The sequence below is a fragment of the Chiloscyllium plagiosum genome, unplaced genomic scaffold (assembly GCF_037043375.1).
Source record: "Chiloscyllium plagiosum isolate Xiang-an unplaced genomic scaffold, Cpla_swu_hap1 HiC_scaffold_11, whole genome shotgun sequence".
Taxonomy (NCBI): Eukaryota; Metazoa; Chordata; class Chondrichthyes; order Orectolobiformes; family Hemiscylliidae; genus Chiloscyllium; species Chiloscyllium plagiosum.
This window is the reverse complement of record NW_028270149.1, coordinates 74692416-74764504: the sequence shown is the minus strand read 5'-3', so window position 1 is coordinate 74764504 and position 72089 is coordinate 74692416. Positions and strand designations below refer to the sequence as shown.

At 42.9% G+C, this 72089-nt stretch overlaps 1 protein-coding gene across 4 annotated transcripts; it reads right to left on the bottom strand.

Moving 5' to 3' along the window:
* Nucleotides 1-44593: 44593 nt before the first annotated feature.
* LOC122557114 (terminal nucleotidyltransferase 5C-like) lies at nt 44594-60534 on the bottom strand. 4 transcript variants are annotated; one of them, XM_087992178.1, is made up of 2 exons: nt 60148-60534; nt 44594-49340 (listed from the first exon to the last, which is right to left on the bottom strand). In XM_087992178.1, exon 2 carries the CDS (start codon nt 49335-49337, stop codon nt 48129-48131), a length of 1209 nt encoding a protein of 402 aa, XP_087848304.1. In that variant the 5' UTR covers nt 49338-49340; nt 60148-60534; the 3' UTR covers nt 44594-48128. The 4 variants fall into 4 exon arrangements, with proteins under 4 accessions (XP_087848304.1, XP_087848305.1, XP_043560369.1 ...); XM_087992179.1 differs by having other exon boundaries at nt 44594-49337; XM_043704434.2 differs by lacking the exon at nt 60148-60534 and adding an exon at nt 57508-59132.
* Between the last annotated feature and the right edge of the window lie 11555 nt (nt 60535-72089).

Sequence of the window (72089 nt, the reverse complement as noted above, 5' to 3'; positions counted from 1 at the left end):
GATGTGACCTCCTCTATATTGGGGAGACAGGCCGCCTACTTGCGGAACGTTTCTGAGAACACCTCTGGGACACTCGCACCAACCAACCCAACCACCCCGTAGCCCAACACTTTAACTCCCCCTCCCACTCCACCAAGGACATGCAGGTCCTTGGACTCCTCCATCGCCAGACCATGGCAACATGACGGTTGGAGGAAGAGCGCCTCATCTTCTGCCTGGGAACCCTCCAACCACAAGGGATGAACTCAGATTTCTCCAGTTTCCTCATTTCCCCTCCCCCCACCTTGTCTCAGTCAAATCCCTCGAACTCAGCACCGCCTTCCTAATCTGCAATCTTCTTCCTGACCTCTCCGCCCCCACCCTACTCCGGCCTATCACCCTCACCTTGACTACCCTCCACCTATCGCAATTCCAAAGCCCCTCCCCCAAGTCCCTCCTCCCTACCTTTTATCTTAGCCTGCTGGACACACTTTCCTCATTCCTGAAGAAGGGCTTATGCCCGAAACATCGATTCTCCTGTTCCTTGGATGCTGCCTGACCTGCTGCGCTTTTCCAGCAACACATTTTCAGCTAATTAAGACAATAGACATGCGGATAATTACTTGAGGTAGAGGATGGTCAAGGTTACAGGTGAAGAGTAGTGTATTTCATTTTTGACTGCTCTAAAAAAAGGAGGCAGTACGAACCACAAAGAGCGAAATGGGTCTGTGTTGTGTAATAAACACCTATGATTCATTCGCTGACAAATATCCATTATGGAGAAACCTGAGACAGAAAGCACTCTGTGCAAACCATTCAGTTCAGCCCTTATACAATCTTTTGTCCTGTTGACACCTGCTGGGGAATTATCTGCCATTCCAACTAAAACATTGCTGGAGGAAAAATTGTATGGAATAATTGATTCCACACAAAGGAGTGACAGAAAACCCAATTTTAAAAAAAAATTGTTTCACTCAGGTGACTTTTCTGAGTCCTCTATTGCTACAAATAAAGTCCACAGTGCAGGAACTGCCAATGAGCCATTTTAATAGTTGAATAAAGTTGCTTAAAGGCAGCCCAACTACAATTCACTCTCCTTTGTTTATACGCCTCTGGTGCTTGATTCTTCTACTCACCATGCAAATTAATTACTACAAGTAGGACAGATTACTGAACAGAATGTGAAAGTTCTCCTTGGGTTCAGTTCTAAACTGATTCGCCCTTATTTCTATTTACTCTGATTGAACAGGCAAAATGTAATCTCTTCATTGTTTATTCACTTTATTTTCCTGATTTAAACTTGGTGAGCAAAGAGACCACTTTGTTTCATTAGCAGGTTACATCTGGTTGCGCAACTGAAAAGGTTTAATGGAACATTTCTTCGAGGACTATGTAAGTCTGATTATGATCGTAAGCATCCCAGGGGAGCTATGCAATTCTGCGTTATCTAAAACGCATGCTACTTATTGAAATGAGTAAAGTATCTTTTAATCACAATGTAATTGGGATGTGCTATGTTTCCCTGAACTGAGGCACAGTTTTACTGATTATTTTTTCAGCGGATTTCAATTATGGAGATGAATTGTAAATGAATAACAACACAGATTGCTGCATTTATCCCACTTCAATGTTTTCAAGTCACGTGGGTAATTTTAATCTACCTCGTCAGGTGTCAAACCCAAAGAATTGTGCACAGTAAAAGCTTTAAACCCAGCCCAATATTACTGTCCATTCATTAACACCTCAACAGAGAATAAAAACACAGCAGGCCATAAAAACTGAATTGTACTGGATCCGTTTGGTTCCCCAGTGGAAGGGATAGATTAAAATTGCTGCCCCTCCCAGGGCTTCACCAAAATTTTTATTTCTTCATCGCCATCCATGTGATATTGGATTGATATACCTTCTTTATTCAGCAGCATGGAGCATCTGTTTCCATGGAAATTATCTGCAAGCTTGAATAATGTGAATTCACCAGAGATTTGCTGCAGAAAGACATGGGGGAACGGTTTATCAAGAGTTGCATGACATTACAGTGATGATAACTTCCTGGCTCCCCTTTGGGAAATTGCTCATGTGGCTTTGAGGCTGCTCATGATATTTTCTGCAGCTCTCCAGTTCTTTACAATTCAGTTTGGCTCAGTATTTCCCAAAACCTTACCTGATGTGACCACATTTTGATCCCTCAGATTATGTGTTATTCCAAGGTGAAAATTTAGATCATGCAGATAACACGCTTTGTTGAAGACCAGCGAGGTGGTTTTAGCTGGTGTGTGGAGGAGTTCTTTAACTGCTGAGCAGGAATGGGGAAGAGGAGCTGAGCATGGAGAGTTGCTGAGTTAAATTTACAGCAAAGAGAAATGAGCACTGAAACATTCACAGACTCAGAGGGTAATCCATTTGGTCACATTCACTTGCAACATAAACAATGCAAAGGGATTCACAAATTCAGAAATTGAACTGAACTCCATGGCTGTCAGTGTGACCTCTACAGTCAAAATCTCACCTCCTGATACCACAGTTTGGGACACCTGAATTAAAGAAAGGAAAACCAAACATTTATGTGTCAACTTTTATATTGTAGGATTCACAGCTAATGAAATACCTATGAAAGGTGCTCACTCATGGTTTATGGAAAACATGGCTGCCAATTTTCCCTCAGCATAAATCTGCAAACAATGATGTAGTAATAGTTGTGAAATTTTGATCACTGGTAGGGACTCATGAGGCCATTAAGTATCTGGAGGTCCTCCTGATAGGGGATCTCTAGTCACATCCAGTGCAAGCCATGGGCACCTCTGTTGGGACGGAGACTTACACCGTGATCTCATGTGTTTGCTGGAATCTTCCTAGCCACTGCTGTCCAAGATATCCAACAGTGAAAGCAGATCTGGGACAATACGGAGGCTCAGTGATTAGCCCTGCTGTCACCCTCCGGCAACTGTATGGCATTTGCACATTCTGCCTGTGTCTATGTGGGTTTCCTCCAGATGCTCTGGTTTCCTCCCAGAGTCCAAAGATGAGCAGGTTAGGTGGATTGGCCATGTTAATTTTCCCATAGTGTCCAGGGATGTGTGGGTTAGTTGGATTAGCCATGCGGAATGCAGGGTTAAAGGGATAGGGTAGGGGTGGGTCTGGGTTGGATGTTCTTCAGAAGGTTACTGTGGTCTTGCTGGCTGAATGGCCTACGTTCACACTGTAGGGATTCTATGATTTCATAATCTGATGGCACTCTCATTTCTAACAGACAACAGACGTCAATTCAATGTATTCATTTGTCACTCATTAAAGAACATGGGAAGAGCTAACTCCAATATTTGTGTTATCTAAAGGACCATATACCCAAGATGCAGAAAAGGTAATTTACAGCAACTTGGGTCTTGCAAAGTTTCTGGAAGTGTTTCTGAGCATGCTATGGTCAGTTGCTGGATTTGCCAGTGAGTGTTGCTGCATCCTTACATTACGGACAGTGTTAAGTGACCTGACCACAAAATCTCCTATAGGTAAGTGAGCAATAGCTCTGCCTCAAGATTTGCAGCACAATAACCAGATAGAGCAACGTCTGGGGAAAAGGCAAGCTGTAAGACATGTTCTCAGTCACGTTGGTATCTGGATTCTTTTGTGCTTCCTTTGTGGTGACAGGAAAGTCTCTGTGCGCTACATGACTCCACTGTCCTGTGTGTCACCTCATCAATATTGCCCTTTGATAGAATCATAGAGATGTACAGCATGGAAACGGATCCTTCGATCCAACCTATCCATGCCGACCAGGTATCCCACCTGCCAGCACCCGGCCCATATCCCTCCAAACCCTTCCTATTCACATACCCATCCAGATGTATTTTAAATGTTGCAATTGTACTAGCCTTCACCACTTCCTCTGGCAGCTCATTCCATACACGTACCACCTTGTGTGAAAAAGATCCCCCTTAGGTCTCTTTTATATCTTTCTCCTCTCACCATAAACCTATGCCCTCTAGTTCTGGACTCCCCGACCTCAGGGAAAAAAAATTTGTCTATTTATCCTATCCATGCCCCTCATGATTTTATAAACCTCTATAAGGTCACCCCTCAGCCTCTGACACTCCAGGGAAAATAGCTCCAGCCTATTCATTCTCTCCCAATAGCTCAAACCCTCCAACCCTGACAACATCCTTGTAAATCTTTTCTGAACCCTTTCAAGTTTTACAACATCTTTCCGATGCACTGGCAAACAAGCTAACTCCTTGAAAAGAAAACCAAAGAACTGCAGATGCTGGAAATCAAAAACAAAAGCAGAAATTGCTGGAAAAACTCAGCAGGTCTGGCAACAAGAGGCCAAAGGCCACATCGTCAGCAAGTTCAACATCAGAGAGCTCAACGAGAGTGAGCTGGGAGCTGTGAATTGGAAAAATATGGATAGATACATTCAGCCACATCCTCAGGATCATAAAATGTCATGGACCATCTCAGTCAGCACCATGATACTGAGAACTATCTCCTCCATAGGGATAAAGATGAAGAAGTCATTGCCCTTTACAGTTCCATGCTTTAGCCTCCTGTTCTTGAGCACCTTGTCCTTCAAGAGCAAGCTTAGAATGTCAGTGAGGGAGTGTTGCAATGTGTCTGAGTTCTGTGCTTTCCAAAGCTGAGTAGCTGGAGGCGGATGAGAGCAGCTCAAGCTGTGTATGAGGCTAACAATATTGTGTGAGAATGAAGTGGAGATTCTCCATGTTAGCTCAGGGAGTGTTGCTGAGGAAGTGTGCTCGGGTTATGGTGCACTGAAAAGCACGAAAGCCTATTGCTGTTGTGAGTAGGAAATGTCATGGGAAGGATGCACTCACTGACCTTGATGCTACTGGTTGTTCTCTCAGTCCTCTTGTGGCTTGACTGTGGGAATTGAGCTCCTCAGACTGCTCTGTAAGTGTTCTTTGAAGGCCTCCTGTCCCCCTGTGGGAATGTGGCCCTTCCCTCATGTTCACATTCATTGCCGGCCTCCAGCACCATATCCGTGAAGCTGGAATACCTTTCAGCACTGTGATGCTCCAGTTTACTTGTTTAAAATTGCAGCACTAGTATTTGGCAATGTCCTCCCTGTGATTTCGTCCAACCTCCCTTTAAGATACATGGACTGCCCTTAATAGGAGCAAGTTGGTGACACCATGAGTTTTCTGTAAACACTGCTCACCAATTCCAGCTCCACCACCAGCCTCTCTTTCCCCCAACTCCCCTCCCATCACCACCACTGCTAACTACCAGCAGTGTAAGCTTGTCCCAAACCAATACTAAAATCAGGTAAGTAAGGAGCATCACCAAGTTCCTGTCTGTTTGCGCCGTACGTCAACTAGTCCAGACAGATCAGGAATCAAGAATCTTGAAGCCAAAAGCAACATGCAACAATTTTGAGTCTGAGTTCTTCTTAACATCAAGCTGAGACACCAGGAGAATTCTCCAGCTTTTCCTCAATCAGTGGAATGAGGTTCTGTTCAAGATATTGTTCAAGGTTCCCTCCCTTTAATGCTGTCTCTCTCTCTCTCTCTCTTTCTCTCTCTCTCTTTCTCTTTGTATGTCTATTTAATCTGCTGTCACCACTCATCACCTCACAAAATACCCTTTGACCCTTGGACCCCTTTACCAGCAACAATATAATTTACATCCTCCCTTTTCCCTCCAAAGTCATTGAAAGTGTTGCTTTTTTCCCAAAATCAATGCCTACTATTCTGGGAATCTCATGTTGAAACCCTACAGTCAGATTTCCGCACCTGCCGCAGTATTGAAGTGGCTCTTTTCAAGAAAATAAATGACATCCTATGTGCCTACGACAAAGGTTAACTTGCCCACAGTAGGGTATTTCTCCACCACTATATACCCAAGCAAATGAAACCTGTTCCAAGCTGAAAAAAAATGAACATTGTGACATTGAATTTATTGTTATTGTGATTTCTGTGTGTTTGGCCTATTGCCTTACAGATTGATTTCTCTGCCATTGTTTAATATTGTTTAGTAGCTAAAGTACCAACTGGTCACAGCCAGCCAAAAACTACTTAAGACAGTAATCAGCTGAACTGTAAAGAAGTTTGCATAGCGTGTCTTTTTAACAGAGCTTCTCTGCAATGGATTGACCTGCATTAATTTTTATCTGAATTCGTACATGTGTCCATAAATTAGGCTGTGATGAATTTTATCAGTTCTGATCTCCACTCTCAGCCTTAGGGAAGAATAATTCCTGAGGTCGGGGGCCAATTAGTTGGATGGCTAGCATGTGGACCAGATTGACAACAACATGACAAGGTTTGATCCCTATTCTGGCTGAGCCAGACTCAGGGGCCTGCCTCCTTGTTTGACTGTTCTAAATGTCACAGCACTTTGCTGTGGTTCAATGAGTAATCACCATGGACCTGCCTTTGGGCAGCGAACTCAAGAAAAATAATTCCATATAGCATCTGGGATAATTCTGCAGTGATATGAAGGAGAGGAGTTGCCTCAATGACCAAACATAGGACCACTCATGAGCTGGAAGGAGTCTGTCACCAACTCGATGTGGAGGTCGACTGATTACCCTGCAATGTAAATTCAAAACACAATGGTAATTTGTGGGCTGCCATACGAAAAAATAAAAGACCATAAAAGTTGGTGGATTGTCAAATAGAAATGTAATTCTCTAGTCTAATCAGTCAGGATAAAAAATGTCCTCCAGGAAAGGAGAAATGTATAATCTATATCTCAAGAATAAATATCAAATTAAATAAGCCATGGGGCAATGGGCACTGAAAGGAAGGTGCATCAGCTTTAAGATTAGTTGACTTTTATCAGTTTGTTGTCCTAACCCACAGCAATTTGTGCTGTAAGTAAATAACTGACTTGGTGGCAAGCATTTCTGTGAAAATGATTCAATTGCCATCTATAATGCATGATCCATCACACAGTTTAACTCACATTAAATCCTGTTACTGCCACAATAATCACAGTAAGGTTTTCATTATTTCATTTGGGTTTACTGCATGATCATTTAGCTCACACAATGTTTGATACATTTGGAGAAATGAAAAGTGGATATTCATCTTTTTCTTATTCTTAGGCTGATAGTTGAAAGGTTTATTAACTGCAAACTAGAATGCCTTTGGCACCTTCTTCAAAGTGTGTTGCCATGTCAGCATGAATGAGTAACACATCTTAATACCAGAAAAACTTTAATCCATTGATAATAGCTGCTAAAGTGTTGCCCTTTCATTTGCTTCCTCTTCAGTGACATCAATCTTTCCCCTATTTAATCAGGCAATTTCCTTCTTTCAGATTGGGAGACGTCTTTACAGAATTGGACAAAATTTTATTTTCAGTGATGTCCTCTCTACTCATTACACTTTAATTTGCTCACAGAATTTCTGTGAGTTTTTACATGGAATGTGCTGTGGTTTTACCATAACATTATTTATAAGGGATCTAAGACCTGTGTGAATAGGGAATGCTCTGATATGCTGTCATTTTCTTTATTATATCTTTATTTATTTAAAAATAATAAAAGAAAGCTGTCAGTTGCTATGGTCTAAAATGATGCCTGAGACCTAATGGAACGATGATGGATATGTTATGAGTTGGGTATAATTGGGTGTATAAATATGGGATGATATTTTATAAGAATGATTAACTGAAATAAAGCTCTCACTAAAAGAGTGGTCTCAGACTCTGGTCAAATAATTTGTCTTCAGATGTATAACATGTAGTCATTGGGGTCAATGCTAGGAACGTTGCACCAAAATCATAGGTGCAGTGCAAGAAGAATGTCAATTATCTGATACATAAACCCAAGGTGAGAGTGTGCATCTTCAACAGACACATTCCACCAGTAGTAGCACTGCTGAATTCACTGTACCCCATCATACACCTACCAACAAATCTTTTCAGTCAGGGCACAACTCTATCATTCAATGTCTTCACAAGGAGTGGAAACGATGGCCTAATGGTATAATCACTGGACCTGTTAATCCAGTGACCTAGGTAATACTCCCTGGACCCAGGTTCAAATCCTGCCAGGACAGAAGGTAGAATTTGAATCCAGCGAGAGAGGGGGATAGAAAGGTCTGGAATTAAGAGTCTAATGATGGCAATGAATCAATTATTTCAGGAAAAGTTGACCTAATGTCCTTTAGGGGACAAAGCCATCACTATTACCTGATCTGGTCTACGTGTGACTCCAGACCCACAGCCTGGGTAATAAATGCTGACCTGACCAGTGATTCATTCATCCCGCAAATGAATAAAAACAGATTCTGCTCGCTTGCTGGCTGTTCTTCAACAGGACAGCTAAATCACTCAAACATACTGTAGGGCACCATCCCTTCATGTTGCAGGGAGTGGGGGAAGTATAATAACAAAGAATTGGAGAATGACAAATCCACCTGTGTGTGTTAACCCTACGGAGGATATTCAGCATAAGAAGATAAATCAGTGAGGGATATTAAAGCAATCAGAGTATTCTATTTCATAATCGATTTTCTTCTACCCTATTTTTCCCGTCCCTCAAATCAATTAACCCTCTTATTTTCCTCCGAGATCACATCAGCAGTAAAATGAACTCGGTTTGTTTACATACACACACCACATGTTATCTCCTGTTCTCCACAGCTGTAAAATGATGGGGCAATGCAAACAAAGGAGCAAGAACTTGCATTTATGCAGTGACTTATCACATCTACAGGATGTCCCAAAATGCTTCACATCTAAAGAATTATTCCTTAAAGAGGCATTCAACGTTGTTACTTAAACAAACGTATCAATTAATTTTACGCATTTTCCAGTCCATCTGATTTTGCTACTGTTGCTTAAGGCTTATTGGCCAAGAAAATGGTCAATGGGCTCTCTTGTTCCAACTGAACCACCATAGTGGAGAGTAAAAGCCTCAGTTTAACATCTTATCTGCAAGATGTACTTTTAACTGTTCTATACTGTATTAAATATAAATATTAAAGCTTGAAATATATTTTTAAAACAAAAAATATTAAACTAATGTTAGCGCGGATGAAGTGATATCAGTCCGAGCCCAGAGTGCGATTCAACAATCGGTAATATTTATTGATGCAGTAACACCGGCGGAGACCAACCGAGGTCCGAATCTCGGCTGTTCTGCTGTTCCCGCGCGTTGCTACACATTATATACCTTTCTTTGTCAGGATGTGAGGATTTTGAGTATGAATGGGATGATAGTTCCCCATCATCGCTGGAGTAGGTGCAAATGGTGGGTTTCCTGCCGTCCCAGGAGAGTTGCAGTATACACACAATAGGGTGCTAATTGGATTATGTAAACGGGTCCTGGTACTATCTGCTTGTCTCTCTCTCTTTGAGGGCTGGGGGCTAGCACCCACTTTGTTCCCTTGGGGTGCTGGTGTGTATTAGTCTGTTCGTTCCTGTCTGGTGGATGCCTGTCCTTTGTGTCAGGATGGTTCTGTATTGATGAATATGGGTGTGTTTCAGTCAGTCTCTTGATTTGATTAGGAAATGGGTTTCCATATTAATTAGCTCCGGAGTTTCGGTCTATGAGTCATGGTTAATGTCTGGCCTAGTGTGGATTTGATCTGTCCTCTGGCTCCCATCTCCCGGTCACGTGGGCGGACCGGCAGCTGCTGAGTTCTGTGGTTTTAAGCTGCGGCTGCCGTTTAAAACACAAAATGAATTCCTATAGTTTTACCGATGTAGGCACAGTCCCGTGGCAAATGCAGGGTGGCTCTGATGCCCACTTGCACTAAGATGGTATGCTTAATATTGCAAATGTAATTAATTTCCAGAATCATCTGCTTCAGAGTGACACCAGCACAACCACATAAACAACAAGCCCATAATATTTACTTTCCACTATTTTAGTTGACACATGATTCACTTATCACACTCGTGCATCAGTTCCATTAGTTTCCCACTGAGAGTGGAACACATTGTGGAAGAAGCAAGTAACATGCTATGCAAACAAATGAACATCATGTACAAAAAAGGCAATATTATTGGGTATGAGAAACTTGTCCTGAAATAAGAATGTTCCTCCTTAGGTTTAAAAATTAAATGGGCTATAAAGTCTGCTTATATCCATTTGATTTTCCACCACTTAATTCTTAGTTTGTTATATTCATTTCCTGAATATGCCAATCCCTTCCTTCTTGTCACCAGTGCCATTTTCTCAGTTAGTGAAGCTTCAGGGTTCCCTCAATCTCAACCTTGTGTTTGTAGTTGGAGCATAGTTTTGTCTATTCCACAATTCCATATATTATTTCCAAATCAATTTACCTTGTTTGGTCAGCACAGTGTCTCTCTGTCACATTTAGTGTTCTGTAGTGATGATATGATTTGTTCTTTTGCTTCTCTGTCTCACTTTAAGATTTCATAGGTTGGCTTAATGACAACACTACAGTGTATTTGCAAAAATTGCCTTTTGGTTCACATTCCAGAGTAGGCCATGACCAAGACTCACATAAAGAATCAACACAAAACAGAAACAGCAACAACAGCCACATAGAATTATATAGCACTCTTTAATGCAGTGAAATATCTAAAGATACTTCACAACAGTCTTTAAGGTAGCATGGTAGCTCAGTGGTTAGCACTGCTGCCTCACAGTGCCAGGGAACTGAGTTTGTTCCCACGCTCAGGTGACTGTCTGTGTGGAGTTTGCTCATTCTCCCTGTGTCTGGGTGGGTTTCCTCTGGGTGCTCTGGTTTCCTGTCACAGTCCAAAGATGTGCAGTTAGGTATATGCTAAATTGTCCATGGTGTCTAGGGGCATGCAGACTATATGGATTAGCTATGGGAAATACAAGGTTGCAGGGATAGGGTGTGTCTGGGTGGGATGATCTTTAGAGGGTTAGTGTGGACTCAGTGGGTTGAATGGCCTGCTTCCACACTGTAGCGGATTCAATGAAGTGTGTTTGGAAACAATTTGACACCATAAGGCATTAGTAGGTATTGGAAAGGAACAGGAAAATCAAGTTTTCACTTCTGTAGATGTAGTTAAGGAGAGAAAGGTTTAATCAAAGAGGTTAATTTTAGGGAAGTCATAAAAGGAGTCAACATAAGTAAACATAGAAAGGTTTAGGGAGGTAATTCCAAATACTTGACCTTAGCAACTGAGGCATTAATATTGAGTGATTAAAATTGAGGCTGCTTTCATGCATTGGTTTATTTGATCAACCTGTACACTTCCTCCGAAAATGGATGGGTCTTATCAATAGCCATTTTTAATGACAAATCAGGTCATTGATGATGTCCAGTGCTCACAGAGTCCAAATAAATGCAGAGGTGCACAATTGTGCATTAGACAACAACGCTTTGAGTTACAGAATGATTACTCTCAGAAGTCATATTATTGCTCCATTTGTATTTCTTGTAAATTTCACACTGCATGTCAATGTCAGTGGAAGGTACTTTTAAAAGTAAATTGTCTAGCGATCAAACTGCCATGGTCCTAAACTCTGGAATCACTTCCATAAACCTGTCCATTCACTATCTCATTAAAGATGCTATCTAACCATAAGTTGTTGTACAAACTACAACAGTTTGAGAATGTAGCCCACCTTCCCAAGCAATAGTTAGGAAGGGCAACTCTCCAGTGGAATCACCAGCAGCATAAAGAGAGTTCTTGTGCTTTCCAAGAAAACCCCAAAACACCATAAATGTCCTCATAAATGAGGCTGGGGATGTGTATAATGCCCCCATGACACGCCAAATGATGTATAGTGAGCTTGGAACTTCTCTGGATATTATCATGAAGGACTCCGTGTTACCTTTTGTCAGCACCTTTACCATCTCTGCCTCTGCCAGACATCACAGTCCAGACACAAACACTCGTCGACATACATTGGTGAACATTACAAACAATCCATTGAGATTCATTTGAGATGATGTGGCTCTCTGCCTGTGTTAAGATTTGCAGGCTGTGGTTAACATGAAGGTTCTCTCCTTCACCTGGGTTGCTTTGACCCTCAAGTTACATTCACCACCAGTCCTCTCTTTTGAATGAGAGAGCAGCCCTATCGGCCTCTGGGACAATGGTGAGTTTACTTTTACCTGTTACCTACACCTACAACTGCCTGGTCCAGCTGTAACTCGAATCTGATGGAAGGGGGTGGTCTGTGGATGGGACCAAAGGTAGATAGTGAACATAATGGCCACAATTGTTTAATTTGAAGGAGTAACACCCAGATCCAGAAGTAAAGGAAGTTCTTCCATCTCATCCGGAAGATCCATGGTTTCATTGACTATCCTCAGACAGTAATAGATATACATTGGTGGTAATTGGTCTCTCTCCAAGTATTACTACTTAGAAAATAGCAAAATCCTGGTGACCCACATCTTCACTGATTGGAGACTGCCTAAATCCATCATTTGAGATCAAGGAAGTCATTTCATTGTCAGGGTGGTGCGGAAGGTTGTGCAGCTATCAGGTATTAAAATGAAATTCATCCATTTTCTGCAGTCCCACTTCCTTAAGGAATTGTAGGAAGAGTGGACTGAACTGTCAAAACAATTCTAAAGCACCTAATAGCCTACACAAGTGGGAACTGGGATGGTCCGGTACACTTAACTACTATAAAACAAAGGTTCAGACCATTTAGTTTTACCCATGCTTGAGATCACAGCTGACTGGTAGAGTTTTGTGAACAGCAGATAATCTTCAATGTCATGTCTTTTCCAAAACCTGGCACCAAACTTTGATCCAGGGGCCTACTTGAAACAGGCGGTTGAACAACCAAACTTTACAATGTCAAATAGAGAAATAAAATGCACTTTGATGCAAAAAGCACATCTAACAAAATGAGACTGGCCCATCCTCTGCTGCCTACAGAGACACTTTTTCATAGGGGGCAAGGCCAGCACATTGACGTACAAAGTGATCATGTAGCAGGAATAAATGTGATCTCATGTTGATCTATTTAAAGCATTTCCAAACCAGAAACCACTCTCTACTGCTCTAATGGATTTATTGATTACATTAGGCACACTGAGCTGAAATGATTGCTGATCTTCTGATTGCTTAACACAAATGTTACAATCTCATACGAGGATTAGTAAACTAAACTTAATTTAAATTTATCTGAGGATACAGGGAAGGAGTGCTTAACACACGGATTCACAATAAAGTTTTAACAGGATTGTTCCAGAGAATCATAGGCACACTCCCTGCTACCGCATTTGAAAGCCAAACACATGTCACACTAGGTCACATGCTCAACATCCTGTTACTTGATCATTAACACATTCCGTCTTAAGGTGATATTGCAACAATGCTGTGCTTTCCAGAGCCCTGTTGCCTTCATCTGAGAGTATAGAGATGGAGGTGACTACACCTCTCTACCCTGCCCAGAATTTCACTTATGTTGAAGAGATCCTTAAGACAAGCAGTGCAAGATTCTAAAGGGCAGGGCAGGAAAGGACAGTTACTAACAATGAATATGTAAAATGGTAATTACTGTCTCTCCCTTCTTATGTGTGTATTGTCAAAGGCCAAGTCATCTGAGGTGGCAGTACAACATGAAGCTATCAATAAGGATCTCCACATCTCCAAACATTGTAACGATAAATTCTGATCTGTTCAGGTAAAATCTCCAATTCCAGATGGAGAAATATCTGTCAGGGAGTTGTAAAGCATGGAGTTTGAATAGGTAGTGGCTGAGTGCTCAAATGGGTCATTATATGGGTCATCAATTGTTGCTTATGCAGCTGTTGAAATTAGAGGTGGCTACTTTAGGGAGCTGACTTTGTTTCTGCTCTGGGAATTAAATGCTGCAACCGTGCATTCCATATCACGGTGCCTGGATCATAAAGGCTGAACATTTCTTTCCAACCCTAGCCGCCTCCCTACCCACCACACACTCCCATCTATAGACACAGGCATAGTAGAATCCCTTCATCCAAAAGTACATGAATGAAACTGTAGCAATAAAATGTGGAAAGTGCCACATGCCAATCCCTGCCGAGTTGGGACAACTGGAGTTGGAAAGAACTTACCCACATTAATCGAAGAATGTGGTGGAACACCTCCCTCAGACAAACCGGAAACAAATTTACTCGGAAGCAAAGTGAGCATAGGCCAATTGTTCCTGGACACAAAACACAAACTCTGCTTTCTCTGCCAGACCCATTGAATTTCTCCAGCAATATCTGTTTTAGGGTTCAGGTGTGTTCTAGGGAAGAATTGATCTTGTAATATTATTACTAGACTATTAATTCAGAGATCTCTGTATTAATCAGGGGACCAGGGTTCAAATCTTGCTATGGCAGATGGTAGAATTTAGATCCAATTAAAAATCTGGAATTAAGAGTCTAATAATGACCATTGTTGATTGTATGGAGAAATGCATCTAGTTCACTAATGATCTTGCCCAAATGACCTAAATGTGACTCTAGACCCACAGCAATGTGGTTGACACTTAACTGCAATCTAGGCAATTAGGGATGGGCAATAAATGCTAGTCTTGTCAGCGAGGCCCAAATAATTTAAAGGATCATTCAATAAGGTAAAACTTCAGCTTCTTGTTCTCTCTACTGTGGTGAGTTGCTGGAGGAATCTGGAAGATTTTACAGACCATAGGCAGCAAATAATGTCATTGTCTTACATAGGTCTGGGGACAATATCTACAGTGTTACTTGCTCTGTAATATAAACAGGACAAGCAGAGGAGGAGACAAAGCGTGGAATCTCTGTGGGAAATGGTAAGAAAGAGGTCTTTCTTTAGAAGGTTTTATAGAAAGAGTGAATCACTCTTCTACATTCCTGTAATGCCAGGCTTGCCGTTGCTTGTCTTGATGCCCCAATGCAACGTTATTGCACTATTTGAAGTATGCCTGATGGCAGACTGTTGACTTTCAGTGGGGCAGACTATGGATGGTCTTGGATGACAACTTCAATGAGCTAAGGGTCTTGAGGGCCTAGCTCTAGGTTGCATCACCTGAACAAGAGCAGTAGGAGTCAATGGGTCATCAAACTGAAAAGGGCAACTATTTCTTTCTCCACAGATGCTGAGCATCTCCAGCATTTTCTGCTTTTACTTCTGATTTCCAGCATCTGCAGTACATTTCTCCAGTGTGGGTGTCATTAGTCTGAGCTGACTGGCTGACAGTCAACAGCAAAGGAGTTGGCAAAGTGCCAGGGGTGTGAGAACAAGTGTTGTCTTCCTAAAAGAGGGCAGCAAATTTGTATGCCATAGTCTCACAGCCATAGGAAGATACCTCAGCAATATTAATAATCTGGGAGCATAGGTCTCTGCACTGCTACAAGAGCCCGCTACTTGATAAACACTAAGATCTTTGCCCAGGATAACAAAACCAAGGTCAATGGAACCAGAAAGAAACATCTACTCTTTACCATCACACATAGCACAAACGAAAAGAATTGTAGTTGTTGAGACCAATCATCTCAGACAAAGGACATCTCGGCAGGAGTTCTTTATACTAATGTCCTAGGCTCAATCATCTTTGGTTGCTTCATCATTGACCTGACATCCATCATGAGGTCAGGAGTGAAAGTATTCTCCAACAATTGCACAGTGATTGGTAAACTGCTGTGACTATGCACCAGTGATCAAGGGAGTGAACATTGACGGTGGCAAATGTAGGTGCGAATCAAGCTGCTGCTTTATCCGAATGGTGTCAAGCTTCTGCAGTGTTGTTGGACCTGTACCCATCACACTCCTGACTTGTTTGTTACACTTTGTGGACAGGCTTTGGAGAGTCCGGAGATGAGTTACTCACCATAGAATTCCCAACCTCTGACATGCTCTCGTACCCACAATATTTATATGGCTAGTCCAGTTCACTTTCTGGTCAATGGTAAAACCAAGGATGTTGTTTGTGAAATAATTCAGTGATGGTAATGACGGGAACTATCAAGGGGTGATGGTTAGATTTCATCTTATTGGAGATATTCATTGCTTGGCATGTGAATGGAGTCACAGAATTGATACATACATAAGGTGGCCCTTTGGCCCATCAGTTCTATTACCTCTTGCCAATATCCTGGCATTTCCCCATATCCCTGCTCACCATTTCTGTCCAAATAACTATGCAATGCCCTCTTAAATGCCTCAATTAAACCTGCCTCCACCACATTTCTAGGCAGTGCATTCCATTCCCTAACTACTCACTGTATGAAAAGGCTTTTTCTTTCATCACTCCAGCTTCATTTGCATATCTTTTTTAAGTCAATGCCCTCCTTTTCCTTTCAAGGGTGGGAACAAGGAGCATGTGGTGGTCACTGTTACTGATACGATCAGGGATGGTTATGTCTGCAACATATCCCAACTGAGAGCTTCTGCTAATTACATTTGATTGTCAGCCTTTTTAAAAATCTGTCGCTGCTGCTACACAGAAATGTAATGAACAAGTGGTTCTATGTTGGTTTTATTTTAATAATTTTCAATTATTAAAATCAAATTACTCAAAGGGAATGGATTGCTACTCAAGTGAAAAATGAAATAAACCCAATAATGTTGTGTTAATCAAATTGCACCTAGTTACTGCTCTTACATTTTATTTATATATATAAATAAAATTATACCTGGGAGTGATGCACAGAGCTGTTATATAATTAACTTAACAGTAAAATTAAACTGTTTGTAAAAAAAAATCACTTGAAGCCTGATCTCAGGAAGCCTTTTGCATGTAATTAATGTTTTAATTGTAGAAGAGCACTTTTTCCCCACTTGATTCTGTGCGTTAATGTTCTATGATAAATCCATGATTTGGGATTTCATTATAAAATCTAAAATTAAGTAATGAAAGTAAGTTTCAAATATGAATTTTTACATGAGTCAATATATCAAGAAAGATGAGATAGTTGTAGTTCCCAACTCTCAGGTGATGGCATGCTCTGAAAATGGAATTAATTCTATGTCTTTCTCTCAGTTCTTGTTCCCAAAGTTACGGAGTTTTACCAATCCCACGGGTGTTTGAAAAGAAAGGAGCAGACAATACTTTTTGGTCAAGTAGAGTCTTAGAATTAGCACAGTTTTTGAAATCTTTTGATTGATCAGTGAACCAAAATTTACAGCACAGCGGACGTACCAAGTGATATATGGAATTAAAAAGAATTCCAAAATACTGAGTATTAATGCTCAAAATACCTTCAGTTATGATAAATTGTGCTATTCTTTTCTTGTTGAAGATAAGCCACAATTGTCATTTGCTTGTAGCAGATATCTTTGAGCTAATGAGCAAAACATTTTGTTTTAAATTGGAGGTGTCTGAATCTTGTATTGGATTTCTCTTTGTCCTTCCAGCATTTTCTGTTTCAATTTCTTCCTAAATCTCCTGCTATTCGCAAAACAAATGTTATTCAGGCTCCATGAGCTGGCTAATGAGAAATACAGTATTAGATCTTATCAACTTAGTCATAAGTAAAGGTGGGGTGCACAATTATATAATTTTGATACAAAATGCAATGCCTACAAACCAGTATGCATTGAAATGTGAGGTATAAGCATAACTCATTCCCAGCTCCTTTTCATCAAGAAGTTATCAAAAATCCAAAATCACAGCAATCAAATAAATTGGCATGTCAGTTCACGGAACTATACCACATTGAATGATACACAGTCCCAAAAATGATGCATTTGGCAGTATGGAAAATGCCATTATATACAGCAATGCACTAATTTTTAAAAGCAGTGTGCAAAATGACATAACATTTCTGAAAAATTTTAGAATAGTATGCAAGGTTATTTATATATTATATAGCAATACTTTAAAAGAAATATCAACGCATAAAATGAGATGGTCGGAGACAGTAATGTGCGTGAGACTGATGTATTGTAATTGTCTGTATCTGCATGCATGGGAGACTGATACACTGTTATTGTCTCTAACACTGACTTAGAGTAGGGAAGAAATGGGTGGGAATTTTCAAAATGGGAAACCTGGAAGTAACAGTTATAAACTGAGGGATGGAGGGGAGGAGGCTGAATTGGACATTGTGAATTAAAAAGTTAATTGGACATCATAGAGAAGTAAATTAGATTTTCTGGGGTTTTTTGAAAGTGAATCAAATACTGTGAGATTGAATTGGACAAATCTGTCATCAAAAACATGATTTGGATATTGTGGGAGATTTGTTTTAGGCCTTGCAAAAGAAGTTGAAGAAATATTAGCCAACCTAGGCTTAGCTAGTGGCTGTACTTACAGTAATTAGTTCTTGGCATGACAGCATCAGTGTCAAGGCCAGTGTTTTTTGCTCATTACAACATGCCTTTGAGAAGATGGTTGTGAAAAGCTTCATGAACCATGACAGTCCATGTATATGGGTGTCCTCGAAGTGCTTTTTAAGAGGGCCCAACACATTTCACGCAGGAAGTGGCTGCGGAAGTGTCTGCAATGAGGGTGGAAGTGATGTCATCGATTGCCGTGGGGATGGTGGCAGTACCGGCCTCATAACTAATGGCAGCCCAGCAGTTCTGGAGGCCGCGGAAGCTTCTGGAATGTTTGAGGAATGCTGGTTATGGAGGTGGGTACATAAAAGTTTGTTGTACCTACACTTTTTGATGTTTGAAATGGCGCAGAAATACTGTTTGTTAGGAGTATGAATTCTTCTTAGGATATAGTACAGAAGGGGGTTCTTTGCAGTTCTGAGAGAGTGTGGCCCTCAGTTGAGGCATAGCTGACTGTAGAGAGGTTAGGTGACGGTGCATGGCTGCGAGTGTGGAGTGGAGGATCCTGAAGGAGAACTGTTCCTGGAGGTATTGAATTTGTAGTCTATACTGGTTGTCCTGTTCTGATCCAAACTGTGCTGGTTTGAATGTAGTCCGGAGTCCATGTGGGATCAGTTGGGGGTGGAGGCAAGCAGTGGTAGCGAGTCTGTTTCAGGACATGGTTGAAGAGCTTCAGGGCAGAGGAGATGACCTGGGTGTTGCAGTGAGAGAGAGACTCACTGAGATCCTTGTAGAGAGAGGAGAACTTCTTCAAGATAGGTATCCTCGCAGTAAGGTTAAAACCAACTAGGTGAAAGTGGGTACTGCAGATTCTGGAGATCAGAGTCAAGATTAGAGTGGTGCTGGAAAAGCACAGCAGGTCAGGCAGCATCCGAGGAGCAGGAAAATCAATGTTTTGGGCCAAAGCCCTTCATCAGGAATGAAGGCAGGGAGCCTCCAGTGTGGAGAGATAAACGGGAGAGGGGGTGGGGCTGGGGAGAAGGCAACTAAGCGTGCAATAGGTGGATGGAGGTGGGGATGAAGGTGATAGGAGGAGAGGAGGGTGGAGTGGATAGGTGGGAAGGAAAATTGGCAGGTAGGACAGGTCATGAGGATAGTGCTGAGCTGGAAGGTTGGAACTGCGGTAAGGTGGGGGGAGGAGAAATGAGGAAACTGGTGAAGTCCACATTGATGTCCTGTGGTTGAAGTGTTCCGAGGCGGAAGATGAGGTGTTCTTCTTCCAGGCATTGGCTGGTGAGGGAGTGGCGGTGGAGGAGGCCCAGGATCTGCATGTCCTCAGCAGAGTGGGAGGGGGAGTTGAAATGTTCAGCCACGGGGCGGTGGGGTTGATTGGTGCAGGTGTCCCGGGGATGTTCCCGGAGGGGTTGGGAGGGAAATATCTCCCTGGTGGTGGGGTCCATTTGTGGATGATGCGGTTTGTGCGGAGGTTGGTGGGGTGGAAGGTGAGCACAAGGGGGCATCCTGTCCTTGTTGCGATTGGAGGGGTGGGGTTTGAGGCCAGAGGTGCAGGACATGGATGAAATGCGTTGGAGGGCATCTGACCTCTACACTGCTGAAGCCAGGTGCCAACTCGAAGACACCTCCTCCTACAGCTCCCTCGACCATGACATCACCCCCCCTTCCCCCCCCCAATCACCAAACCATCATCTCCTAGACCATACACAACCTCATCACGTCAGGAGATCTCCCACCCACAGCTTCCAACCTCATAGTTTGGGAACCCCGCACCGCCCTATTCTACCTCCTTCGAAGATCCACAAGCCTGACCACCCCAGCCGACCCATTGTCTCAGCGTGCTCCAGCGAACTCATCTCCACCTACCTCAATACAGTTCTATATTCCCCCTAGCCCAGGAATTCCCCACATACATTCGAGACACCACCCACACCCTCTATCTCCTCCAAAAGTTACATTTCCCCAGGCCCCAACGCCTCATCTTCACCATGGACATCCAATCCCTCTACACCTCCATCTGCCATGACCAGGGCCTCAAGCCCTCCATTTTTTCCCCTCCCGACGTTCCCACCAGTACCCTTCCACCGACACTCTCATTTGTTTGGCTGAACTGGTCCTTACCCTTAACAATTTCTCCTTCGAATCCTCCTACCTCCTCCAGGCAAAAGGGGCAGCCATGGGCACCCACGTGGGCCCCAGCTATGCCTGTCTCTTTGTTGGGCTACGTAGAACAGTCCATCTTCCGTAGTTACACTGGCACCACTCCCCACCTCTTCCTCCGCTACATTGAATACTACATTGGTGCCACCTCGTGCTCCCGCAAGGAAGTTGAGCAGTTCATAAACTTCACCAACACATTGCATTCTGACCTTAAATTCACCTGGACCATCCCTGACACCTCCCTCCCCTTCCTGAACCTCTCCATCTCCATCAATGATGACCGACTCAACTCCCTGCCTCATTCCTGATGAAGGCGCTTTGGGCCGAGATGTTAATTTTCCTGCTCCTCGGATGCTGCCTGACCTGCTATGCTTTTCCAGCACCACTCTAATCTTGGTAAGGCCGGTGCTCCCATTCATCTACTGGCTTTATTTGCCTTCAATGCTCATTTGTCCCCTGGCTTGATAACAATATTGAGCAAGGGGTGTGCCAGGCCTTGTGTCGTCCTTACTACTTGCCTCTCCACCTATTTTTGTGTCATCCACAAACTTAGTGATAGAGCATGCACTTCCATCATTAAAGTAAGGAATATATGTTGGAAATAATTGTGGCCTCAGCACTGATCACTGGTTCTCCAGTAGAAGTAGATTACAATCCTGAAAATGCCCCAATTATCCCAACTCTGTCTTCTATTGGTCAATCATGCCTTATATCATGCTAATACTATGGACGGCTATCTTGTTAAGTAGCTTCCTGTCCAGTACTTTATTGAATATCTTTTAGAAATGTAAATATAATGGTTCCTTTATCAATGCTATTGGATTAGTTATTGGATTTTTTGTAGCAATTCTAATTTAAATTAACAATCTAGTAATTCTGCTTCAATAAAGTCGCCTTCAAGGCATCAAATAAAAACATCTGCCCACATACATGCCTTTGGGTCCATTTCCCTATTTTTAATTGCAGTTGATTATTTTGTCATGGTTAGTTCAGTAATGTCCACTTCCTCAGATTGGAAGAAAAATCTGATTGCATCAAGTACCTGATCATAATTTGATTTAAACAACAGCACTTCACTGAATATCCATTGATCTGAATCATGTTAGACTCAAAACTAATTTTCACAGCCCCTCCTCCTAACTGTTGTTTTGAGCTATATATTTGCATTATGTCTGAAGCAATGGCCTTCAGTCTCTTTCAATTCATCCAAGTCTATCAAATCCTTTTGCTCCTTGAACTGAATATCAGTGCAACAATCTCAAAGCTTACATCAAACACTCTGGGAAGTACTGAACCATCCTGCCTATAGCATTACTGATCACCATTGGATTCGAAAGGAGAATATCCTTAATCTCCACCTCTCTGTGTCATATAATTTCCAGAGCACAGTATGAAAGTTGTTACTGTGGAAACTGTTAAAGAATGTCCAATGACATTATGCTAATTTAATTGCACAGACTACCTGCTTTTCATTGTCATGCTGCAATTCAAATTTAACCCTGATGAATCTACTACAGGACGTTCAACAATTATTTCATATTCTTCTAATTGTGCAGATTTCTTTGTCCATATTTTGTTATGACAAGGTCATATATTTAACTTTCTTGCATTAGGACATTAGATTCAGTGTTTTTAACGCTTGCTTTGAAAAAAAGTGATTTATTTGTCACAGAATTTTCTTCTGACTCGACAAACACCCTACTGAATGGTTATTTAAAAACATGTGTGAAAGTGTTGAAGGTGATGGTTTAATCAGCGTTAGGATCTTCCCACCACCTCACATGTATGATGCATTTGACAGATTGTACTACCTCCTTACCAAGTCTTGGCTAGATATAAATTCCTACATGTCCTGTCAAAGGCATTTCATGAGCTACATATAATCCAATATAAGGCATGGATGGAGGATTGGGTGACCGATAGAAGACAGAATTGGGATAAATGTGGCATTTTCAGGATTGTAATCTACAACTACAATCTCTTTATCTGGGTGGTAGCACTATCTGATGAATAACCATCCATTCCTCATCTATTCTTTTCAGCCTCAGCTTCAATGTGATTTACCTGCTCTTACTTGTTTGACTGGGATTCGGCTACTCTAGATTTCAGCAAATCTAAAATCTGCCTGTGGTATGGCTTTGACATCTAATATAGGACTTTGATTAGGTCACCACACATAATGGAAAAATACCTGGAACTTGTTCTTGCAAACTGGCCTGACACACTGACCACGTTGTGATCACTCTAATCAATAATATCATGGATAGATGCATTTGTCACATTTCTGAGGGCATAGTCAAGTAAGAATTTGCCTCCTGATTGGTTTGCTCACCATCTGCCACAGTGTTAGTTTGGCAGATAAGTCTGACATGACTTGCCAGCTCAATTGTTAGCAGTGCTCCTGAATAACCTCTTCGATGGACATTGAAGTTCCCCATTTAAAGTACCTTAGACTACCCCCTGTATTTGTTGGTGTTCAACATAGATGAATTTCCTACATCAAGCTAAGGGGGGAGTTGTCGAAAGTAATAATTAGTGTGAAGGAATATAGACTCCTTTGGAGTGATTGATTTAATCAGACACCTAGGTATTAATTAAATATTCTGGTGAATGAATTGAAAATTGTGAGGATAGGTGTATTGAATTGGATCTCACTACAGTGATGATTATGGTAAATTGGAAATTGTTGGGGCTTTTATGGGGCTGAATAGGAATTCATTGGATTGGTGAATGTGATAACTCAAAACTTCCTGAGGCGGTGATTGAGAAAAATCAGAAATTATGCACTGGAGTAGTGAATCAGAAATCACTGGGGTTGTGATTGAAGTGAATTGGAAATCATTGGGTACGTGATTGGGTGAATCAAAAATTTCTGGCAAGGGGATTAGGGTGAATCACAAATCATTGGAAATGGTGATTGGGGTGAATTAGAAATCACTAGAGTAGTGATTGGGATAAACTGGTGATTGCTGGGGCAGTGATTGTGGTAAATTTGAAAACACTTGTGTGGTGTTTGTGGTGAATTAGATATTGGGTGGAGGTGAATCAGTAATCCAGCAAAGTCAAAAGTTCACAGACATCATATGGGATGAATCAAATATAATGGAGGCTCATTGTAGGTCAGTCAACAATTGTGTTACAGACCAAGCTGGCATGGGGTAGGTCTTGAAACACCACTGTGGTTTTGGCTTTACCTCCTTCACTACTTTGTATCTGATCCAGCAATGCTTATTTTAGCTCCCATAATATAAAAACTAGATGTGGATAACATGATACTGAAATATTCAACAGATGCGCTCTTGATACATAAATATATTGCAATTGCAGGCATTTCAATATCTGAGCTAATTCAATTTCAAGCCATTCAATTTCAAACAGTAATCGGCATGTCATGCGTCAAGTGGTCCCTACTAAGATGGAGTCTGAGGCTTTCATACCTTCAGGTAATATGCTGTGATCTGATGATGAACTCATAAGCCTGAATCTTTAAGGGACATTGCATACTAACTGTGAGATATAACGTAATAGGATGGGCATGAACTGAGCATCGCAGGGTTGATGTGCATGTCATAGGTTGGAAGATTGTAGGGCTAAGCCTAATGGACTGTCCTTTTGGTCCACAAACAGTGCAAAAGGGCACTTATCTCATTGATTAAACCCTTTGTGTCTTCTTTAGGAGGAAGTCAAAAAGTCTGCCTTATTTCTGTTCTGCTACAGTCCAGATATCTGGCTCAAAGATCATGAAACAAGTCCAACACCATTAGGTCATTATAAACATGAAGGGAAATTAATATTAATAATGGCTGAATCCACAGAATTTACATGGAATGAAACTGTGGATTATATTGGGGGAGGATTGCTTCATCTCTCTGTTCCTTCTTCCCATGAGATCTACTTCTCCTAAAGACATTTTTCTCCTGAGAGGGTCCATTTAATTGCCCCCTGTCAACATTGTCACCTTCTCCTGAAGGTCTCAGCTAAACTCTTTGAGCTCCTTTGCTCAGTTCCCCTCCCTCACTGGAGGTTCTGTTAAAATAAAATGTATAAAACTTTTTCCAGTTAGTAAAATGACCAATTAAATGACTAATTAAATGTATCAGGTTTTTTAAACAGAAAGACTTATTAGCCAGCTTAATGAACAGAATTATGGATATATTATCAAATCAAAACAGAACATAAATGATACAATATTTGGTTGATATACAGACTCAGTAATAGAGAAGTATAAATGCTTATCCCCTAAATACCCCCCAAAACACAAACTCAAATATGTGTGTGTACGCACACTCACTCTCATTCACTGTTCAAGAAAAAACAGGCAGTTTTCTCTGCAGAGATTAATTTTCTGAAAGAAATATGTCTTTAGCCAATGGGTTATTCTTAAAGGGAAAAAAAATAAAGAGTATGACGTTCCTGAGTCTGCTTCACAATTTTCTGGTTGGTGGGATCAAGTCACAAATCAGACACAGTTGTCTTTGAAATCTTACAGGCATAGCTTGCCCAGGAAGTACAAATGGTATTTTTCATAACAGCCAGGTTCTAGCATGAACTAATGTACAGAGAGAATTGTAGAACCATTCGGTCCACTGAGTCCACACCGACCCTCCAAACAGCATTCCACCCAGACCCACCCCATCCCTGAAACCCTGGATTTGCCTGAACAATTCAGCATGGACAATCCACCTAACCTGCACATCTTTGGACCGTGGAAGGAAACCCATGCAATACAGGGAGAGTGTGTAAACTCTACACAGGCAGACACCTGAGGTTGGAATTGAATTTTGCTCCCTGGTACTGAGAAGCAGCAGTGCTAACCACTGAGCCATTGTGTGGCAGAAGGTAGAGGATTTTCCTTTTCAGCATTGAGAGAGATCAGCTGAGTAGTCTATTTGTAGCAAACTTTCCACCAACTCAGCATGTTCTTAGTAGGTTTCTTCCAGCCTAAAAAGATATAACCTCTTCAAGACAGTCAATGTTCAAAAACCAGTGTACAGGTATTGCTAGACATGAATGGCATAGTAGCTAAGTGGTTAGCACTGCTGCCTCACAGCACTACAGACCTGGGTTGGAGTTTAGCTGATATTCCCAATTCCTTCGTCTCCACTGCATCTGCTCCCAGGAGGACCAGTTCCAAAACCATATAACCCAGATGGCCTCCTTCTTCAAGGATCGCAATTTCCCCCCAGACGTGGTCGACGATGCCCTCCACCGCATCTCTTCCACTTCCCGCTCCTCCGCCCTTGAGCCCCGTCCCTCCAACCGCCACCAGGACAGAACCCCACTGGTCCTCACCTACCACCCCACCAACCTCCATGTACATCGTATCATCCGCCATCATTTCCGCCACCTCCAAACGGACCCCACCACCAGGGATATATTTCCCTCCCCTCCCCTATCAGCGTTCCGAAAAGACCACTCCCTCCGTGACTCCCTCGTCAGGTCCACACCCCCCACCAACCCAACCTCCACTCCCGGCACCTTCCCCTGCAACCGCAAGAAATGCAAAACTTGCGCCCACACCTCCCCCCCCTTACTTCCCTCCAAGGCCCCAACGGATACTTCCATATCCGCCACAAATTCACCTGCACCTCCACACACATCATTTACTGCATCCATTGCACCTGATGTGGCCTCCTCTATATTGGGGAGACAGGCCGCCTCCTTGCGGAACGTTTCAGAGAACACCTCTGGGACACACGCACCAAACAACCCAACCACCCCGTGGCTCAACACTTCAACTCCCCCTCCCACTCCACCAAGGACATGCACGTCCTTGGACTCCTCCATCGCCAGACCATAGCAACACGACGGTTGGAGGAAGAGCGCCTCATCTTCCGCCTAGGAACCCTCCAACCACAAGGGATGAACTCAGATTTCTCCAGTTTCCTCATTTCCCCTCCCCCCACCTTGTCTCAGTCAAATCCCTCGAACTCAGCACCGCCTTCCTAACCTGTAATCTTCTTTCTGACCTCTCCGCCCCCACCCCATTCCGGCTTATCACCCTCACCTTGACCTCCTTCCTCCTATCGCATTTCCAACACCCCTCCCCCAAGTCCCTCCTCCCTTCCTTTTATCTTAGCCTGCTGGACACACTTTCCTCATTCCTGAAGAAGGGCTTATGCCTGAAACGTCGATTCTCCTGTTCCTTGGATGCTGCCTGACCTGCTGCACTTTTCCAGCAACAGATTTTCAGCTCTTGATTCCACCCTTGGGCAACCACGTCTGTGTGGAGTTTGTACCTTCTCCCTGTGTCTGTGGGTTTCCTCTGGGTGCTCCAGTTTCTGCCCAGAGTCCAAAAGCGTGCAGGTTAGGTAGATTGGCCATGCTAAATTGCGCTATAGTGTTCTGAGATGTGCAGGCTAGGTGAATTAGCGATTGGAAACCCCAAGTCCCAGAAGATGGGTGGGTCCGGGTGGGATACTCTTTGTAGGGATGGTGCAGTCTTGATGGGCCAAACGGCCTGCTTCCACAGTCCAAAGTTCCTCTTGATTTCTAAGATTGTTAAAAGAAATCTTCAATGAACCTTGGATGACCTCTTTCAAAGAAACCACTTCAGGTATGTCCAGAAAACTTCAATTGTATTTTTTTTCCAGATTCCTTCAAAACCTAAAACCTCCAAGTAATATTAAATATAAAGCATCCTTGTAACAGTAAGAAATAAAAGAAAGAGTTAACTTGAAGGCATGCAGTCTCCTTAAACAATTTGAAAATTCTCTATGATTGTATGTTGAGAGTTGAAGAATATTACTTTTTTTTTAACTTCTCCACCTGTTCCTAACCAGTCCGGACTGCTCATCAAAAGATATCCATAAGAAACCAGTCTATAATCTGAAACTAATTTATCAACATACATGCCAAAATGCAAAATAATTTGTTGATATATAAAATTATTTGCTTGTATACAGTATGAGGCATCACCGTATAAAATTAGTTTTACAACAATGAATTGGTTTGATCTGCATATCTGTAGACACAATACAAATGGCATTGTGTCTTACTTGCCTGAAAGGAAAAGGCTACTCATAATTCAGAATCTTAACTTCTCTTGTCAGTTCAATTTCGTTCCTTGTTATGTTTTTCTCTCTCACCATTGCATGTGATGTACTGCCAGTATCAATTATTCTGAAATCCTAGAGTACCCCCACCCCCCCACCCCCAGTGAACCTTATCAGTCAGAAATGGTTCTGGTTTGGTCAGCAAGACAAGAGTTGTGAAGAAGGTTGACTCCAGGAGTTAAACATTTATATTCATAAAACATAGCTACTAACGCAAGAGCAGAATTATGTAACATTCCTTCAAGTTGACTGTAACGGCATCTCGAATTGCATCTCAGAATCACGACCTTCTCAACCCTCATTACATGATCCAGTATTTACAACATTTTCTCTTTCTTTTATGTATTATGTTAATTATTACGTGCTTTTATGTCTCCATTTATCTACATTATTGATATTTTCCTAGAGTTCATTTCTATGAATACATACTTAGATCCTTATCACTGAATCAGTTATTTTCAAATAAAAAATGCACTTAGCCATAATAATTCTTCCACCCAGAAAATAAATCAAACATCTATTGTTGTACCAGCTTGTGTCCTAATTGTTTTCCAACATTTTATCTCCAGTACTCCATTTATTAGGTACGACTTGCATGAAGAACTTTCCAATATCAGTATTTTTATAAATATTTTTGAAACTGTACTCTTGTCCTGCTCACCTATTTTATCCAAATTAACCATTTCCATACCACAGCTTTATGGGGGCAGTTTGGTTTGGATGGCTGGTTTGCAATGCAGAATGATGCCAATGGTGTGTGTTCAATTTCCATCACCAGCTGAGGTTACCATGAAGGACTCTCATTCTCAACCTCTCCCCTGGCCTGAGGAATGGTGACCTTCAGGTTCAACAGTGCCTGTTGTTACTTTCTAGTGAGAGCATTCCTATGGTCTGGTTAAAGAAAAATATGACTTTACGTACTGATATGACGTTATAACCCACTTTACTGGAATGTACTTTTCACTAGAGATTAAACTTTTTAGCATTTCTCTGCAGTGCTCCAACACTTTTTTAGATTAGATTCCCTACAGTGTGGAAACAGACCCTTCGGCCGATCCAGTCCACACTAACCCTCCAAAGAGTAACCCACCCAGACCCATTTCCCTCTGACTAATGCACCTAACACTACGGGCAATTTAGCATGGCCAATTCACCTGGCCTGCACATCTTTGGACTGTGGGAGGAAACTGGAGCACTCGGAGGAAACCCACGCAGACACGGGGAGAATGTGCAAACTCCACACAGACAGTCACCTGAGGCTGGAATCGAACCTGGGACCCTGGTGCTGTGAGGCAGCAGTGCTAACTACTGAGCCACCGTGCCACCCCTTGATGATCTCCCTTTATCCTGATGACCAGAGATGGACCCAGTGTTCAAGGGAGGTACTCTACGTTCAAGTCTCTAAAGAAAGATTTTCACTTATGCAACTTTTCTCCTAACCACAGGAAATTGCAAACTTTCCTGAAACCAATGAAGGCAAATATTGTACCAGGCAGTTTGTATTTGAAAGAGTTAACTGACATCACAAGATAAACTCTGTTAATCAGGATATTAGGGTCTGTTTATGCAAGGTACTAACTAATCCATGTATTGTACCAGTGTACTGTATGGTCCTGGAAATAATGGTTCAACTGCAGTAATATATATTTACAATTTTGTGGAATCTGATGTGTCACAAAATCCAATCATATGTCTCAGGTTGTAATGTAGCTGTTGAATATTATGCAATTATCTTTAATGTTTATCCAGATTGAGCTTGTCCTCCACTGAAGACTTCATATAAGTATCCCTTCTCATTTAGTATCAGTATTTTAGACTAACATACTAAGATGGATTGATGGCAGCAAATTGGCCCACAGCATCTCCAGTGATTGCAGACAACACAACTACAGTACCACTATGTCATACTGACAATGCAAGAGTCTGAAAGTATACAAGTACACACCGGCCAATCATCCGCAACCATCCAAAGAGCAGGCAATCACCTATGTTAGCCCACACTGCAACCAATCACCCACAATCACTCACAGAGTAACCAATTGTCCACCATCACTCATACAACAATCAATCACCTGCAATTACTCACATAGCAACCAATCACCCACAGTCACGCAACAACCAATCAGCCGCAATCACACGCAACAACCAATCACCCGCAATCACACGCAACAACCAATCATCCGCAATCACCCACAATCACTCACACAACAACCAATCACCCACAACCACTCACACAACAACCAATCACACAACAACCAATCACCCACAACCACTCACACAACAACCAATCATGCACAATTACGCACAGAAACCAATCATTGCAACCACCCACAGAGTAGCCAATCAACTATGTTAGCCCACACAGTAACCAATCACCTATAGGCTACAGCTAATTGCCCACAGTCACTGACATAGCAACCAATCACCCATAACCACTGACAAAGTAGCCAATCACTTACATTAGCCCACACAGCAGCCAATAATGCGCAACCACCTACAGAGGGACTGATCATCCACAATTGCTCAAACAGCAGCCAATCACCTGCATTAGCCTGTACAGCTTCCAATCACTAACAACAGCGATGTGACACTGACCAAATAATTTTTTTTGAATAATGCTATTTGAGATAAGTCCACTGGGAGAATGCAGTGTTGTCACTTGCCATATTCAGAACAGACAATACCTTGATTAAATATCTCATCTAAAAGTCAACAGCTCTTATGAGGCAGCACTTCTCCATTACTGCATACCAGAGAGAAATCACACCAGGAATGTTACAATGAGAGCCAAATGACTACCAGATGTGTCATCAAGTCAGCTTGTGAAATATTGAAAATCTATTTCAGGTCCCTAAATAGATCTAGAGGCAACCTTTAGTTCTCGCCAGCAATGCTGAATATTCTAATAATGTTGTGCTATGTCCTGCACACCATATCACGTGCAAGTGGAGAAAGGAGACACTCAACACTCGAATACAAATGCAGTTAATAAGGAGGATATAAGATTATCCACTGATTGTCAGACCAGCCTTTTAGTTAACAGCCCTGGATGCCTTGGATGCCCTCAGAGATCAAAGGTGGTAACTCATGCAGGAAAACATCACAATTTGAATCCTTCGCTGCTCTTCCATGTTCAGCACAATGGCCTCTCACTTTGCATGAAAGAGATTTTTGGCCATCCACCCATCTGCCCGATAGGCACAATCGGCTTTGTGGTTAAAGCAAATAAAGGACTGAGTTTGTATACTTGAACATGTTAATGATCAAAAAGAGGAATTGGTGACACACTTGGGACGGTATAAGAAAATGAAACTTGCAAAATGATATGTCAAGCATACAACTGCGACCCTTGGTGAATTATGATAGCTTTCATCTTTTCTTTCTACTGTTTCTACATGATGCATCCTGCATGATTTCAGCAGAGGCGGAGGCAGGGATTGAATAAACTTTGTATTTCGTTGACTGTAGAAGACTAGAAGGTTACCTACTTGTGATAATAAAAGGCTTTGATAAGGTCAATGGAGAGAAGCATGATCCTCTGACACCACAAAATAATAGCAGAAATTTCATTATGAGCAGAGAAATGGGGAGCAGTATATGTGAATCAGCTCCTTGGGTGGTTGCAAGAAAAAAGATTTTAGCACAAGCATCAATGGTTAGATTTTATTGAGTTAAAGAAGGAGCCATTTTATTATCTGCTAACCCCAAGAAAAATAATAAAGACATGACATTGAACAAACATATGCACAAGTACAAATCTGAAAAGGATTAGTATCTAGTTTAAAGGGAAGATGAATCCAAGATGACAGCGGAGTAGGGCTTGTGAGCTGGAGCTCATCAGCTTTGATTGCTTTTCTTTTCTGTTTTCTCGCATTTTTTCTTTCGTTTTAGTTCTTTAGCTCTCTTTCTCTATTACCTTGTGGAGGGAGCTCGGCAGTGGAGATAGCGACGGCAGGTGCTGGGAGCTTTGGATCAGGAAACTTGGCAGTTGGCCACAAGGTGACTGGTGTACCCGGGCAGAGCTCTGGTGATTGGTGGCATTGCAGCTTCTTCAAGGTCCGGAGTGGTACCAGCGTGGGACTCTGGTGTTGAGCATGGATGGCAGCTGGTGGCAAGATGGCTGATTTGGACTGAAGGGAAGGTCAGTGTAAACTGGAGCGGAGTCCAGTGCACTAACTGGAGGCAAGTTCCCTGCTTTGCCTTGAGGTAAGGTCCAGGGCAGACTGGAGTTGGCGTGCTGGGGTGGACAGACAGTAAATTATGTACTTTTTTTCTATTTATTTCTCTGCTGGACTTTTTATTTCTTAATTTTTCTATTCTGTAACAAAGAATCTGTACTCCAGTATCCTTACCTAGGTATCTTTGGATCTAAGACCATAAGACATAGGAGTGGAAGTAAGGCCATTCGGCCCATCGAGTCCACTCTGCCATTTAATCATGGCTGATGGGCATTTCAACTCCACTTACCCGCACTCTCCTGTAGCCCTTAATTCCTTACGAGATCAAGAATTTATCAATCTCTGCCTTGAAGACATTAGTGGGCGGCACGGTGGCACAGTGGTTAGCACTGCTGCCTCACAGCGCCTGAGACCCGGGTTCAATTCCCGCCTCAGGCGACTGACTGTGTGGAGTTTGCACGTTCTCCCCGTGTCTGCGTGGGTTTCCTCCGGGTGCTCCGGTTTCCTCCCACAGTCCAAAAGATGTGCAGGGTCAGGTGAATTGGCCATGCTAAATTGCCCGTAGTGTTAGGTAAGGGGTAAATGTAGGGGTATGGGTGGGTTTCGCTTCGGCGGGTCGGTGTGGACTTGTTGGGCCGAAGGGCCTGTTTCTACACTGTAATCTAATCTAATCTAATCTTAACCTTCTGACCCCCACTGCGCTCCGTGGCAATGAATTCCACAGGCCCACCACTCTCTGGCTGAAGGAATGTCTCCTCATTTCCATTCTAAATTGACCCCCTCTAATTCTAAGGCTGTGCCCATGGTTCCTAGTCTCCCTGTCTAATGGAAACAAATTCCCAGCGTTCACCCTTTCTAAGCCATGCATTATTTTGTAAGTTTCTATTAGATCTTCCTTCAACCATCTAAACTCTAATGAATACAGTCCCAGAATCCTCAGCCGTTTATCGTATGTTAGGCCTACCATTCCAGGGATCATCCATGTGAATCTCCACTGGATACGCTCCAGTGCCAGTATGTCCTTCCTGAGGTGTGGGGCCCAAAATTAGGCACAGTATTCTAAAGGGGGCCCACCTAGAGCTTCATAAAGTCTCAGAAGCACATCGCTGCTTTTATATTCCAACCCTCTTGAGATAAATGACAACATTACATTTGCTTTCTTAATCACGGACTCAACCTGCATGTCAACCCTTAGAGAACCCTGGACTGGCACTCCCAGATCCTTTTGTACTTTGGTTTTATGAATTTTCTTGCCATTTAGAAAATAGTCCATTCCTGTATTCTTTTTTCCAAAAGTGCATTTGCTCACGTTAAATTTCATCAGCCATTTCCTGGACCACTCTCCTATACTGTCTAAATCTTTCTGCAGCCTCCATACCACCTCAGTACTACCTGCCTCTCCACCTTACTTCGTATTGTCTGCGAACTTCACCAGAATGCCCCCAGTCCCTTCATCCAAATCATTAATATATACAGTGAACAGCTGCAGCCCTAACACTGAACCCTCGGGGCTGCCATTTTGAAAACTCCTTGCCATCTGTCAGACAGCCAATCCTCAATCTGTGCCAGTAGCTCACCTCAAACCATGGGCCCTCACTTTACTTCGCAGCCTCCCGTGAGGCACCTTATCAAAGGCTTTTTGGAAGTCTAGATAAATAACATCCACTGGGTTTCCCTGGTCTAATCTACTTGTTACCTCTTCAAAGAATTATAACAGCTTTGTCAGGCACAACTACCCCTTACTAAATCCATGCTGACTTGTTCTAATCTGTCCCTGCACTTCCAAGAATTTAGAAATCTCACCCTTAATGATGGATTCTAGAATTTTACCTACAACTGAGGTTAGGCTAATCGGCCTATAATTTTCCATCTTTTGTCCTGATCTTTTCTTGAACAAGGGGGTTACAACAGCGATTTTCCAATCATCTGGGACTTTCCCTGACTCCAGTGAACCAACGCCTCCACTATTTCCTCAGCCATCTCCCTCAGAACTCCAGGATGTAGCCCATCAGGGCCAGGAGATTTATCAATTTTTAGACCTTTTAGCTTTTCTAGCACTTTGTCTTTTGTAAAGGCTACCATACTCAACTCTGCCCCCTGACTCTCCTTAATTGTTGGGATATTACTCGTGTCTTCCACTGTGAAGACTGACTTTAAGTACTTATTAAGTTCTTCAGCTATTTCCTTATTTCCCAGCACTAACCTTCCCGCATCAATTTGGAGCAGCCTAATTTCTACTTTTGCCTCTCATTTGTTTCTTATGTATTGGAAGAAACTTTTACTATCATTTCTGATATTACTGGCTAGTGTACCTTCATATTTGATCCTCTCCTGCTTTACTTCTCTCTTTGTTATCCTCTGTTTGTTTTTGTAGTCTTTCCAATCTTCTGATCTCCCAGTGCTCTTAGCCACTTTAGATGCTCTCTCTTTCTCTTTGATACATTTCCTGACTTCCTTTGTTAGCCATGGCTGTCTAATCCCCCCACCTCCGGAATAATCTTTCTTTTCTTTGGGATGAACCTCCGTACTATGTCCTCAATTACACACAGAAACTCCTGCCATTGATGCTCTACTGTCTTCCCAGCTAGGCTCTGCTTCCAGTCGATTTTCATCAGTTCCTCTCCCATACCCCTGTAATTACCTTTATTTAACTGTAACGCCATTACATCCGATTTTGCCTTCTCTCTTTCAAACTGCAGACTGAACTCTACCGTATTATGATGGCTGCCTCCAAAGTGTTCCCTTACTTTAAGATCTTTTATAAAGTCTGGCTCATTTCCTAGCTCGAAGTCTATAATAGCCTACTCCCTTGTGGGCTCCATCACAAGCTCTTCCAAAAAGCCATCCTGTAAGCATTCCATGAATTCCCTTTTCCTTGAATCCACCGGCAACATTATTCACCCAGTCCACCTGCATATTGAAGTCTCCCATGATCACCGTGACCTTGCCTTTCTGACATGCCCTACCTATTTCCCAGTACATCTTGCGCCCCTGGTCCTGACCACTGTTAGGAGGTCTGTACATAACTCCCATTATGGTTTTGTTGCCTTTGTGGTTCCTCAACTCCACCCACACAGACTCCACATCATCCGACACTATGTCATTCAGTGCCATAGATTTAATTTCATTCTTAACCAAGAAAGCAACCCTGCCCCTCTACCCACCTCCCTGTCTTTTCGATAAGTTGTAAATCTTTGGATGTTTAACTGCCAGTCCTGAACCCCCTGCAACCACGTCTCTATGATGCCTACCACATCATAATCATTCAAGATAATTTATGCCATTAATTCATCTATTTTGATACGAATACTATGAGCATTCAGGTAAAACGCATTTATGCTAATTTTATTACTCTCATGATTTCCAGCACCTCCAGTAATATGTCCTAAGTTAGCTTTCCTTTTTGCTTCATACCTAGTCTGCCTTGAACTTAAATCCTGCACACATGCTAGCCTGCTGCTTATCTTTCTACTTGACTCCATAATTCCTGTTGCTTTCTCTTTCCCTTCCCCCGACTCACAAAGTTTTCGTGACCACCCTAAGATGATGTTGTAAATGGTGACTTGTAAACATTCCATTGCACTCATTGAATACTTGTGACAATAGCGCTAGTTCTATTTCCAATTCTAATATAATTTACAATTAATGGGGTGTGTTTGAGGCATAAACATTTTAACTTGAGACTATAGCTATTTAATGATGCCTTATATCCTCAGCTATAGCTATTTATACCATTATAAATATATCAATTCTCATTTGTATTCTCAATAATCTGATGTTTCCTGCTAACCAGCTGTGTCACCGGGCACTTTGCTTTCCTGTGAGGTCGAAAGAGCACTTTCTCCCTTCCAATTCTAATTCTGATTCCAGTTACAAACCTATCTCTCCTGCCTTGCTAAAAGCAGTTCCCTGATAGTAGTGAGCTGCAGTGTCTGAGTTCCTTCTTCCAATCTTGATAATTGTAGGCAATGTCTTTCATCTCCAACATGTCAAGCCCATCATACAAGTGTACATTAAAATGGATGAGGGTTACTTCATGCCTAATTCAATGAATTAGTTTCAAAGGCTTTTACTAAAAAATGTCAATTACAGTTCAGTCAATTCTGTTTATTCCACTTTGGTTTCATGAAGGTTGACTGTATAGTCAGTTGGTAGCTGTGGCCTTTCCCTTTTTGAAACAAATTTAGTCCATGAAGGACTCAGGTATTAAAGTCATAAGTTCATAAGATCCGGAGCAGAATTAGGCCATTCAGCCCATTGAGTCTGCTCCGCCATTCAATCATGGCTGATATGCTCCTCACCCCTATTTTCCTGCCTTCTCCCCATCTCCCTTTAACCCATTACCAATTAAAAATCTGTTGAACTCCTCCTTAAATGTATTCACTATCCCAGCATCCACCGCACTTTGGGGTAGCAAATTCCACAGATTCACAAATCTTTGGGAGAAATAGTTTCCCCTCAATTCTGTTATAAATTTGCTAGCCTTTATCCTGCGACTATGATGTCTCATCCTAGAATGAGGAAGATCATCACTTCTCATGAGAGGAAGCATCAGCTCCACGTCTATTTTATGCACACCTTTTTGTCATCCTGGATACCTCAATTTGATCTCCTGACATTATTCTAAATTCCAGAGCGTATAGGCCTAAACTGTTCAATCTCTCTTCGTACAACAAACCTCTCATCTCTGGGATCAATCTAGTGAACCTCCCCTGAACTGCCTCCAAAGCCACAACAACATCTTTCATCAAATAAAGGGACCAAAACTGGTGCACAATACTCCAGCTATGGTCTCACCAATGCCTTGTATAGTTGCAAGAATACTTTCTTACCTTTATATTCTATTCCTTTAGCTATAAAAGTCAGAAGATGGAAATTAAAACTCAGTAATTATTTTATCTCTATCATGAGACAACATTAAAATTAGAACTGAGCCATTCAAAAGTGATTTTTTTTGTGCAAAGGGTAATGGAAATTTGAAACCCTCCTTGCAGAAAGTTGTTGAGTCTAGTCAATTGAAATTTTTAAAACAGATATTGCTATATTTATTGTGAAACAAAAGTATTAAAGAACATGAGAACAAGATAAGTAAATGGAGTTGGCATACAATTCAACTATAAATCTAATAGAATGGTCAAACAGACTCAAACGGGAGAATGGTTTATTCCTTCTTGAATAAGCTTTTGCAATGCCAGAACAGATCATAAAATGTATGTTACAGTCTGGGGATCAGTAACTTATTTCTTTAAGTAGAGAAAGTGCGAGTTCCAGGGGACTTACTAAAATAATAAAGGAAAATGATTCCCTGGTTTTGAACAAATATAAAAAAATCTTTACAACATTCAAACAGTAAAACAAACCAGACTCTGTGTAAAGCTTATTTTTAACACTAAGAACTAACTTGCAATATATATACATAATAGACTGCAATTGAGTACCCCATAATGCACATCAAATATCAAATGAGATCAAGACTGATCCAATGGATTTTTCAGCAATTCTCCACAGTCCTTAATGACACTGTGAATCATGAAATCTCAATGAACTTCACAATTCTTCATTCTTTTTGTTGATTTAGCCTTTAAAATCCTTTCAAGTGCCATTCAATATAGACTGCCTCAATGACTGCTCCCATTCTGATCAATCACCCTCCTATCTTAGATTTACGCTCCCCTGTTCTTAAAAACTGTACTTCAGCACTTACAGGCATTACTCAAGCTCTTCACTGGTGGCTACCACCACCAAGACAGTCCTGTCCCGGGTTTTTCCCTGAGCTCCCAGCTTGTTCTGTTACATCAAGCAAATATTGCTTATTCACTTTCAAACTCCATTCATTTTTATACTGAAACATTAAACGAACACTGGGCTCTTCCCAGTCTTTCAACTGCTCTTGGACTTCCTTGAGCCTCCAAATACACAGGATCTAAGTTGCTTATTAATTGAATGCGGGTCTACTTTGAGCCATTCATGCATCCTTGGACTTCCCTGAAAACACTACACAGAGCTTTCAACTCCTGTAAGCCATCTCGCAGCTCCAATTGCACAGAACCTGTGTCGTCCAGTTGCCTTCAGTAGCACAGCAAACAGCAATCTTGCCAAACACAGGATCTGATCTGACTCTGTCCTGAACTAACAGCGACCTCCAAAACTGCACTTAAAGTTATAGAGTCATAGAGATGTACAGCATGGAAACAGAACCTTCGGTCCAACTTGTCCATGCTGACCTGATATCCCAAAATTAATCTAGTCCCATTTGCCAGCACTCGGCCCATATCCCTCCAAAACCTTCCTATTTATATATCCATCCAGATGCCTTTTAAATGCTGTAATTGTACTAGTCTCTACTTCCTCTGGCAGTTCATTCCATACACCCCACTGCCGCCCCGCCCCTCCCCCCCCCCCCCCCAACCCACCCTCTGCAATGAAAAAGTTCTCCCTTAGATTCCTCTTATATTTTTCCCCTTTCACCCTAAACCTATGCCCTCTAGTTCTGGACTCCCCCATCCTGGGGAAAAGGCCTTGTCTATTTATCCTACCTGTGCCTCTCATAATTTTATAAACTCTATCAGGTCACCCTCAGCCTCCAACACTTCAGGGAAAACAGCCCCAGCCTACTCAACCTCTCCTATAGCTCAAAACCTCCAACCCTGGCAACATCTTTGTAACTTTTTTCTGAATCCTTTCAAGTTTCACAACATCCTTCCAATAGGAGGGAGACCAGAATTGAACACAATATTCCAAAAGTGGCCTAACCAATATCCTGTACACCCACAACATAACCTCTCAATTCCTATACTCAATGCTCTGACCAATAAAGAAGAGTAGACCAAACGCCTTCTTTCTTATCCTATCTACCTGCAATTTCACTTCCAAAGAGCTATGAACCTGCACTCCAACCTCTCTTTGTTCAGCAACACTCTCCTGGACCTTACCATTCGGTGTATAAGTCCTGCCCTAATTTGCCTTTCCAAAATACAGTACCTCACATTTATCTAAATTAAACTCCATCTGCCAGTCCTTGGCCTATTAGCCCTGGATTTTTCAAGTTACCTGTAGAAAACCTTCAAAGAAATCCTTCTCCATTGCTAGAAAAAAAAAAGTGAGTACAACTAATGTTTTGGAACAGTCAAATGTAGAAAATCAAATTCTCAAAGGGGAGTGTGAGCAGCCGAAGGTTGTTGTACACATTGGTACCAATAACATAAGTAGAGAAAGGGATGGGGTCCTGCAGAATTAATATGGGGAGTTAAGCATGAGATTTAAAATCAGGACCTTAAGGGTAGTACTCTCTGGATTATTCCCAGTGCTGCGTGCTAGCAAGAGTAGGAAAAGAACAGAGCAGATGAATGCATGGCTGAGGAACTAGTGCAAGGAGCAGAGATTCAGATTTTTGGATCTTTGGGATCTCTTCTGGGACAGAGGTGACCTGAACAAGAGGGATGGATTGCACCTGAACTGGAGGGGGGACCAATATCCAGGCAGGGACATTTGCTAGAGCTATGCGGGTGGGTTTAAATTACTGTGGCAGGAGTGACACCCTAAGCAGTAGTGATACAAGAGAGGAAGTTGAGGCTGCTACAAAAGTTAAAGATAGCAAGTTAAGCAGATAAGGCAGACATGAGCAAGGCAGAGAATGAGGGAACACTGATGAAATTAACTGCATTTATTTCAATGCAAGAGGCCTGATAGGTAAGGCAGATAAACTCAGGGCATGAATGGGAATATGGGACTGAAATATCATAGCTATTTCAGAAACATAGCTGAAGGAGGGACAGGACTGGCAGCTCAAAGATGCAATAGGAAGGATTGAAAGGGAGGCAAGAGAGGAGGAGGAATGATGTTTATAGATTAGGAAAAACATTATAGCAGTACTTAGTGTGGATATTCATGGGGGATCGCCCAGTAGGGCTATATGGGTGGAACTGAGAAATAGGAAGGGGTGATGACTTTGATGGAATTATACTGTAAGCTTTCCAATACTCAGCGAGAAATCAAGGAGCAAATTTTAAGGAGACACCGATAGCTGTATGAATCATAGGGTTGTAACAGTAGGGATTTTTAACTTTCCAGACATAGACTGGGACTGCCATAGTGTTCAGGGCTTGAACAGGGAGGAATTTGCTAAGTGTATTCAAGAAAATTTTCTCAATCAATATGTAGATGGCCCCACAAGAGAAGGGGCGAAACTCGATCTCCTCTTGAGAAACAAGACAGGGCAAGTGACTGACGTGTTAGTGGGGGAGCATTTTAGGACCAGAGACCATAATTTTAGAAGTTTTAAGCAGTTATGGAAATGGAGAGACATGGTCCACAAGTTAAAGTTCTAAATTGGGGCAAGGCCAATTTTAATTATATTAGACAGGAACTTTCCAAAGTTGAGTGGGGCAGGCTGTTGACAAGCAAAGGGAAGTCTGGCAAGTGAGAGGCTTTCAAAAGCAAGATAACGAGAGTTCAGGGCCAGCATGTTCCTGTAAGTTTGAAGGGCAAAGCTGGTAAAAGTAGGGGACGCTGGATGGCTAGAGATATTGAGCCTCTGGTCAAGAAAAAGAATGAGGAATATGTCAAGTAGCTAGGATCAATAGAATCCCTTGAGGATAGTGTGGGATGTAGGAGTAAACTTAAAGAGGGAAATTAGAGGGCAAAAAGGGGTCATGAGAGCTTTTGCAGATAAAGTTAAAGAGAATCCGAAGAGGCGTGGCACAGTGGCTCAATGGTTAGCAGTAGTGCCTCACAGTACCGAGGACCCGGGTTCAATTCCAGCCTCAGGCAACTGTTTGCATGACATTTGTACGTTCTCCCCGTGTTTGTGTGGGTTTCCTTTGTGTGCTCTGGTTTCCTCCCACAATCCAAAGATATGCAGGTTAGGTGAATTGGCCATGCTAAATTGCCCATAGTGTTCAGGGATGTGTAGGTTAGGGATAAACGTAGAGTAATAGAGTAGGGGAATGGGTCTGGGTGGGTTACTCTTTGGAGACTCAGTGAACTTGTTGGGCCAAATGGCCTGTTTCCACACAAGGAATTCTATGATTAAGGGAAAAACAGTAACGAAGGAGAGAATAGGACCCATTAAAAGTGCATGAGGCCATCTATGTGTGGAACCACAGGAGATGGGTGAGATCCTAAATGAATATGTCACATTAGTTTTAATGCGGAGAAATACATGAAATGTAGAGAATTGGGGAAATAAATAGTAATGCATTGAAAAGAATCCACATGACAGAAGAGAAAGTGCTGAAGGTCTTACAACCCATAAAGTTAGATAAATCACAGGATATTGTGGGAAGCTAGGGAAGAAATTGTGGACCTTTAGCACAGATACTTGTATCATCGACAGCCACAGGTGAGGTACTGGCAGACTGGAGGGTGCCATTATTTAAGCAAGGAAAAGCCAGGAAACTACAGACCGGTGAGCCTGACGTCAGTGGTGGGTAAATTGTTGGAGAGTATTCTGAGAGACAGATTTACATGCATTTGGAAATGCAAGGACTGATTAGGAATAGTCAGCATGACTTTGTGTGTGGGAAACTGTGTCTCAGAACTTGATTAAGTTTTTTGAAGGAGGTGACCATAGATAATTGAAGGCAGAGTGGGAGATCTTGTCTACATGGATTTTAGGGAGGACGTCAATAAGGTTCTGCATAGTTTGGATTAGAATATAGGAAGTATAGTTAGTAAGTTTGTGGATGATACCAAAATTGGTAGTACAGTGGACAGTGGAGGAAGGTCATCTGAGAGTACAATGGGGTCTTGATTAACTGGGTAAGGGGACCGAGGAACGGCAGGTGGAGTTTAATTTATATAAATGTGAGGTGTTGCATTTTGGAAAGACAAACCAGGACTGTTAAGGGCAGGGCCCTGGGGATTGTTTTCAAACAGAGAGACCTAGAGGTGCAGGTATATAGTTCCTTAAAAGTGGTGTCACTGATAAACAAGGGTGATGAAAATAGTGTATGGCTTGCCTGCCTTCATCAATCAGAGCATTGAGTACAGGAGTTGGACATCATGTTACTGCTGTACAAGGCATTGGTAAGGCCATATTTAGAGTACTGCACACAATACTGATCACCCTGCTATACGAAGGATGCTATTAAAATGTAAAATGTGCAAATCAGGTGTACAAGGATGTTACCAAGACTGGAGGGTTTGAGTTATAAGGAGAGGTTGGATACGCTGGGACATATTTCCCTGGAGCTGACGGGTAATCTTGTAGATGTTTATAAAATCAAAAGGAACATAGATAAGGTGAATAGTCAAGGCCTTTTCCCCAGGGTAGGGGAATCCAAAATGAAAGGATATAAGTTTCAGGTGAGAGGGAAAAGATTTAAAAGGGACCTAAGGGTCAATGTCTTCACACAGAGGGTGGTGCATGTACGTGGAACGAAATGCCAGATGATAGAGGTGAGTACAATTACAACATTTAAAAGACATTTGGACAGGTGCATGAATAAGAAAGGCTTAGAGGGATATGGGCCAAACACAGGCAAACAGGACTAGATCAGTTTGGGAAACCTGAGCAGCATGGTCAAGTTGGGCTGAAGGGTCTGTTTCCGTGCTGTGTGACTCTATGACTCTTAGAACTCTCTGTTCCTTGAATGTTACCATTTTCACAGAATTTCATCGTTCAACACAATTGTTTACAACCACAGTAGGAGTGAGACATCACAAAGCAGTGAGACATCATGGGTCATTTGAATTGGCCTAATATGTTTTTTTTTTCCACCTTACCCTTGTGATAGAATATTTAGCTATGATAACTTCATCTAACAAGCAGGTCAGTTGAGCTGTTTTTAAAAGTGGCACAGTGAGGATCGACAAGGAGATTGTCTACGAAGAATGAAATTTCAGGGGTAGGGCAAAGACTGAAAGGACTGCCTGTTAAGACACTTTCAACAGAGTAACTTGAAACAACATCCTTTGGAGCCAGCATAAAATAATTTGTAGAAAGAGATAGGCTTTTTCTGTAATATTTAATCATGTTCCAGAGCAAGAAAGTCAGAAGAATTGCAAACATTTATTTGAAACCTCAGTTACAATTTCCACTCTTTATTGAATACTGTAAACAAGTACACAGTCACCAAAAACAGAACAAAACAGATTTGTACAGTGAGTCTAGACATAAAACAATAAAAATGCAGAAGGCAACACCAACAAGCAGCACTCAACAATCTTCCATTCACATTTCACATCATGAGTCTTTGAAGTTCGCTTTTCATTAATGAAAGAAAATATTTAATTATCTCCAAGGTACACAAAAGCTTTAGGTGGATCTTCTTGTTTATTTGTTTTCATTTCAAAGCTTCTCATTAGGCCTGCTTTATACAAGGATCTCTGTACCACGGTTATATTTAATCAAACAATGGTTGCTGAAAGTGACTGGTGCACCAATAATTTCAATTGATACTCGAGAATTGTGTGGGTGCACCATGAGTTCTTACAACTCTGATACAGTTTTACAATGAATGGAAAAGAACTGCCCGAGCCTGGATTATTTATTCCTCCCTCAATTAAGATCTCCTTTGAACAATTCTATGTCCCTCAAGCTGCGTCTCAATATGCCAGTAACTGCATCTTAGGAATATATAAAATCACTGGGATAATGCACTTGACAATTTTAAAATACTCTGTTGTACTTGTAGAAAAATATTGGCAACTCAGTATCGCAGCTGGTGATATAATTGTACTCAATTCACAGTTTGCAGAATCATTCTCTTTTGCAAAGCAGATACACGTGGTGTGATCAGCTTCCATTACACTAAAATATACAGTAATCAGCAGGTTTCAAGTTAACCAATACAAATCAAGGTATACACTAGTTTTGACATTGTGATTGGATTATGATAAACTGAGGGATACAGGATCCTACAACATCTTCAGAAAACATAAATGAGACTGTTAAAAGAAAGAGATCGTGAACAGATAGAATGATGCTGCTCAATTTGTATCCATATTCACGGAGTTTAAGGGTTAAATGTAGTCTGTCGAAACTACTTTAGGCAAAATATAGAGCTTTATATTTGTATTTGACTATATACATATGTATTTTGTGATTTGTACAATATAGGAACACCAAGAACAAGAAGTCTTTGAAATTACACTTCTGTAAATATTAGTACATGAGTGCTTAAAACATTTGAATGAAATTTTTTTAGTATACTATTTCAAATGATGAGTTCGCCCATGTGCTAATATTTATGAGTATAATTTCAAGGTTTATATGCTGAAATACACTAAAAATAATCTGTAGAAAATATAGTTTTCCTGCTGTATCACCCAGCATAGTGCATTCAATCTTTTGTTTGCATTGAAAGAAAGCTTGTATTTCTATAGGGCCTTTCACAACCTCAGAACATCCAAAAGCACATTGAAATGTAGTCACTGCAGTGATGAAGAAAAAGGGCAGCTATGGCAAGATCTAACAAACAGCATTGAGATAATGATGTGATATCGGGTAATAAATATTGACCAGGTCACTGGAGACAATTCCCTTATTTTGCTTCATGCAATATTACAGGATCTTTTACACTCACTTGAGAGAGTTGAGAAGCCCAGGATTTAACATTTAAATTGCAAGATATTTAACTCTGACAGTATAGCACTCCATCAGTAATGGTCTGAATTTGTAGATGTTGAGGGCAAGTTTCCAGTATGGGACTTAAATCGTCGAGCTTAGAGGTGAGAGTACTGGTACTGAACAAATGCTGATACTATGTCATTTAATTGTGATCATTTTTGCTTGTTTCATAGTAACATCATATGGTTCAATGGTTTTGAGCTAATTGTTAGATGTATTTGAAATTTTTTTTTTCATTAATGTCTTGAGCTACAATTGGCTGGAAAAACATCTCCCCCTTGTCCTGAGATAACAGAAAATTCTGTGCCAGGAATTTTGATATTTTATTTTATGAAGCTTCTACAGTTCATGTTTGCATTGATTCCTGGATTGTGTTCAACAGGTTTGTTTCTGTTTCAGTGGCATAAGGTTTGCTAAATTTGCCATGATGCAGAACAACTCCCTAAGATAAGAATTTTTTAAAAATAAATATTTCACATTTTTGTTTGGAAAGGCCTGGGTTTTAAAAAAAAAAGACTGCAATGAAATATTATTGGTCTTGAAGATTTTGAAAATCTGCAGTCTCAAATTTCTTGTAATACACATTTTCATTTGGGAACAGGCAGAACCCAGACCAGCCAGGATTTTATTCTGCTCGGTATGGACTTTAAATTCCAATTGAAAGTAAAGATTTTGCTACATCAAGAAAGTATGTAATTAGGATTCCCAAGAAAATCCTGCCCTTCACCCCTAAAAGAAATCCTTCAGTCAAGCCCACAGCTGGTAAGAGAACGATTCTTTGAGGGTCCTAGTCCTTTGCTAGCCCAAGGTAATCAATCCAGAAGGAAGATTCTTTAATTAGAATGGTTTTGGAGGGAGCCAATGGAGGGGGAATTAGTTTTCTCTTTGGTCCTCAGTACAACTCTGCTCCATCTTATAACACTGGGATAGACATGGGCTTCAATGGTTACCACTGATCTACGAAAGCAGACCTACTATAATAATGAGGTGATCTGTAAGAGCAAGATTTGTAGACTTGATTAAAGTTGAACAAAGCTAAGTCCCTAGAAATTTCCAAGCTCCCATGCCGTGTAAAAGTAACAAAAGGTAGATCACTTATTTTTGTAGTAAGTAGACTAACCACGTCGCTACCAAATTGCACTTTCACTGGATTTTCCTGTTATAAAGACAGGGTTCATCGGAAACATACATTGACAGTGTACTTCTCAATTTCTCATGTTGAGTTTAACAGTAGGAACTAAAATTTCTAGATGTCTTGTCATCATTGAATTGTTTTCTTTGTACGTTATTCAACTCCAGATGCAACATTGGAATCTTGACAGATGTTGCTGTAATTTTTCACTTGCAAGAACAGTACTTTTTTATTTCTTCTGTAAGTGACTCTAATAAATTGTGAATCCTCACAGAAGGTGCTTTGCTGTCACAAAGATAGATATTCTATGGAATACTTCCTTTAACATTCTTCTTGAATGATTCCCAGAATAACAAAAAGGGTCTGCTGTACTTGTTAAAAAATCTTTTTCCTAACATGTGATACTTCAGTTGAGTTGGATTGAATAGAATGCATATGTCTTTAATAAAGTTAATACTTTTCCTTTGCCAAGAACCAGATTACTTATTTTTTCTGGTATCTTTCGTTAAGGAATTCTTTAAAACAAAAGATTGAAAAGTCACCAGGTTGGGAGAGATGTTAATGTCACGATAATGACATTAGCCTAGTGACCCAGAAGTTCAGGCTTATGGTCTGGAGGAAGTAGTTAAAAATCGCACCATGGTAGCAGGTGGAATTTAAATTCAAGTTATAAAATCTAGAACTGGAAGTTAGCCTCAGGAATGGTGATTGTGAAACTATCATTGCTTGTTGTAAAAATCCATCTGGTCCACCAATATCCCATAGGAATGGAAATCTGCCATCCTTACCTGGTCTGGCCTACACGTGATTCCAGATCAACATGGTTGACTCTCAACTGCCATCTGAAATGGCCCAACAATTCTTTCGGTTCAAGGGCAATTAGAGATGGGTGACAGATGTTGGCCTTGACAGAGACACCCACATCCCAAGAAGGAAAGATTAAAGGAAAGTAAAACAACAAAGGAACACAATCGTGGACAAAGACCATCAGCCCAACCAAAAGGTGAGCAGAAATCCTCTGTTCCACAAATTAGTTACATTCCAGATATAAAAGCAAATGTATGCTTGAAAACAGATAGACCAATGTGGAAGGAACAGGGGCATTGGAGGAATTAGTGGATTTTTCAAAGAGCTGCCTTTTGCACAATGGGAGAAATGGCATGATTTCATATGTAATTCTAAGTTGAGTGGGGCAGCACAGTGGCTCAGTGCTTAGCCCTGCTGCCTCACAGCACCAGGGACCCAGGTTCAATTCTCACCTCGGGCAACTGTCTGTGTGGAGTTTGCACATTCTCCCCCTGTCTGCAAAGGTTTCCTCTGGGTGTTCTGATTTCCTCTCTCAGTCCAAAGATGTGCAGGTTAGGTGAATTGGCCATGGTAAATTGCCCGTAGTGATAGGTGCATTAGTCAGGGGTAAATGTAGGGGAATGGGTCTTGGTGGGTTGCTCTTCGGAGGGTCGGTGTGGACTTGTTGGGCTGAAGGGCCTGTTTCCACACTGTAAGGAATCTAATCTAATTCATTTTCTCAATTCTGTTGTCTTCTCTATTAAATTACATTTTCTGGATTGTTGTTGTCTTTTTTTTACATAGAGATAATTACAGCAATTAAGGGAGTCTTATCCACAGTTTTGTTAATAAACAACTGTTTTTAACTTTTTAGCTGAAGAAAGCCCTATTAAATGCGTTATTGATTGATGTTTCTCAAACATTAATATCGTATTCTGACTTCCCACAACATTGATATTCTCCTAACAAAGGTGCTAAACAATTTGGGGAAAAATAAATGTTGCTCAAGAGAAAAATGGCTGATTGATATTAAAATTAGATTTATAACATTTAATAAGATCATTATGCTATTAAAATGCCATTTGCATGATCACACTGCAATATCAGTTGTTTGCATTTGGAGTGATGTATATTTTTGACACTTTGAATTTCCAGGTATGTGTAAGTGAATGGCCCTACATTTGACTTTTCTCGCATTCAGTTTTATTGGCACTGTGTGGAATAGAGTGGTGGTGTACGTGTCAGTTCTTGGAAAAAAAATCAATTAACTTCTCTTGCAGTTGGCTGCTCAAATTCAATTACCTGAAGTTGAAGAATTAGTTTCTGAAGGCTGGAACAGAAATCTCAAGGACTCCATGTCTGTAAATGATACAGGGGACATCCAGCCACAATAACATGAAGTCACCTTAGAAATTATGTTACTGGCAATGACATGATTGGCTAAATGGTTCTTTTATGCCATAAAGATGCTCGGGTGTAATATGAGCTGCTACTTAAATTAAATGCAATATCTCCAATCCCAAACCAAATGATAACTAAATGGCACATCTTGAAAGAATTATTACATGCTTTAATGACCTATCTATATAGCTTAGGCACTTGTGTGATGCAATATTTACAAACAATCTTTGGTCAATAAAGTTTTCCTTTGTCACAAGATTATTTCACATTGAAGAAATGTTTTCTACACGTACTTGACTCTCATGTAACCAAAACAATTCAAGTACAAAGTGGGTATTTTCAATGCAATCATTGTTTCTGATCTTTGAATAGTTTTCCCATCTAGTCCTAACTACAATCACCAAAGCAGGGGTATGCAGGACTATCAATCCCATTAGCTAACTTCACCTACTAATATGTCTTTCTAAATGGTATTGGTTCAACATTTACCTTTAGAAAATATCCCTATATTATACTCCATGCATCTGTGCTTAGTCAGTTGATCAACCATTCTTCACTGATTAAGCACATATCGTTGTAAGTGGCACCTACTGTTTGGTCATCTATTTGCAGGTCAGTTTCAACATTGGTTGCCCAACAATTGGCATATCTCTCATTGGCAACCAGCAGTTTACAATCGTCCTCTTACTTCAGATATCTGGGGACCTGAAAACTTGGGTCTTGTTCAAAGTCAAGCATTTGCATTCACTGTAACACTAAACCAAACCAGTCTGCATATTAATGTGCAGTGGATAGGGCTGATACACAAGGTGCGGCTGTCCGTGCGAAATGTAGTAATTGCTAAAACTTCGGTCACTGACGTAAGGGGCAGGTTGATAGTAGCAGGTGACATTGGCAGCATTTGGAATGATATTCTGTTCCCCTAGTACTCTCAGAGCCAACAGGGTGATCATGTTCAATGTCTGCCTTCTCTCGTGTCCCATCAAACAGACTGTGCTTTCATTCACAACTTGGCGCAGTATCATCAGGTAATCATACTTGCTTTTCTCTTCACCAATGAAATGATTTCGTAGGTAGGATTCAATCTTCCTTTGCTGCTCAGATACATCTGGGAAGTCAATAAAAAACCTCGAACACATGTAGCGTTCTAAGCCTTTGATTTCTGTATCAGATGCTGGTTTAAATTCTCGAACCAAGAGATTGCTGTATTTAAGCAAGCCACCACCTCGAATCTCTTCGGGGTTTCTTGTGGCAATCAGTTTGTATCGCAGGTGATCCATTGCCTCCTCAAAATTTCCATACATACTCTCTGCTATGACAGTTGGATGGGACTCCTCTGACATTACATTCTCTCGACAACAGAAAAGAGGTAACAATGAGTCCAGAATTATTTGGAAAGAGTCCACACTAAATTCAAACTGCCGCCGTAACGAATTAACAAACTTTAACTCAACATTTTTTCCACTGTTATTTGACAAGGAGATGAGACTCCACCGATCATAATCATTGGAAACTTTAACCATTTTCTGAACATAGGCTTCTTTCAAAGTAAGCCCTGTGATCTTTTCCTTATTGACACCCTGTGGTAGAAAGTCCAGAAGACAATCCAATACCACTCCCTTTACCACCTGGAACTCTTCCTCTCCAGGCAACTCTACTCTAAAGATAATGTCAAGGTCTTTGTAGCTTGTTCCATTTTGCTTTGCAAGAATGTGACTTGCTGTTGAGCCATTGAGACGAATGTCATGGACCATAATCCCATTCTCTTCCAGCCGATCCTTCACAATATGAATGATGTCTTTTGGCTTTATTTCCAGTGTAGGGAAGTTCCCTCTTCCGTGAATAGGTATCACTTCCGTTAAGACTTGATCCAAACTCTGAACCTGCTCCCAGTTAAGATTGCTGAATCTGCAGTCCAGACTCTCATCCATGATGCAGTTTGGCAGATCAACACTCTCATCCATCTGCTGAAACATGAAAGTAACAAAACTGCAGTGAAAAGTGATTAGTTAAACAATGGTCACATTTCACATGACATTTTGGTCATTCTAACTGTATTCTGGATGAGCACACAAATATGAAGCTGTGTATTTTAGTCTATCCATTTTAATAATTGTCAAGTAACCATTGTCGCTCCGAAAGCTAGTGTGCTTCCAATTAAACCTGTTGGACTATAACCTGGTGTTGTGTGATTTTTAACTTTGTACACCCCAGTCCAACACCGGCATCTCCAAATCATACTTACAGTCAGAAACTCATAAGCTGAAGTTAAACCTATCACATCTGTTCATGACTTTCAATAATAATTTTCATCCTATGTTTACTTGATTGCAAGAATCATTAAACATGTTGAACTATATCAGCACAGTCACCTATCCTTCATTTGGTTGGATTTATACCTGAAAATCTTTGTGATCCCAAACATGGCACTCATTTACACAACAGTAAACATGATTTTAATTTTACATTGACAATAAAGTAAAATATCCAAACAGAAAGAAAGAAATCATTAATTTATTAGTTTTAAACCTTCACTGTGTGGATAAAATCCTGAAAATCTGAATTTCTGAGAGCCCTACCCTGAGTACTGGAAAACAGCAATCTAATTGAAATCAGTCTTACCATTACAGGAAATGGGTTTTATTAACACAGCAATTGCCAAGACAAACAGTAATGAAGTAACAAAAACAAAACTCTGATGCAGACAGCTTTTTATATCCAGAGAAACCAGTTTGATTTTTTTTTGCAAGATAAATTAAGAATTTTCTCTTTACTGAGAACACACTACACCATACAATAGATTGGAAATCACTGGTGAATGATATTATTGAACAAATATTTAAGCTGTAAGTATTGAATTAGTCTATTTTGTCTATTCAAATTATTATCAGAAAATGGTAGCACTTTCTCCTTTGAATCAGGGACTGTAGCACAAACTCTCGGCTAACATTTCCAAATGAGGTGTTGAACAGAGGCCCTATTTGCCCTCTTAAGAGACTTATGAGCCTGAATATTCTCTTTGATAGCCAAGCCAATATTTTCCCCTCAACCAGCTTCACTAAATAAAATTATCTGGCCATGATATTATTGTTCTTTGTGTGAGCTTGCTGTGCACAAATTGATTACCACATTTCCCCAAAATGCACCGAAGGCTACATTTCAAAACAACTTTTAGTTAATCATGGGATGTTGGGGGCTAAACTAGCATTTATTACCCATCCCAAGTTTCCCTAGATGAAGTCAAACTGAGCTGCTTTCTCGAGTTGCTGCACTCCTTGACAGGAAAGTGCTTTAGGATATCCTGAGGTGACAAAGAAATACAAGTGTATTGAAGAAATACAAGTGTATTCTTTTTTCTTTGAAGGGTTGAAGGGATATAGGGAGCAGATAGGAGAGTTGAAGCAGAGATGAGATCAGTCACGATGGCAACAAATAATGGAGGAGATTTTAGGGTTAAATTGCGTACACCTGCTCCTAGTTTTTATGTTCTTATTTTTTCTTCTGTAATTATTTTTGCCCACCCTATACCTTGATCATTTCAACCACTTTTCCTTCCCAGACCATTCCAATCATGAAAGTTTCTAAAGATTTTGCTCAACCAACGTTTATGAATGTGAATTCCACATCCTTTTATTTCAATGTTTAAATAAGGTTTGTTCTCCTGCTTTCTATCCTCAATCGACTTTTGATCTTGATTCAATAATACTTCACTCTTTAGCTCTCAACTATTGCAATAAAAAGAAATTAAAACAATGCTCTCACTAACTTGCCAGAGAAAGAAATTTGAACTGACTACTTTCTCAGCTTAGCAGCAATTTCCACCTTAAAACATGGCCTTAAAGCAAATATTGTGATAACATTATTGACAAATGTTAATATAGCACTGCTGGCTAAGGAGAAACATGAACAGTCACAGTAGCTAGATGCAAAAAGGCTAGAGTGCAACTCATTGACCTTCCATCAACTTGTTGATAGAACATTAATGGAGTCATTGACAAAGCATAGCAATCAATCTCCACCACCTCCATGAGGAATGCTCCATCGGTTTACCACTCACTGACTGGAATAATGATTTCCAAGATTTGTTTTTAATTGTCACCCTCTGACCACTTGCCCCAATCTTAACACTCTTTTCAAAATTGATTTTCCTTAATAAAAATCGTTCCACTGAACTTTATTGCAAAAAATCACCAAATGGCTACTTTCAAGATTTGCGTATTCTGAATTCATGGACCAAGCTGTCAATTGATCCTATTTTTTAAAATGATGTTTCATAGGATGTGGGTGTCATCAATAAGGTCAGCATTTGTTTCCTATGCCTCATTGACCTGAGTCATTGCTGCAGTTCAGCTGTGATAGGTCATAGTGCGAGAGCAAAAGGACAGAGCGACTGGCAGGAATGACAGGGAGCCCACAATACAAACCTGCTTCCTGCATTTTGAAATGTTACTTGAAAAACATTTAAAATAAATTGTCTCATAGAAATCCAATTGGCACAAAGACCAGGTGCCTGATCTAGATGAATTGAAAACTTATCACCCGGTCAGAAAATACTTTCTCATTTTGAGCACCAGATGTCAGCATTCATATTTCCAACTTGAACACAGTAAAGTTAGACCTAGAGTAAATCTTTCTTTATTAGTCCCAATGATGCACATCAACCAAACGTCAGAAAAGTGCTACCTTTCTTCCTGTCTCTCATTTTTCAATTCCTGCACACCATTCATTCTGAGTAAAATGACAGGCTCTTTGCTGCGGATCCCTGTTCACTGAAAGGTAGGTTGGGTTAAAATCATTTATATCAGATGTCAACAGCTGAGCTAACTTTCCCCCATAAGCTTCAGAGAAATAAATCATGTTATTCAAAAAATCCAAAATACGTGCTAATTTCTTTCTTTGTAAAAGGTCACAATGTTTATCCCAGGTTGATCTGATTTTCAACATTCTCTAAACAAATGGCCCATTCTCAGCTCTGAATAGAATAATACCCATAGCCTAAAAATAACCCCGGTTGTGCACTATATGATGACTGGAAATATCAACTTACTGTTATATTTTCATGGACTAAATTTGTGTTCTGATTTATTTCCCTGATTAATGCAATCTTTATTCTCAAATCCCTGTGTGTCCTCTATGTTTCATACAATGGCATTATTATACACCATTGTTCAGCTGCTTGAAAAGCTAAGGTTTGAGCCTCAGTGGGAGGACAGCAGACATTTAATATGAAAAGGCCCTGCCAAACTGTAACTGTCGGGAACACCTGATGTAAAGGGTAAACATGTTCCCAGGACATTTAGCCACAACAGTTCCCATTCACTAACAGAGGCATAGAGATTATTGGGGGTTATTGAGAGGAGATACAGAGAGGTAGTTAGTCCACAGCCACGTGACGAAGGTAGATGGGTTACCATCAGAGATAGGAAAGGGAACTGGGAGGGAACTCCTGCGGTGGTTCCCTTCAACAATAAGTATAACATTTTGGATACTGTTGGGGAGGCCAACTTATCAGGGGTAAGCAATGGGGCACAGGTTTCTGGTGCAGAGTCTGTCCCTGTTGCTCAGAGGGGAAGGGGAAAGAGGAACAGAGCTTTAGTGATTGGGTACTCCATAGTTAGGGGGACAGATAGGAGGTTTTGTGGGAACGAGAGACTCATGATTGGTGTGTTGCCTCCCAGGTGCCAGGGTTCATGATGTCTCTGATCATGTTTTCAGGATCCTGAGTGGGAGGGAACAATTTGCTAATGCTCTTCAGGGGTGTGGAGGGGTTTAAACTAATGCAGAAGGGGGATGGGAACCTGAATTGTAGTTCCAGTGTACAGGAGGTTCAGGGTAGTGAGGTCAGGGATAGGTTTACAAGGTCGCGAGAGGACACTGGTTACCAGGATGTTGGTTTGAAATGTGTGTGTGTGTCAATGCCAGGAGCATCCAAAATAAGGTAGGTGAATGTACAGCATGGGTTGGTACCTGGGATTTCGATGCTTTGGCCATTTCAGAAACGTGGCTAGAGGAGGGACAGGAATGGTTGTTGCAGATTCCAGGATTTAGATGTTGCAGCAAGAACAGAGAAGATGATAAAAGAGGGAGGGGTGTGCATTGTTAATCAAGGGTAATATTACAGCAGCTGAGATAGCGTTTGAGGACTCATCCACTGAGGTAGTTTGGGCTGAGGTTAGATACAGGAAAGGAGAGGTTGGGAGTTTTCTATAGGCCTCCTAATTGTTCCAGGGATTTAGAGGAAAGGATGGCAAAGATGATTCTCGATAGGATCGAGAGTAACAGGGTAGTTGTTATGGGGGACTTTAACTTCCCCAATATTGACTGGGAATATTATATTTCAAGTATTTTAGATGGATCAGTTTTTGTTCAATGTGTGCAGGAGGGTTTTCTGACACAGTATGTAGACAGGCCAACAATGGGCGATGCCATATTGGATTTGGTACTGGGTAATTTACCTGGCCAGGTGTTAGATTTTGATGTAGGTGAGCACTTTGGTGATAGTGACCATAATTCAATTATGTTTACAAAGCAATGGGTAGGGATAGGTATACACCGCAGGGAAAGAGGTATAACTGGGGAGAGGTATAACTGGGGAAAGGCATTTATGATGTGAATAGGCAAGATTTAGGATGCGTAGGATGGGGAAGGAAACTGTAGGGGATGGACCCACTTGAAATGTGCAGCTTATTCAAGGAACAGCTACTGCGGGTCTTTGGTAAGTATATATTTATCAGGTAGGGGGGTACTTGTTGAGAGAGGGAGCCATGGTTTACTAAAGAAATTAAAGCTCTTGTCAAGAGGAAGAAGAAAGATAATGTGAGGATGAGGTGTGGAGGCTCAATTAGGGTGCTTGAGAGTTATAAGTTAGCCAGAAAAGATCTAAAGAGAGGGCTGAGAAGAGCCAGGAGGGGACATGAGGAGTTGTTGGTGGATAGGATCAAGTAAAACCCTAAGGCCTTCTGTAGATATATCAGGAATAAAAGATTTACTAGGGTAAGCTTAGGGCCAATCAAAGATAGTAGTGGAAAGTTGTGTGTGGCATCTGAGGACATAGGGGAAGCGCTTAATAAATACTTTTCATCAGTATTCACATTGGAAAAGGGCAATGTTAGTGAGAATACGGAGATACAGGCTACAAGATTAGATGGGTTGAGGTTGACAAAGAGGGGGTTTTAGCAATTTTGGAAGATCTGAAAGTAGATAAGACCCCTGGACCGGATGGGATTCAGCCTCAGATTTTCTGGGAAGCCAGGGAGGAGTTTGAGGAGCTTTTGGCTTTGATCTTTATGTCATCACTGTCGACAGGAATAGTGCCAGAAGATGGGAAGATAGCAAATGTTGTTCCCTTGTTTGAGAAGGGGAGTTGGGAGATGTATAAAGCCCTGAAAGTCGCCATCCAGGTTGATAGGATTGTTAAGAAGGTATATGGTGTGTTGGCATTTATTGGTAGGGGATTGAGTTTCGGAGCCACAAGGTCATGCTTCTGCTATACAGACACTGGTAAGGCCATACCTGGAGCATTGCATGCAGTTCTGGTCAACACATTATAGGAGGGATGCGGAAGCTTTGGAAAGGGTTCAGAGGAGATTTACTAGGATGTTGCCTGGTATGGAAGGAAGGTCTTATGAGAAAAGGCCGAGGGTACTGAGGCTGTTTACATTAGAAAGGAGAAGGTTGAGAGGTGACTTAACTGAGATGTATCAGATAATCAGAGGGTTAGATAGGGTTTGATAGCCTTTTTCTTCGGATGGTGAAGGCTAACACAAGGGGACTTAGCTTTAAATTGAGGAGTGATAGATTTAGGACAGACATCAGGGTAGTTTCTTTACTCAGAGTATAGTAGGGCATGAAACGGCCTGCCTGCAAAAGTATTAAACTTGCCGACGTTAAAGACATTTAAATGAGCATTGGACATACATATGGATAATAATGGAACGGTGTAGGTTAGATGGGAATCAGATTCATTTCACAGGTTGGTGCAACATTGAGGGCTGAAGGGCCTGTACTGCACTGTAACATTCTATGTTCTAGGTGTACAGCAGGAAAATAGACCCTTTGGTCCAACTCATCTGCACAGACCAGATATCCTAACCTGTTCTAGTCCCATTTGCAAGCAATTGGCCCATATCCCTCTAAACCCTTCCTATCCAGATGCCTTTTAAATATTGTAATTGTCCCAGCCTCCACCACTTCCTCTGACAGCTCATTCCATACATACACCACTCTCTCTGTGAAAAAGTTGCCTCTTAGGGTCCTTTTACAGTATATCTTTCTTCTCTCACCCAAAACCTATGCCCTGTAATTCTCTACTCTGTCACCCCAGGGAAAATACCTTGTCTATTTATCCTATCCATGCCCATCATAATTTTATAAACCTCTGTAAGGTCATCCCTCAGCCTCCGACGCTCCAGGGAAAACAGCCCCAGCCTGTTCAGTCTCTCCCTATAGCTCAAATCCTCCAACCTTGGCAACATCCTTCCAAATATTTTCTGAACCCTTTCAAGTTTCACAACATCCTTCTGGTAGGAGGGAGACCAGAATTGTACACAATATTCCAAAAGTGGCCTAACCAATGTCCTATATAGCCACAACATGACCTCCCAATCCCTATACTCAATGCTCTGACCAATACAGGAAAGCATACTAAATGCTTTCTTCACTATCCTATTTCCCTGTGACTCCACTTTCAAGGAACTATGAACCTGCACTCCAAGGTCTCTTTGTTCAGCACAACTCCCCAGGACCTTATAGCATGGAAACAGACCCTACAGTCTAACTCATCCATGCCAACCAAGTTTCCCAAACTAAACTCATCCCACCTGCCTGCATTTGGCCCACACTCCTGTAAACCTTTGTATTCAGTATAGGAATTGGTTCATATAGTATTCAGTTGCCCATCAGGACCATTTTAAATATTTCTCCCCTCACTTTATAAATATGCCATTAGTTTTGAACTCCCCCAACTTAGGGAAAAGACCTTTTCTATTCATCGTATCATTGCCCCTCATGATTCAATAAACCTCAACAAGGTCACCCCTCAACCTCCTAGTGAAATAAGTCCCAGCCTCAAACACTCCAGTTCCAGAAACATCCTGGTGCTTTTTTTTCTGGATCCTCTCCAATTTAATAATATCCTTCCTATAGCCACACATGCAATTCCTAGCTCAATGGTCTAAGCAATTAAAGCAAGCATGCTAACTGTCTTCTTAACGTCATACCCACCTGTGATACAACTTTCAAAGAACTATGTACCTGTCTCTCTGTTCGAAAACACTCCACAGGTACATTCTAGTTATTGGTAATTATTTGTGCACAGAAGGGGTTGTCACTTGAAATACCAGTGTTTATATTGCTGCTATCAGGCAATAAAACATAGGAGCACAAGCAGGCCATTCAGCCAATTGCATCTGCTCTGCCATTCAAGGCTGGTCTGAACATTCTCAACTCCACTTATCTGCCTTTTCACCTTGATTCCATTACTGATTAAAAATCTATTTTTCTCAGGTTTGAAAATACTTAACAAGCCAGCCTCAGCAAACTCTGAGAATTCCACAAATTACTTCCACTTGAGAGAAGAAAGTCGACCTTATCTCTGTGTTAAATGTGCAGCCTCTTATTCTGAGATTATGTCATTTGGGCCCAGACTCTCCTATACAGGGAAACAACCTTTCTGCATGGCACCATTTGATGAATTAATGCACAACAGCCAATCTTATAAGATCACAAATTAAAACACCTGTTGAAACTTTAGATACAATTTAATGCATTAATATTTATAATTTTAATAATACAAAATATTTTGGAAGAACAATTGCTACTTTTCTTTTTTCTAAGGAAACAAATTGCAATCTTGATGCCTTAATATTGCAATTTAGAGAAGTTACCAGAAAAAAATGAGAGGCATGTAACTACTAGTATCCTTTCAGCTGTGCACATTATATCTGAATCTGCAGAAGATGTGATTGATATGGTCACACTGCCTGTATCTACCCGCTGCTCTTATTTTAAAGCAATAACAAAGAAAGATGAAAAGCAAAGATCAATGCTATAAATACCAGACCATCATAACCTATGATATGGTAAAAAAAGCTTTTTAAAAATCTTTTAAAATTATTTGACATGATTTCTACTTACCAGTCAAAACCAAAGGTCAGTGTGGATGGTGGACTTTGCTGCGACTGACAATTGTTGGTGAATAAAATATGTTCTGGCTGTGATCAGATTGGTAAACCTTGCCATGCATAGATTTCATACTCGATGGTCTTAGAATGTGAAATATTTTAGACTTGTCTTTCATTTGTGAGCACAGCTTTAAAATTGTATGCTCCCATTCTCCAAAAAAGGTCTGTGATAAATCTTCATTTGAAACCATTGCATTCTGTTCTTATTATGAGTAAGATTAATTAATTAAATTCCTCTTGTAATATAATGGGACAGCAGTGCTCATTTAAAGCTATTTTACTGCAAAACCAAACATGCTTCTTTTCTAAATAATCCATGACCTACAAGAAGAATAACTGAACTTCTTTTATTGATGGTTTTCTATATTTACCACAATTTAGTCATTTAACTCCTTCCGCTTACTGCCATGTCACTCAGCACATGCACTGCATCTCCTTTCAGAAATAGCCTGGTGACATGGAAATACAGGGTAGACAAGCAGGAGACTGGGAGAACACAGCAAGCAGCAGGAGGCTACAAACTGCCCCCAGTCCTGAGAAAGCGTTTTTCCCGAAATGTCAACTTCTCCACCTCTGGATACTGCCTGGCTTGCTGTGTTCTTCCAGCCTCCTGCTTGTATACCTTGGATTCCAGTATCTGCAAGGTTTTTTTTTCTAACTAACTTGGAAATATCGGGAATTATTATTCAGTCATTGAAGACGACCTATGTATCTAATTTGCCTTTTAGTAAGAAGTATCCAATCAGTCTAAATCCAGAGTTAATGAGCAGTAGTTAAAATGTTAAGAGGTTTGAAAGGACAGACATAGACAAACCACTTCTTCTGGTGAGGGTACTAATCTTCAAATTGGATTTTAAAATAGGGCAAAATCTGGAATCTTGTTTTGACACGAAGGTTGATGGCATTCTTCCCGTCTGTAGTCTCTCTCCCCTTTCCCCCTCCAGGGATTAAAGGATGTTATAGTTGAAACTTTCTCGACTGATTGATTTTTTTTTTGTTTTGTTTGAGAATAGTCTGGAAGAATATGGAGCAAATGGAAAAGAGGTGCAGATCAGCCAAGATGCAGTTGAATGAAGGTTTAGACTGAATGGCAAATGAAGTTAAAAATCCACGCACTAAAAACATCCCTGTGTTGACATAAAGTGTTCCACTCCGTGACGCACGAACAGACTTGACCTGTGGGTCAAGTTCATCAATTGTGTATGGTAGTGGTTGATAATGATAGCACAATCCAGAATCTGGTTTCCAGCATCTGCAGTCATTGTTTTTACCTACCTGAATGATGTGGCTCATTCAGCAATCTCGCCTTAAATTAACAGGATTAAGATAGCTGCACTAAGCGGTCACTAACTTCGACCGTACCCAGTGCTGTGGGGAGAATTAAATGTGACAATTCCAAGACTTGTTTGTTTGTGCTTGGGACTAGTGAGGATGGGGCTAACGTGATGGGTGGGGACTCCCGTCCGGAGCTCGATCCCGCGACACACTGGGCGGCTCTCAGAGAGACAGGCAGGCTAGACAGCGAACTGACTGAAGCGGGTAGGGGAGTGTGAAGTCATGACCCCACTCTCCCTGTGCAAATCGAGTGGGCGCCTTCACCGACGGGAGTATCGGATTTCCCGGAATCTCTCTCCGTTGCAATTCTCTCCGATAGTGCCAAAATCCCACCTCCTGAATAGCGACCGCTTGCCCGCAGCTTGATCGGATCTCAGTGTATTTCTGACGGAGGTCTCGCAATGGTTGGAAGAGTTAGTGGCTGGACTGAACAGCAGGAGAACAATAACATCAGCTTGCAGTCCCAGAGCTCCAGGTGCTGGCCACATTGCGAACTGTGATCCAAGCTCACACACACTTACGCTGGGGGCTCGGAGGGTGGGGGGGGGGGGGGGGAGGTGGACTGGCTTCACCCATAGCAATCGTTTACAACAGATCCCCTGTACAAACAGCCGCAAATAGATCTCCCCACACAACTTAAAAGGTGTTACACATAAGAAATACTATGTAATACACAGTTGTTCCTCACATCTCTTGACAGGGAAACTGCTCTGGGCGACGGTGTTGGTATACGGGGAATGGCTGTCCCACAGGTGGACAGGGAAAGGAACGCGAGAGACTGGCATCTCTACCCAGTGATAGGTGGGCACTCGGTGCAATTGTTTCTCATAGCAGTCCCGCACTTTAAACCGTGCATTGGAGCCGATACAGTCAACTAATGTGACCAGCCGAATAGCTTATGGCGCCCTATCCTAAATATTGTTGCCCCCTCACGTTGACTGCCGGAACACAAATACGCTGGACAGGCTGATGCAGAAAACACAGAGTTGACGCCAGGCTTGTCAGGACGTCCCAGTTTAAACTTGTTAAATTCGCCATGTAGCTGTTATTGCAGACACAGTGGAGAGTTGTGCCGGACTGAGGTGGAATCTCCTCTGCGCCGCACCCTGAAGTTTCACTGGGGAGCAAGAAGAGGTTATATCACGAAAGGCAACAGGCATTGATGCCGATTGGTTTATCCAAGGTTTCTTAGACATTGAAATAAGAGGCATTCTACAGCGGAGCGACCAGACTGCACGCCACAAGTACACATACTCACCAAGACTGAAGTTTGCGATGCCTGCTGGGGTACAGGCTCAGGGACAAGTCGACTGTTGGCAGATAGAAAGTGGATTCTGCGGCTGGGCACTGGCTTCCTGGGTGTAGCTGTCGGCTCCTGATCACGGGCTCACTCGGTGAATGTCGGTGTGTGACCCAGATTCGGAGAGTGCACACTTGGCTGTTAGAAACTGGATTCGGGTCGGGGACACTCGCTTCCCTGTCTGAACTTGCGGGATTTAGACCGGGATCCGGGACGGCAGGAGGTTTTTAGATCCGGATCTGGGGCGAATTGCACAGAGGGGAGGGAGCGGCAGCAGGGAGCTGTCCACAGGCTGGTGGTACTGAAAGGAAGCTCAGTGTCAGTGTGTTTTCTAGCCCCGTCCTTGCAGCGTAAAGCTGTTGTCCTGGAGATGCTGTCGTCAGACATTTAAGGTGGTCCGGGACAAAAAAAAACAAATCAGCGACACTTCGAGTGACACCGAAGAATGAAAGGCACGTCCACAAGCTGACAGCCACTTGACTCGTGTCGGAAGTCTTTCTGATTGGGTTCAAAATGAATCAACAGGGTTACACTGGGAAGCCGAGCACTGCGTTGGCGACTCTCTTTTTAGACCAACCTGCGTCACGATCTTTCTAAATATGACAACGTCTACATTGAGAAACGCTGCAAACTGCTCCGACCCAATCAACACCACAAACTGACCCTGGCTAAAGACACTGCAAACTGCCCCCAGACCCCATAAACACTGCAAACTGCCCCAGACCCCACAAACACTGCAAACTGCCCCAGACCCCATAAACAATGCTAACTGCCCCAGACCCCACAAACACTGCAAACTGCCCCCAGACCCCATAAACAGTGCAAATTGCCCCCAGACCCACAAACACTGCAAACTGCCCCTGATCACAGACACTGCAACTGCCCCAGACCCCACAAACACTGCAAACTGCCCCAGGTCCCACAAACAGTGCAAACTGCCCCCAGACCCCATAACCAGTGCAAACTGCCCCCAGACCCCAGAAACACTGCAAACTGCCCCCCGACCCCATAAACAATGCAAATTGCCCGCAGACCCCATAAACACTGCAAACTGCCCCAGACCCCATAAACTCTGCAAACTGCCCTAGACCCCACAAACACTGCAAGCTGCCCCAACCCCATAAACACTGCAAACTGCCCCGACCCCATACACACTGCAAACTGCCCCAACAACATAAACACTGCAAACTGCCCCGAACCCACAAACACTGCAAACTGCCCCCCAACCTCATAAACACTGCAAACTGCCTCAGACCCAGAAACACTGCAAATTTCCCTGACCCCATAGAATCTGCAAACTGCCCCCAGACCCGACAAATACAGCAAACTGCCCTAACCATATAAACACTGCAAACTGCCCCCAGACCCCACAAACACTGCAAACTGCCCAAGACCCCATGACCAGTGCAAACTGCCCCAGATCACACAAACACTGCAAACTGCCCAAGACCCCATGACCAGTGCAAACTGCCCCAGATCACACAAACACTGCAAACTGCCCCGATCACAGACACTGCAAACTGCCCACAGACCCCATAAACACTGCAAACTGCCCCGACTCCATAACCACTGCAAACTGCCCCCCGACCCCATAAACAGTGCAAATTGCCCCCAGACCCCATAAACACTGCAAACTGTCCCCAGACCCCACAAATACTGCAAACTGCCCCAGACGTCACAAACACTGCAAACTGCCCCCAGACCCCACAAGCACTGCAAACTGCCCCCAGACCCCACAAACACTGCAAACTGCCCCCAGACCCCACAAGCACTGCAAACTGCCCCCAGACCCCACAAACACTGCAAACTGCCCCTGACCCCACAAGCACTGCAAACTGCCCCCAGACCCCACAAATACTGCAAACTGCCCTAACCATATAAACACTGCAACTGCCCCAGACCCCACAAACACTGCAAACTACCCCTGACCCCATAAACACTGCAAACTGCCCCCGACCCCACAAATACTGCAAACTGTCCCCAGACCCCATAACAAGTGCAAACTGCCCCCCAACTCCATAAACACTGCAAACTTCCCCCAGACCCCATAACCAGTGCAAACTGCCACCAGGCGCCATAAACACTGCAAACTGCCCACCCCATAAACACTGCAAACTGCCCTGACCCCATAAACACTGGAAACTGCCCCCAGACCCCACAAACACTGCAAACATCCCCCAGACCCCATAACCAGTACAAACTGCCCCCAGACCCCATAAACACTGCAAACTGCCCCAACCCATAAACACTGCAAACTATCCCGAACTCACAAACACTGCAAATTGCCGCAACCCCATAAACACTGCAAACTGCCCCGAGACCCCACAAACACTGCAAACTGCCCCCAGACCCCACAAACACTGCAAACTTCCCCCAGACCCCATAAGCACTGCAAACTGCCACAGCCCCCACAAACACTGCAAACTGCCCCAACCCCATAAACACTGCAAATTGCCCCCAGACCCCATAAACACTGCAAACTGCCCCCCGACCCCATAAACACTGCAAACTGCCCCCCAACCCCATAAACACTGCAAACTGCACCAGACCCCATAAACACTACAAACTGCCCGAGACCCCATAAACACTGCAAATTGTCCCGAGACCCCATAAACACTGCAAACTGCCCCCAGACCCCATAAACACTGCAAATGTCCCCAGACCCCATAAACACTGCAAACTGCCCCAGACCCCATAAACACTGCAAACTGCCCCCAACCCCATAAACATTGCCAACTGCCCCAGACCCCACAAACACTGCAAACTGCCCGGATATCATAAAAACTGCAAACTGCCCCGAACCCATAAACCATAAGATCATACGACCATAAGACATAGGAGTGGAAGTAAGGCCATTCAGCCCATCGAGTCCACTCCGCCATTCAATCATGGCTGATGGGCATTTCAACTCCACTTACCCGCATTCTCCCCGTAGCCCTTAATTCCTTGTGACATCAAGAATTTATCAATTTCTGCCTTGAAGACATTTAGCGTCACAGCCTCCACTGCACTCTGTGGCAATGAATTCCACAGGCCCACCACTCTCTGGCTGAAGAAATGTCTCCGCATTTCTGTTCTGAATTTACCCCCTCTAATTCTAAGGCTGTGTCCACGGGTCCTAGTCTCCTCGCCTAACGGAAACAATTTCCTAGCGTCCACCCTCTCCAAGCCATGTATTATCTTGTAAGTTTCTATTAGATCTCCAATGAATACAATCCCAGGATCCTCAGCCGTTCCTCATATGTTAGACCTACCATTCCAGGGATCATCCATGTGAATCTCCGCTGGACACGCTCCAGTGCCAGTATGTCCTTCCTGAGGTGTGGGGACCAAAACTGGACACAGTACTCCAAATGGGGCCTAACCAGAGCTTTATAAAGTCTCAATAGCACAACAGTGCTTTTATATTCCAACCCTCTTGAGATAATTGACAACATTGCATTCGCTTTCTTAATCACGGACTCAACCTGCATGTTTACCTTTAGAGAATCCTCAACTAGCACTCCCAGATCCCTCTGTACTTTGGCTTTACGAATTTTCTCACCGTTTAGAAAGTAGTCCATGCTTCTATTCTTTGTTCCAAAGTGCAAGACCTCGCATTTGCTCACATTGAATTCCATCAGCCATTTCCTGGACCACTCTTCCAAACTGTCTAGATCCTTCTGCAGCCTCCCCACATCCTCAGTACTACCTGCCTGTCCACCTAACTTTGTATCATCGGCAAACTTCGCTAGAATGCCTCCAGTCCCTTCATCCAGATCATTAATATATAATGTGAACAGCTGCGACCACACCACCGAACCCTGCGGGACACCGCTTGTCACCAGCTGCCATTCCGAAAAATAACCTTTTATCCCAACTCTCTGCCTCCTGTCAGACAGCCAATCCTCAATCCATACCAGTAGCTCACCTTGAACACCATGGGCCCTCACCTTGCTCAGCAGCCTCCCGTGTGGCACCTTATCAAAGGCCTTTTGGAAGTCTAGATAGATAACATCCACTGGGTTTCCCTGGTCTAACCTACTTGTCACCTCTTCAAAGAACTCCAACAGGTTTGTCAGGCACGACCTCCCCTTACTAAATCCATGTTGACTTGTTCTAATCCGACCCTGCCCTTCCAAGAATTTAGAAACCTCATCCTTAATGATGGATTCTAGAATTTTACCAACAACCGAGGTTAGGCTAATTGGCCTACAATTTTCCATCTTTTGCCTTGATCCTTTCTTGAACAAGGGGGTTACAACAGCAATCTTCCAATCATCTGGGACTTTCCCTGACTCCAGTGAGTTTTGAAATATCTCAACCAACGCCTCCGCTATTCCCTCAGCCACCTCCCACAAACACTGCAAACTGCCCCAGACCCCACAAACACTGCAAACTGCTCCAGATCCCACAAACACTGCAAACTGCCCCTGATCTTACAACCACTGCAGACTGACCCAGTCCTCACAAACACCGCAGACTGCTCCCAATCTCACAAACACTGCAAACTGCCCCATACCCCAGAAAAACTGCAAACTGCCCCGGTCACAGACACAGCAAACTGCCCTGACCCCATTAACAGAGTAAACAAACCCAACCCCGTAAAAACTGTAAACTGCCCCAAACCCCACAAACACTGCAAACTGCCCCTGATCTCACAAACACTGCAAACTGCCCCCGATCACAGACACTGCAAACTGCCCCCAGACCCCATAACCAGTGCAAACTGCCCCCAGACCCCATAAACACTGAAAACTGCCCCTGACCCCACAAACACTGTAAACTGCCACGATGCCACAAACACTGTAAACTGCCCCAGACCCCAAAAATACTGCAAACTGCCCCTGATCACAGACACTGCAAACTGCCCCCAGACCCCATAACCAGTGCAAACTGTCCCCAGACCCCATGAACACTGAAAACTGCCCCCAGACCCGACAAATACTGCAAACTGCCCCTGATCACAGACTCTGCAAACTGCCCCCAGAACCCATAACCAGGGCAAACTGCCCCAGATTCCATAAACACTGCAAACTGCCCCAGACCCCACTAACACTGCAAACTGCCCCAACCCCATAAACACTGCCAACTGCCTCAGACCCAGAAACACTGCAAATTGCCCCGACCCCATAGAATCTGCAAACTGCCCCCAGATCCCACAAATACTGCAAACTTCCCCCAGACCGCATAACCAGTACAAACTGCCCCCCGACCCCATAAACACTGCAAACTGCCCGACCCCATAAACACTGCAAACTGCCCCAACCCATAAACACTGCAAACTGTCCCGAACTCACAAACACTGCAAACTGCCCCAACTCCATAAACACTGCAAACTGTCCCCAGACCCCACAAAGGCTGCAAACTGTCCCCAGACTCCATAAACACTGCAAACTTCCCCCAGACCCCATAACTAGTGCAAACTGACCCCTGACCCCATAAACACTGCAAACTGTCCCGACCCCATAAACACTGCAAACTGCCCCGAAACCCCACAAACACTGCAAACTTCCCCCAGACCCCGTAACCAGTACAAACTGCCCCCCGACCCCATAAACACTGCAAATTGCCCCAACCCCATAAACACTGCAAACTGCCCTCAGACTCCACCATCACTGCAAATCTCCCCCAGACCCCATAAACACTGCAAACTGCCCCAGACCCCACAAACACTGCAAACTGCCCCAATCCCATAAACACTGCAAATTGCCCCCAGACCCCATAAACATTGCAAACTGCCCGAGACCCCATAAACACTACAAACTGCCCCCGACCCCATAAACACTGCAAATTGCCCCCAGACCCCATAAACACTGCAAACTGCCCCCAACCCCATAAACATTGCCAACTGTCCCAGACCCCACAAATACTGCAAACTGCCCCGAACCCATAAACCATAAGACCATAAGACCATAAGACATAGGAGTGGAAGTAAGGCCATTCAGCCCATCGAGTCCACTCCGCCATTCAATCATGGCTGATGGGCATTTCAACTCCACTTACCTGCATTCTCCCCATAGCCCTTAATTCCTTGTGACATCAAGAATGTATCAATTTCTGTCTTGAAGACATTTAGCGTCCCAGCCTCCACTGCACTCTGCGGCAATGAATTCCACAGGCCCACCACTCTCTGGCTGAAGAAATGTCTCCGCATTTCTGTTCTGAATTTACCCCCTCTAATTCTAAGGCTGTGTCCACGGGTCCTAGTCTCCTCGCCTAACGGAAACAATTTCCTAGCGTCCACCCTCTCCAAGCCATGTATTATCTTGTAAGTTTCTATTAGATCTCCCCTTAATCTTCTAAACTCCAATGAATACAATCCCAGGATCCTCAGCCGTTCCTCATATGTTAGACCTACCATTCCAGGGATCATCCGTGTGAATCTCCGCTGGACACGCTCCAGTACCAGTATGTCCTTCCTGAGGTGTGGGGACCAAAACTGGACATAGTACTCCAAATGGGGCCTAACCAGAGCTTTATAAAGTCTCAATAGCACAACAGTGCTTTTATATTCCAACCCTCTTGAGATAATTGTCAACATTGCATTCGCTTTCTTAATCACGGACTCAACCTGCATGTTTACCTTTAGAGAATCCTCAACTAGCTCTCCCAGATCCCTCTGTACTTTGGCTTTACGAATTTTCTCACCGTTTAGAAAGTAGTCCATGCTTCTATTCTTTGTTCCAAAGTGCAAGACCTCGCATTTGCTCACATTGAATTCCATCAGCCATTTCCTGGACCACTCTTCCAAACTGTCTAGATCCTTCTGCAGCCTCCCCACTTCCTCAGTACTACCTGCCTGTCCACCTAACTTTGTAACATCGGCAAACTTCGCTAGAATGCCTCCAGTCCCTTCATCCAGATCATTAATATATAATGTGAACAGCTGCGACCACACCACCGAACCCTGCGGGACACCGCTTGTCACCAGCTGCCATTCCGAAAAAGAACCTTTTATCCCAACTCTCTGCTTCCTGTCAGACAGCCAATCCTCAATCCATTCCAGTAGCTCACCTTGAACATCATGGGCCCTCACCTTGCTCAGCAGCCTCCCGTGTGGCACCTTATCAAAGGCCTTTTGGAAGTCTAGGTAGATAACATCCACTGGGTTTCCCTGGTCTAACCAACTTGTCACCTCTTCAAAGAACTCCAACAGGTTTGTCAGGCACGACCTCCCCTTACTAAATCCATGTTGACTTGTTCTAGTCCGACCCTGCTCTTCCAAGAATTTGGAAACCTTATCCTTAATGATGGATTCTAGAATTTTACCAACAACCGAGGTTAGGCTAATTGGCCTATAATTTTCCATCTTTTGCCTTGATCCTTTCTTGAACAAGGGGGTTACAACAGCAATCTTCCAATCATCCGGGACTTTCCCTGACTCCAGTGAGTTTTGAAATATCTCAACCAACGCCTCCGCTATTCCCTCAGCCAACTCCCACAAACACTGCAAACTGCCCCAGACCCCACAAACACTGCAAACTGCCCCGATCCCACAAACACTGCAAACTGCCCCAGACCCCACAAACACTGCAAACTGCCCCGATCCCACAAACACTGCAAACTGCCCCAACTTCATAAACACTGCAAACTACCCTGACCCCGTAAGCACTGCAAACTGCCCCGATCCACAATCACTGCAAACTGCCCCAACCCCATAAACACTGCAAACTGCCCTGACCCCGTAAGCACTGCAAACGGCCCCGATCCCACAAACACTGCAAACTGCCCCAGATCCCACAAACACTGCAAACTGCCACCAGATCACACAAACACTGCAAACTGCCCCAGATCCCACAAACACTGCAAACTGCCCCTGATCCCACAAACACTGCAAACTGCCCAAGACCCACAAACACTGCACACTGCCCCTGATCCCACAAACACTGCAAACTGCCCCTGATCCCACAAACACTGCAAACTGCCCCGATCCCACAAACACTGCACTGAGCCTGATCCCACAAACACTGCAAACTGCCCCAGATCTGAAAAACACTGCAAACAGCCCCTGATCTCACAAACGCTGCAGACTGACCCAGTCCTCACATACTCTGCAGACTGCCCCCAATCTCACAAACACTGCAAACTACCCCATACCCCACAAACACTGCAAACTGCCCCGGTCACAGACACTGCAAACTGCCCTGACCCCATTAACAAAGTAAACAGCCCCAACCCCGTAAAAACTGTAAACTGCCCCAGACCCCACAAACACTGCAAACTGCCCCTGACCTCACAAACACTGCAAACTGCCCCCGATCACAGGCACTGCAAACTGCCCCCAGACCCCATAACCAGTGCAAACTGCCCCGGACCTCACAAACACTGCAAACTGCCCCCGATCACCGACATTGCAAACTGCCCCCAGACCCCATAACCAGTGCAAACTGCCCCCAGACCCCATAAACACTGCAAAACACCCCTGACCCCACAAACACTGTAAACTGCCCCTGATCACAGACACTGCAAACTGCCCCCAGATCCCATAACCAGGGCAAACTGCCCCCAGACCCGATAAACACTGCAAACTGCTCCCAGACCCCACAAATACTGCAAACTGCCCCTGATCACAGACTCTGCAAACTGCCCCCAGATCCCATAACCACGGCAAACTGACCCAGACTCCATAAATACTGCAAACTGCCCCAACCCCATAAACACTGCAAACTGCACGAACCCTACAAACACTGCAAATTGCCCCAACCCCATAAACACTGCAAACTGCCCCCAGTCCCCACAAACACTGCAAACTGCCCCGACCCCATAAACACTGCAAACTGTCCCGAACCCACAAACACTGCAAATTGCCCCAACCCCATAAACACTGCAAACTGCCCCAACCACATAAACATTGCAAACTGTCCCCCGACACCATAAACACTCCAAACTGCCCAAGACCCCACAAACACTGCAAACTGCTCCAGACCCCACAAACACTGCAAACTGTCCCAACCACATAAACACTGCAAACTGCCCCTGATCCCACAAACACTGCAAACTGCCGCAACCTCACAAACACTGCAAACTGCCCCTGATCCCACAAACACTGCAAACTGCCCCTGATCCCACAAAAACTGCAAACTGCCCCGAACCCATAAACCATAAGACCATACGACCATAAGACATAGGAGTGGAAGTAAGGCCATTCAGCCCATCGGGTCCACTCCGCCATTCAATCATGGCTGATGGGCATTTCAACTCCACTTACCCGCATTCTCCCCATAGCCCTTAATTCCTTGTGACATCAAGAATTTATCAATTTCTGTCTTGAAGACATTTAGCGTCCCAGCCTCCACTGCACTCTGCGGCAATGAATTCCACAGGCCCACCACTCTCTGGCTGAAGAAATGTCTCCGCATTTCTGTTCTGAATTTACCCCCTCTAATTCTAAGGCTGTGTCCACGGGTCCTAGTCTCCTCGCCTAACGGAAACAATTTCCTAGCGTCCACCCTCTCCAAGCCATGTATTATCTTGTAAGTTTCTATTAGATCTCCCCTTAATCTTCTAAACTCCAATGAATACAATCCCAGGATCCTCAGCCGTTCCTCATATGTTAGACCTACCATTCCAGGGATCATCCGTGTGAATCTCCGCTGGACACGCTCCAGTACCAGTATGTCCTTCCTGAGGTGTGGGGACCAAAACTGGACACAGTACTCCAAATGGGGCCTAACCAGAGCTTTATAAAGTCTCAATAGCACAACAGTGCTTTTATATTCCAACCCTCTTGAGATAATTGTCAACATTGCATTCGCTTTCTTAATCACGGACTCAACCTGCATGTTTACCTTTAGAGAATCCTCAACTAGCACTCCCAGATCCCTCTGTACTTTGGCTTTACGAATTTTCTCACCGTTTAGAAAGTAGTCCATGCTTCTATTCTTTTTTCCAAAGTGCAAGACCTCGCATTTGCTCACATTGAATTCCATCAGCCATTTCCTGGACCACTCTTCCAAACTGTCTAGATCCTTCTGCAGCCTCCCCACATCCTCAGTACTACCTGCCTGTCCACCTAACTTTGTATCATCGGCAAACTTCGCTAGAATGCCTCCAGTCCCTTCATCCAGATCATTAATATATAATGTGAACAGCTGCGACCACACCACTGAACCCTGCGGGACACCGCTTGTCACCAGCTGCCATTCCGAAAAAGAACCTTTTATCCCAACTCTCTGCCTCCTGTCAGACAGCCAATCCTCAATCCATACCAGTAGCTCACCTTGAACATCATGGGCCCTCACCTTGCTCAGCAGCCTCCCGTGTGGCACCTTATCAAAGGCCTTTTGGAAGTCTAGATAGATAACATCCACTGGGTTTCCCTGGTCTAACCTACTTGTCACCTCTTCAAAGAACCCCAACAGGTTTGTCAGGCACGACCTCCCCTTACTAAATCCATGTTGACTTGTTCTAATCCGACCCTGCTCTTCCAAGAATTTAGAAACCTCATCCTTAATGATGGATTCTAGAATTTTACCAACAACCGAGGTTAGGCTAATTGGCCTACAATTTTCCATCTTTTCCCTTGATTCTTTCTTGAACAAGGGGGTTACAACAGCAATCTTCCAATCATCCGGGACTTCCCTGACTCCAGTGAGTTTTGAAATATCTCAACCAACGCCTCCGCTATTCCCTCAGCCACCTCCCACAAACACTGCAAACTGCCCCAGACCCCACAAACACTGCAAACTGCCCCAACCCCATAAACACTGCAAACTGCCCTGACCCCGTAAGCACTGCAAACTGCCCCAGACCCCACAAACACTGCAAACTGCCCCAGATCCCACAAACACTGCAAACTGCCCCTGATCTCACAAACACAGCAGACTGACCCAGTCCACACAAACACTGCAGACTGCTCCCAATCTCACAAACACTGCAAACTGCCCCATACCCCAGAAAAACTGCAAACTGCCCCGGTCACAGACACAGCAAACTGCCCTGACCCCATTAACAGAGTAAACAACCCCAACCCCGTAAAAACTGTAAACTGCCCCAAACCCCAGAAACACTGCAAACTGCCCCTGATCTCACAAACACTGCAAGCTGCCCCCGATCACAGACACTGCAAACTGCCCCCAGACCCCATAACTAGTGCAAACTGCCCCCAGACCCCATGAACACTGAAAACTGCCCCTGACCCCACAAACACTGTAAACTGCCACGGTGCCACAAACACTGTAAACTGCCCCAGACCCCAAAACTACTGCAAACTGCCCCTGATCACAGACACTGCAAACTGCCCCCAGACCCCATAACCAGTGCAAACTGTCCCCAGACCCCATAAACACTGAAAACTGCCCCCAGATCCCACAAATACTGCAAACTGCCCCTGATCACAGACTCTGCATACTGCCCCCAGAACCCATAACCAGGGCAAACTGCCCCAGACTCCATAAACACTGCAAACTGCCCCGACCCCATAAACACTGCAAACTGCCCCAGACCCCACAAACACTGCAAACTGCCCCAACCCCATAAACACTGCAAACTGCCCCGACACCATAAACACTGCAAACTGCCCCCAAACCCCACAAACACTGCAAACTACCCCCAGACCCCACAAACACTGCAAACTTCCCCCAGACCCCATAACCAGTAAAAACTGCCCCCAGACCCCATAAACACTGCAAACTGCCCTGACCCCATAAACACTGCAAACTGCCCCAGACCCCACAAACACTGCAAATTGCCCCAACCCCATAAACACTGCAAACTGCCCCCAGACCCCACAAACACTGCAAACTTCCCCCAGACCCCATGAACACTGCAAACTGCCCCAGACCCCACAAACACTGCAAACTGCCCCAACCCCATAAACACTGCAAACTGCCCCGACACCATAAACACTGCAAACTTCCCCCAGACCCCATAACCAGTAAAAACTGCCCCCAGACCCCATAAACACTGCAAACTGCCCT

Excerpts from the sequence above, each read along its gene's own strand:
- LOC122557114 (XM_087992178.1), bottom strand. The coding sequence starts at position 49,337 with ATGGATGAGAGTGTTGATCTGCCAAACTGCATCATGGATGAGAGTCTG.